General features: G+C 38.9%; 1 protein-coding gene and 1 non-coding gene across 6 annotated transcripts; one reads left to right on the forward strand and one right to left on the reverse strand.

The window, feature by feature from the left end:
- Window positions 1-12,979: 12,979 nt before the first annotated feature.
- Window positions 12,980-13,086, forward strand: LOC138902149 (small nucleolar RNA R71). The gene has a single exon (XR_011412475.1). It is a non-coding gene; the product is annotated as a small nucleolar RNA R71 (small nucleolar RNA).
- Window positions 13,087-26,034: 12,948 nt separating this feature from the next.
- On the reverse strand, window positions 26,035-58,857 carry LOC104106129 (uncharacterized). Of its 5 annotated transcripts, none has more exons than XM_070188524.1 (9): window positions 58,399-58,823; window positions 49,998-50,066; window positions 49,820-49,915; window positions 43,084-43,131; window positions 42,567-42,638; window positions 39,633-39,691; window positions 39,005-39,092; window positions 38,749-38,907; window positions 26,035-26,522 (listed from the first exon to the last, which is right to left on the reverse strand). In XM_070188524.1, exons 1-8 carry the CDS (start codon window positions 58,726-58,728, stop codon window positions 38,752-38,754), a joined length of 918 nt encoding a protein of 305 aa, XP_070044625.1. In that variant the 5' UTR covers window positions 58,729-58,823; the 3' UTR covers window positions 26,035-26,522; window positions 38,749-38,751. The 5 variants fall into 5 exon arrangements, 4 of the variants coding, with proteins under 4 accessions (XP_070044625.1, XP_070044622.1, XP_070044624.1 ...); XM_070188521.1 differs by lacking the exon at window positions 26,035-26,522 and adding an exon at window positions 28,419-28,783 and having other exon boundaries at window positions 58,399-58,857; XM_070188523.1 differs by lacking the exon at window positions 26,035-26,522 and adding an exon at window positions 28,419-28,773.
- Between the last annotated feature and the right edge of the window lie 11,824 nt (window positions 58,858-70,681).

A 70,681-nucleotide genomic window follows, 5' to 3' on the forward strand; every position in this document is an offset into this window, starting at 1 on the left:
AGGCCGATATGATCATTTGTACACTCAAAACATAGGCCGACAAGTCCATACAAGTATCCATATACATGACATCTATCTACAAGCCTCTAAGAGTACATAAACGTCATAAAGGTCGAGACAGGGTCCCGCCATACCAATCAATACATGTCCAAATCATACTGACCAAATAGGAAACTACGGAGCAAGTGGAGTGCACCAACACCTTTCGCTGAGTTGATAGCCTACTAGGAGGACTGTCAACTTGTCTATCGGGACCTACGGGCATGAAACGCAACGTCCCCAGGCAAAAAGGACGTCGGTACAAATAAAGTACCGAGTATGTAAGGCATGAAAGCAGTATATAAAAGACATGAAAGAAACATGGAGTAAAGAACTCAACTTGTAAGTCTGAATAGCTCTTTGAATCATGAAACATTTATAATGTCATGCATATGCGTATAAATGTCATATCGTGCATAGGTATATGCGTACATAACATCATCAAGCCTCTAAGGGCATCCCATCATATCATCTCGGCCTTTGTGGGTGAAATCAACGTATACTAGATGATTAGGTGGTGGTGCGTATATAACACCATAACTTTTTCCCATACCCCATATACATATAATATACGCTTATATAATGTCATCTAGTTATGGGTCAATGTAAATGTAAAAATGAATGCAATGCATAAGAAGTAAGTCAATAAGATCACTCGGGATGTCATAAGATCAATATGCCTTTGGTTAATATCATGAAATAAACTTTATCAACTTACGTATTTCCTGAGACCCATGAATAGACTATATAATAATAGGATACATGGGGAATCCAGAATATAGGCACCCCTAGTACTTCTAAGAATAGAGTCATTTGTGAAAGTTCCACGATTGCTCATTTCGTTTATATCATATGGATCATGATGAAAGGAAAGAAGGGATAGACTTAACATACCTTAACTCCATTGAGTCCTTAATACCTTCCAAGAAATTCTTCAAGCAACTCAACTCAATCTACCATAGCATAAGAGGATTCAAAATCAGTGTTGAGTAAAGGCTAAGTCTGCAACTTAAACTAGTAGCCCATTTATGTAAATTTGGGAAGCATCTCCCCTATAACAAGGGCCTCCTCCAATACCATATACCGACAAAAACAACCAGAGCAATACAATAAGAACAACATCAACAATAGGGTACAAAATATTCCATTAACAAGTCATCAACATATCACGACGAGCGGCAAGCTTGGATTGAATCCCTTTAGCGCCCTTCAACCCCATTATCATACATTAGTTAACCTAAAAACATTTCCAGCATGATACCAAGTAAAATTGGAGGACTTCCTACCTCCTATTAATCACCTAATCCACACTCAAACAACCCAACAATCCAACAACAAGTACAACTTTCCATTGTTATATTGTCCTTTATCTTCTTATTCACAATACCAATAGCAAGTTCGACATGTAGACAATATATTCATGAAAATAACAGCATAAAAAGCTATTTTTTAAGGCTTCCAACCATTTAAAGTTCATGGAAACAACCTTCCCAAAACAGTCCATTAAGAATAATAACATCTCAAACTATTTCAAGTCTTCTCTTGTAGTATCTTGCTCAAATAATGCAACCAACATACAAAAAACTTTTACAACATGGAGTAGAGTATTATAAATACCTAAAACAGCAGCAAACACTTGAAATTTCAGCCAAACACAGCCTACAACTATCCTCAATGACAACACAACCTCAAAGAGGTGTTGTTCTTCACTAGAACTAACTTTTGATGTTGAAATATGGTGTAATCACATTGGTATCACTCAAACCATTATGGTATCTGTTTAGGAGGGTTAGGAGAAGTTTGGAGACGAAGTTGAGTATAAAAGGAGCAAACAATAGGCGTCCAAATCGTTTATATAGTGAAGTAGGTCGACCACCGCCTAAGTGGGTCCAATTGGGAGCTATTTGCGTGGTCTCGCAAAAATGCGAATATCTCTCTACTCTGATATTGTATCGACAAATGGTTTAATTCGTTAGAAACTAGACTCGTATATCTTCAAATTTGATAAATGGATCATCCCTTAATTCCAAGTATATTTGGATAAAAACACATCTATATTTGACCTAATTTTCAGCACATTATGAATGTAACTTGTGATGACCTTCGTCAACTTTTGTTCCATAAATCGCTTGACTTCAAAACGTAACACACGACTATCATACGACTAAAATAACTCATAACATAACATCCTTATCATATTAAGAACCCTAGTCTCACCCCAAAATTACATGTTATAATATTCCAAACTTGTCGACTGTCGACGAAACTCATTTTCTTCAATTCATTTAGCGTCTAAGCTTTCCAACCCTCTTGGTACTTGTTATTCGTGATCTTAAATATTTGTAACCTCCAAGGTAACATGATTAACTTACTTTATGTACTTTCAAAAATGATCTCATTTCTGAACTTACATCAATTGACTTACGACGTACTCTCACGTACGAAAATATGGGGTATAACATCATTCCCCCCTTTGGAACATTCATCCTCGAATGTTGACTGATGCGTTTATCAGTCTCATAGCCTATACCTCTTACGAATACTTTAATATTGTCCTTGCCATCTAGGCAATTGTTCTGTGAATAAATCCAAAGGCCAGGGTATTCCCCCCTTTAGGCCTCTCATACCACGACCTATGGTCGGAATTCTTCCAATCTCATAAATGTTGCTACCTTCTGTCATGCAGCCTCTATGACTTTGTCCTTGTTTGTGTGCCTATGCGACTCTTCTCTCTTTTTTCCTCCATCTTTTAGCCAATATCTAGGCCTCACCTTGTGAACATATACATAATTATGACAAGCTGTCCCTCTAGGCATCTATAGGTGTACTGAAGTCCTTCGCTTGGTACTTTATCGAACTTACGACTATTGATATATCTTGTTTCATAGCCTCGGTTATCTATCCTTGTGTCTTTACTGCATCTAGGTAGGTCATACTATACCATAACACTTAATTCAGTTTATTATTACCGAGATTTGCTACCCAACTCTAGGTTACGCTCTCGTTGCTTATCCTATATGTATAAATCTAAGTCATTTAATGCTTCCTCATTACTTTTTATCTTAATAATGACAGCCTAGTCTCATCTCATACTTTTGAAATTTTATCCATCTATTGGTGATTCACCTTAATGTTGGTCTATAATCTACCATTGATAACTTGAAACCTCTTACGTAATACATTGTCACTAAGGCTCATGTCGCATCGGGGAACATTTGAAGTGATTTTCCTGATCCACCTAGTGATGATACTATACTTCAATAACCGTATTTCATAGCATCCCAATCTGATTCATCTTATGGGGGGTATTCTAATCTTGTGAAATTCATGAAATCCTTTGTCTTTAAATCATTACTCAATCAAAGGCATAAACGTCATCTTCTTATCTATCATAATTACTCTCTTATTCTACTGTCAGGGCGGCATTTCATCTCTCCTAATTGCTCCTAGTCTTAGATTCCTGTGAGCTCATTCTGGATATACAGAGCTTTCTATAACTTACGGAAACCATCAGCTCTCTTGTTTTGATGGATTTAATCCCGAGGACTTACCTATTCTGGTTATCTTCTCACTCGCCTTTTCTTATCCTTCCTCCTATCTATCTAAAACCTTGTCGCTCTATGATACTTTAGCTTGTGACCTACACATATCTATTCATACTACTCGCAACCTTCCTTTAACTTGCTAGCACCATAGATTTCTTTTTGTGCCTTCTTAATTGCCTTTAAACATAAGCATTTACTTATCCTGGACGTTCCGCCACTTGCTGCATTAATGCTTGGCTTATCTTAGTGCCCACGAATACTGGAATTTCCAATAACTCATATGATCTTAAATATCACTTTTGATTTTTACTTCCCGTTCATTAGCCACAATAGGTGCCACTTTCTTATGGAGTGTATACAATATTGTAGTGAGACTGTTGTTACAAGATCATTTCTTCTTAAAGTTACTATGCTTAGGTTGATGCCTTCTCCCTTATTTCCTCAACTAATCTTTCATGGTAGTACTTAGGGGAGATCCTCTGACTCTTGTAAAGCTGCAAGCTTATTACACCGTATACCCGAAGAAATATTTGATGTTCCAACTCACCTATAATTATCCTCAGTTACTTACCTCCGCGCCCTTGTGCTCGTAGGGTTGCTTCTGAACTGAAATTTTGACTATCTCCCCAGTGGCACTTTCTTTTATTTTCGTAACACTTATAAGGTACCTTTAACTACCCCAACTCCTATCTGAATATTTCTCAAGGATCACGATGTCATCATATCTGCGAGATTGAATTTCCTAAGCTAACAGTTCTAGAAGGCTAATTCACGGTTATGCGGACTATAGAATACTTCTGCAGTCCATTATGCAATTGAAGACTTGCACCAAGGGATATTTAGATTTCAACACATGTTGTTTTCTCTAATAAGGGAGTCGGAGGGTGGTTTGGAGAGAGAGAGAGAAAAAAAAAATATTTCTTTGATGGGACTCCATTGTAGAGAGAAGGAGGAGCATCCCCGACACCTATATACTTCAAGATAAAAAAAAATCCATGAATTAGTGCCTATTCTAACATCGTAACACTATAATTAACACATCCTAGTCATGAAATTCAAAGATTGTCAACAAGTCTTCTCAAGAACTCAAGTGAAGGATTTTCTTGAGTTGCTTCCAAAAGGTAATTCTGCACCCTTAAAACTTACATGCATAGATTAATAGTGAGTATATGAGTAGGAACTTAGTGTTATAACTTATGAAATGGTGATTAGAAGCCATAAGTTCTATACCAAAATCAGTGGGTATTGTAAAGATTATGTAATTTATTAATCGAGGTTTGGGTGGATATGAGTTGATTGTTGGTTGTATTTGTGCTAATGGAGGTTATTAGTAGCACAAAGATGTTCTAGTATCATTTATTGGTATGAAGGAGAGACTTTTGGGTGAAAAAACACCATTTGTTAGTGATAGTAATATATGCATACTAGAGATTGATTAAATGCCTAAGCGATCAAATGTCACGACCCAAATCCCTCCAAAGGAGTCATGATGTCACCCAACCTTCAAGACTAGATAAGCCCATCATATCAACAATATCGAATTATCAAAATAAGATGAAAGAAGATTGAATTTAACAAGAAACAACATAAATAGTTATAACATAAGCCAAAATGGCAATACCCAATATAACTTCCTAGGATTATGTAGTACATAGTCATGAGCTCTAACTGAATATATAAGGATATCTTAAAATACAATACTATTTTAATGTAAAACTAACAGTATCAACATAAAGGATGAGGCTCCAAGGGACTGCGAGGGTCATGCAACTGTACCTTGACCCCCGCGATAAGTGCATGATCTCACTCTCTAGGTCTGATGCCTTTAACATCGGGATCTGCACAAAAATATACAAAAGTGTAGGATGAGTACATCACAATCGGTACTTAGTAAGTATCAAGACTAACATCGATAAAGGAATGACGAGGTTCAAGTCTTATGATACTCACTAGTCTAAGAACATATGCAATATATCAATAACTGACTATAGAATATATAATGGAAGACAATATCAACAATCTCGTTAGAACATGTAATAACAACTCAAAGTAGGAGAATCCATCTTCGACAACAGTTCATCAAGTAAAAACAGAGGCATATAATAGCATGTCAAATACAACTGAAAACTCATTAAGATATATGACAGAGTTTTAAAGTAAACATGTATATGACCAAAAAATATCATCCCTGTTTCGTCACATAAAAATCATCAAGAGAATTATCACATAACATCATCAATAGTGTTGTTCTTATTTTGCTGCATGTATAATATCAAGAAATGCCACCCTTATTTTGCCACATGTACATATTACCACCCTTATTTCGCCACATAGGCATAACAATAATCACAATTGCATGGCAAAGACCTCATGCCAATTCCCAATCAATCTGCCCAATATGTCCACATGTGCCATAATTATCATAAAGTAGTATGCCAAATTTCCATCAAAGATAACCCTTAATTTATCAACAAGATGCACTAGGACATGATAATAATAAAATATGAATGGGTGTTCAACATATAAGACTACGGATAAATCAATTGTAGCAATCAAGTTCATGTAGACACGAAGTGATTGAACATGTTTCATATAAAGAACATCATCAAATTAAGGCATATTAATAGCCTAAGACCAAATATGGTCATAACCATACATAGAAATTGTGTACACGCAAGTCACCTTATGCATACATCGCTTTTCACATAACACATTAGTAAAATAAGGCCAAATTCTAAGGGATATTTTTCCCACACAAGGTTATGCAAGATACTTACCTCGAACAAGACAAATCAATACTCCAAAAATGCCTTTCCCTTAAAAGTCACCTCCGCCCGGCTGAAATCTAGCTAAAACCGACTCAATAACATCAACCAATGCTAAAGGAATAAATTCCAAACAATAAAGTCTCAATATTAACCCAATTTCTTAAAAGACAACAAAAGTCAACCTTTGGCGCATACACTCAAAACCCGAGTCAAGGGGTAGATCCCGACTACTCATAACCCTGCGAGTCCAAATATGTGATTAGATTCTAAAATCGATTCTCAAATCCCCAATTTTTATTATTCAAAACATAGTCAAAAAATCCCAAACATTCCCTTCCAACTTTCATGATTTGGGTGTACAAATCCATGAGAAATCAAGATATAATATTAACATCAAGTTAAAATCACTTACCCAATAATCTTTTGTGAAAATTCTCTTCAGAAATCACCCCTCACCAACTCTAGGGCTCAAGATATGATAAATGGGGCTAAGTCCCAAAATGCTCAACTAATAACCAGCTGCAGATATCGCATTTGTGACCTGATGCTCGCAAATACGAACCCAGACTCCCCAGGAGATGTTGCAAATGCGACCCCCACTTTGCCATTGTGAAGTCCCAGCCTGCCAACAAATGTCGCAAATGTGACCATATTCCTCGCAAATGCGAGGTCCCCCTTGGTGGACAACAATCGCAAATGTGATAATGAGTCCGCAATTGCGGACCCTTACAAATGTGAGGTCTGCAGCAGCACCAAAACTGAAGCTTCACCAAATTACTCCGAAATTAATTCAAAACTCACCTAAGTCCCTTGGGGCCCACACCAAATATCCACACAAGTACATAAATCCCATACGAACTCGCTCGCAAACTTGGAACATTAAAATAATATATAAAACCACGAATCGAACACCAAAACGCATTATGCAAGCCTTAAAACTCAAGAGCTTCAATATTCACAACCAAGTGTTTCATACCTACCAAACCAACTCGCAACGAGACCAAACTTTGCACACAAGTTTAAAATGATAAAACGGACTTATTCCAAGTCCCGAAACAACAATTCGAACCTAATGGAATCAAAGTACACCCATGGTCAAACTTATAAAATTTCTAAACTTTTAAATTGCCAAAATTTGGCAAAAAGAGCCAAATTATCCTAGGAACCTCCGAATCTAAATTCGTGCATATGTCTAAGTCCAAAATTACTATACAAACCTATTGGAACCATCCAAATACGAATTCGAGGTCGTTAACACAAAATTCAAATCTTAATCAACTCTTATAACTTAAGCTTCCAATAATAAAACTAAGTATTGCAATTGACTCCAAAATCTTTCCGGAACCAAATCAACCATCCCCGCAAGTTACAAAACAAAAACTAAGCATACGGGAAGTATCAAATGGGTAAACGGGGCTCGAATACAAAACAAACTGGCCAGATTGATACAACAAAATCATGGGTATTCTTGCTAATAATGTTCCAATTGACTTGTATGTTTGTCGATTGAAGTTGTAAGAGTGTCGGAACATCGTAGTATCGCCAAGAATCGAAATTGAGGTATTGTGATGACCCAGGCGGTCAATTTGTGTATTGTAGCCTCGTTCCCCTGTTTATTGCTTATTCTATGTTCAATTATGGTTATGTGACTTGCTAGGGTAGTTGGTTTGGTTCCTAGTATATTTCGGAGTGAATTAGGACACTTAGTCCCAAGGTTGGAAGCTTAAGTTAGAAGAGTTGACCGGAGTTTGACTTTTGTGTAAACGATTCCAGAATGGAGTTTTTACGGTTCTGATATCTTCGTATGGTGATTTTGGACTTAGGAATATGTCGAGATTTGGATGTGTAGGTCCGTAGGTTGATTTGGTGCATTTTGACAAAAAAATGGAAAGTCGAAGGTTTGGAAGGTTGAGGGGTTCGACCGTGTATTGATGTTGTGGATATCCAGTTTGGATTACATTTTCGAGAGTTGGAATCGGTCTGTTTTGTCATTTATGACTTGTGTGCAAAATTTGAGGTCAATAGGAGTTGGTTTAGTATGGTTCGGCAATGGTTTTAGAAGTTGGAAATTCATTGATTTCATTACCCTTGAATTGGGGTGCGATTCGCGATTTTGATGGTGTTTGATGCGATTTGAGGCTTCGATTAAGTTCATGTTGTGATTTATGACTTGTTGGTATGTTTGAGGTCCCAGGGGCCTCGGGTGAGTTTCGGGTGGTTATCGAATCAATATTTGAACTTAGAGCATTGCTGAAGGGTTTTGGATTGTTGGTGTAATCGCACCTGCGGTGCGCTTGGTCGCAGATGTGACGCCGCAGGTGAGGCTGGAGGGACGCATAAGTGGAATTGGGACTGGCTAAGGGATTCTCGCAAGTGCATGCAGAGATCCACAGAAGCGAATGCTATTCTACGAGGAAAGTTTCGCAGAAGCGGATTTTGGCTTGAGGGGCTGAGGATCGCAGATGCGGAAGACTTACGTAGGTGCGGACGCACAGGAGTGCGAGGAGAACCGCAGAAGCAGACCTGCAGAAGAGGGATTTTGGCCGCAAAAGCGGCAGGTCGGGGTTTTAATGGATTTTGCATAAGCGAGACTTTTATCTCAAAAGCGGTATAGTAGGTGCATAATTGAGCCCGCAGAAGCGAGAATAGCTAGGCAGTGTATTAAAGTCGAGTGTTTCAATTTTTTCTCACTTTTGGAATTGTGGGACTCGGTCTAAGGCCATATTTGGAGTATTTCTCTTCCTAATTGAAGAGGTAAGTGACTTTTAATCACTTTTGTCCATAAATATTGAATACCCATTGATTATTACACCTAATGTTCATGAATCTAAGTTAGAATTTGGGGATTTTTGGACTATATCATTGGAGAGTGAAATTGGAGGATTTAAGGGTTGATTTGTGGTTGGTATTGGATGATTTTGGTATGGTTGGACTCCTAATTAAATGGGTATTTGGAATTTATGAATTTTGTCAGGTTCCGAGGTGTGGGCCCGGGGGTTGACTTTTTTACTTGAGTTAAAGATCTAGCTTTATCTTTTGGGATCACTTTCTATGGCTTTTGTTGATGGCATTGCGTTGTTTTGGCTAGATTCAAGCCGTCCGGATATTGATACTACTGAATAAAGCTCAAACACGAATAAAGTGTAATGAATTAGAGTGCAATAAGCAACTAAAATACATAATTATAGCCTACCATCAACACCCTACACTTAAACCATTGCTCGTCCTCGAGCAATCAAACTACACTTCATATAGACACGAACCTTTTAAACAACTCTCATAACTCATCATACCAAGAATATTTAAAATGGAATAAGAACAATACTGTAACATCCTCGCCTCAATAATTGACTCAAAAGCACCACGCATTTTTATAACCCGCTTACTTACTCTAACACAGAGGTCAACGACATTACCTTTCCTTCATGAATCAAGTTCCCTCACACAACAATAGAGAGTAGTTCCCCATACAATAAAATTTAAGAACAATTAGGAACTCAAGATAGAAGGAATTCACTCACTCTCAGAAACAACATTCATATGCCACAAAAGACATACCATAGGCTTGCCCGTAGTGTACTACTCTACTAATTGAGCTCATTCAGTCAAGGATCAAGTAGGACTATCATTGGTTGTAATGTAGGCTGCGGGATGAGTAGGATACATTTAGATATAAGAGTGACTACACCTCCCTAAGTACTTTAATACATATAACTTACCATTCAAAACCCCACACTTATGTCAAACCATAACTCCACATTTACACCAATATACATTAACTCCCTACTTCTTTAAGCACAATTACATCAAGTTACCACTATCAATGAATATTTTGCACAATCATACACTTAATTGTTTTTTTCCTTTCTTTTCCAATTCAAGTGGCTCTTTCTTTTTCAAAACAGTGCACCTTTCTCCTTAGTTCAATAGTTCCACTCAAAATCCAAACCAACTACACCCACACTTCAACTTTTACAAAGATCATAACAAATTCAAGTGCTCACAAGAAGTACAAGCCTCAAATAAATGGTCAATTCAAATAATTAGGTACGGCTTGTAATGTGGTTGCCAAAGAAACAGGATTACAGGCTCAACAGGGTTAACTAATATATATAACAATTAGGTGGGTAAAATAATATAACTAGCTCAACAACGAAATGCTAAATCACTTCCAAGACTGAATAAAGCTACTATTTTGCTTTGCAAACACACGGGGCAAGTTATAGATATCAAATGCAATGCACAGAATAACACAAAACCTCACACACACATGGTACATAACTCACTCAAGATTGGACTATCAAGACACTCTAGTCAAAGCAGTTAAGCAAAGTTAAGATCATACACTTTAAGGTACTCATAAATGAGTCAAAAACAGAGCCTAAGCGTCATAACTAAAGTACTCACTATTCTCAAGGTATTAAAAAGTTATGACATATTGCCTTCCATTCAAATCATAGCACAAAGTTTCCTACTCCTAATAAAAATAAAAACTAACTACACCCGGTTCAAACAAAACCCTTGGAAAAGAACCGCGGCACAAAGAAAAATCAAGGGGGAATTGTTACACTACCTAATAAAAGAAAATCTTTTTGTCTTTTTCTTTCAACTTTACTTCCTCAAGAAACCCATCGAATGATATCCATCGTCGGGAAAATCGGAAATTTTAAAACTTTTATGTTTTTTTCTCAATTGTTTTTTATCTCTAACTACTAAAACAACAAAACCTAAAACTAATATACATACATGCATACATACAACATATACCCCATCCCATACTTTAAGTTGTGGCATGTCCCCATGACACACAATTAAAAAGCATAGGGTAAAGGAAACTTCTCTGAACATCTAGTCGGGGTCTGAGTCAAAGTCGGGCTCCATTCCTCGCCTTCGAACTAATATGCATATCCATGCAAATAGCTTCTTCTCAGCCTTTTGGGGGTACACCCCACACTTATCTTTCTCGCTCACTGCACCCTTCTCTTTCGAGCCTTTCACTTTCCACTCAACACTTGCAGCTGGTTTTTCCTTTTGTGCTCCCTTTGCTACATTCATCTCAAAAGTCACAGTCTCCTCACCCACTCTAAGCATGATTTTTCTCTCGTGTATATCTAATATAGCTCTGCCTGTCGCTAATAATAGTCTTCCCGGGATGACGGGGGCCTCCTTGTTTTCCTCCATATTCACCACTATAAAATCCATAGGAAATACAAACTTATCCACCCGAACTAACACATCTTCCACTATCCCCTCGAGTATTATAGTCGTTTGGTATGCCAGTTGCAAAGATATGGGTGCAGACCTTATCTCTCCAATCTCCTTGTCTAGTTTTCTGTAAATAGATAAAGGCATTAAATTAATTGAAGCACCAGAATCACATAAATATTTATCAAAATAGATAGTTCCTAATGATCAAGGTATAGTAAAACTCTCTGGATCTCCACACTTTTGTGGGAGTTTGTTTGCAATATCGCGTTGCAATGCTCTGTGAGCTTGACCATTGAGGTCTCTTCTATATTCCTCATCTTTGTAAGGATGTCCTTCAAGAATTTGGTATAAGCAAGCATTTCGGTGAATGGAAAATTTACATGAACTTGTTTCAGCACATCCAGAAATCTCCCAAACTGCTTGTCTATCTTTTCTCTACTTTGCTTTTGAGGGAAGGATAAAACAGGCATATAGTGGCTCTCCTCAGGTTCCTCCCTTCTTGATTTTTCTTCCTTTTTATTCTTCTCAGTTTTTATCTGGCCCTTCTTCTTTTTATCAACATCATTATTCAGATGCTTCCCACTTTCTTTTTAAAGTTTAATATCTTTTTGGATTGGGATGAGATCTTTCAACACTTGCCCACTTCTCAGAGTTACAGCATTCACTGTTTCTTTGGGATTTCTCTACGTATCAGCGGGGAGAGTTCCTGGAGCCCTCTCAGATAATATTGTTGCAATCTGTCCCACTTGTCTCTCTAGGTTTCGAAAACTAGTGCCCAGTTCCTTCATAGCTGCTCCATGTTCCCGTGTAGCTGCGCTATGAGTTTCAAGCCTCTCATCAGTTTTCAGAATGAAGGCTTTCATGAGCTCTTATATGCCAGATTGAATGGGTTGTTGAGGCTGCAATTTCTGCCTCTGTTGATTCATAAATCTAGGACCTCCTTGTCCCTGGGGTCTGGGATTATTTTGTTGCCATGCATTCGCAGTACCCCCAAGTGAACTACATAAAATATTGGGGTGTCTCTGATACATTGTATTAAAATTGTAATTTCCCACAGCATTCACTTTCTCAGTTGAGGCTTGACACTCATGAGTAGGGTGTCCTCTTCCCCATATATCACAAGCTGCGTGAGGCTCATTTTGTATTGAGGCTAAGGTCAGCTTTCGTATTTCTTTAGCCATAGCATCAAGTTGTACCTGCACATATGTATTAGCATCAACTTGGTGAACACGAGTTGATCTTCTTCTTTCAGCACTCTCAGAGGGCCACTGATTAGCATCTTCAGATAACTCATCAAGAATTGTAACTATCTCTTCTGGAGTCTTCTTCATCAAAGGGCCTCCAACTGCATTGCTCAATGTTCTACGCGAGGCCGGTGTCAATCCTTCCCAAAAATCCTAGAGTTTCATCCAGAGTTCAATTCCGCTATGTTGACACTTTCAAATTATCTCCTTAAACCTCTCCCATGCTTCAAAAATAGTTTCAGTTTCATTCTGGCAGAAGTTATGGATTTCTCTTCTAATCTTGCTCATCTTAGCTGAGGAGAAATATTTATCAAGGAATTTTCTAGTCATCTCCTCCCAAGTTCTGATCGATCCACTGGGCAAACTCTGAAGCCACTCCTTAGCATCATCTTTAAGTGAAAAGGGGAATGCCCTTAAGTACACTGCATCTTGTGACACCCTATTGTATTGAAATGTATTCATAATCTCCTCAAAGTCTATAAGATGTGTGTTTGGATTTTCATTTGGCTTCCCTCTAAAGACACAGCAATTCTGAAGGGTTTGAAGCAACCTTTGCTCCAACTCGAAATCTTTTGTTGTAATTGGAGGTGGTCTAACACTGGATAATCCTTGATTGTAGACCGGTCTAGCATAATCGCCAAGTGGTCTCCCAGGCCTGGGAGCTATATTTCCAAACTGGTCTGCAACCAAGGGTTGATGTTGATTAAGTCTGGGGCCCCTCTCTTCTTCATAGATGATCTGTGCATCTCTAATAGCTGCTTCCTCAGCATCCCATGCAACTTTTTCTCGTTGTTGTGTTGCCTCCCTCATATCCAAATCTACATTATCATCACCGTTTTCGACCATAGTTTCTTGAGTTGAGGATTGCCCAACCTTTTTTAGCTTCTCGGTGAGATCTTTTTCCTTCCTCAGTTGTCGCAGTTTTGTTTCTCACTCAGGCTCGTATGGTAGCACTACTTTCATAAAAGCTCGAGCCATGCACCAATCTTAACCGATAACATGCGCACAACCAAAGAACACCAAACGTAAAAAGGGAAAAATAAAATAAAAAGAAAACAAAATTCTTGAATTAGCACTACAAACTATTTCAAACATTATTGATTGCCAATCCCTGGCAACGGAGCCAAAATTTGACGAGCTAGAAACACACACTTAAATTATGCTAGCTAGTCAAATATAGTATAGTATAATATCGTATCCACAGGGATTGGATTTAAACAGTATTCTTGTAGTTTCTAGCTTGATTGCTATCCAAGATGATCAACAATTGAGATTTCTGTGACTTCTAACTACAATTAACTAAGAATCTAAAGCTATTGACTAATGACAATCACAACAAAAGTAAGCAAGGAAGTTATCAATTGGAGAAAATAGGGTTTTGATGGGATAAGTGAAAGATAATTGTTTGGGGTCTAAATCTAGATAATTCACTTATAATGTTCAAGTGAGTCTCTCGAATTCACTCAATTATTAGCTCAAACGTGAGGCACACTCCTCTCTCGATTAAGTCTTAACCTCACAAGATGAACCAATTTAAGCACGTGAAGATATGCAAGAATGCGTAGTGGATTGGTCTTTAGGAGAACCTTTCTCGATTATCCTCCTAACTAGGTATAATCAATGATTCAACTAGCCTCTTTCGATTATTAAGAAGAATTAATGAACTCAACCAACAATATAATGCAAAGATATCACAAGTTATGCCTCTCTCGATTACATGAACAAGTAAATATAGATGCAATGATTAAATCATCCAAAAATGCTTCAATACATAAAACTAGAGTTATAATCCACAAACAATCATCAATACACCAAATCCATCAAACCCTAAAGAGAACTACTCCATAGATATGGAGCAATTCATCACAAATAAAATTAAAGTATAGGAAAACATAAATTCAATCCAAACTCGTGTCTTGAGTGAGGAAGGAATGATGAAATCCTTGTGCTCGTGTTATTCCAACTCCTTCTTAACCTCCTTAGGTCGAATATGTGTCAAAGTCCAGAAAATAACATTTTTCCATGTATTTATACCAAGTAGGGTCGGGCCCAGACGAAACCACCTTCTCCTAGTTGAAATAGGAAAATAACTCTGTAATAATGGGGCGACGCGCCATGCGGGGCATTAGTGTGGAGATCCATAGATCTAATTCCTGACAAACAGCAGAGATCCATTAGCGTGGTGCCCCACGCGCCGCCCCACACGCCGCGGCAGTTGGGAATTCTCAGAGTACAAACCAAACTTTAATTTTTGACGTCCAGACTTGGTCCTCGACCCCCGAACCCGATCCCGACCTGATCCCTTAGGTTTTTACTCAGACTTCAAAGCACCAAATCGCTTGAACTCATTTCACAACATCTACATAGCTCGGAATCACTCCTGCAAGGCATAAAACACACATTAAGTGCAAAACACTTAATTTCTACTGCTCCACTTGAGAACACTTGCACAACTCTAAATGGTCCTGACCATCTAGATTTCAGCTTACCCGAAAACAATCTTAATCTCGAGTTGTATAACAACACTTGATCTCCGGGTTTGAATTTCTGATCTAGAATGTGCTTATCATGCATCATCTTCATCCTTTCTTTGTACAATCTTGCATTCTCGAATGCATGGAACCAGAATTCCTCAAGTTCATGTAGCTCTGTGACTCTACTTGTGCCTGTGGTTTCCATTTCCAGGTTCAACTGCCACAGTGCCCATAAGGCTTTATGCTCAAGCTCCACTGGAAGATGGCATTCTTTTCCAAACACCAACTTTTATGGAGACATACCAATTGGAGTTTTAAATATTGTGTGGTATGCCCATAATGCATCATCTAACTTCTTTTCCCAATCAGTCCTTGTCGCATTCACTGTTTTGGTCAGGACACTTTTGATTTCCCTGTTGGACACTTTCACTTGCCCGCTCGTTTGTGGGTGGTAAGGTATGGCAACCTTATGGCGAACTCCATACTTTTCTAACAGCCTTGTGAACGCTTTATCACAAAAATGGGTTCCATCATCACTGATTATAGCTCTCGGAGTGCCAAAACATGTGAAAATATTTTTCTTTAGAAAGCATGTCACTCCTTTGGCATCATTTGTTGGAAGGGCCACAGCTTCAACCTATTTGGATACGTAGTCAACTGCTACCAATATGTACTTGTTACCATACGAGCTGACAAATGGTCCCATAAAATCAATCCCCCACATGTCAAATACTTCCACCTCTTGAATTGTAGTCATCGGCATCTCGTGACGGCGAGATATGTTGCATGTCCTTTGGCACTCATCACAACTTTTCACCCAAGCATGAGCATCCTTGAATAAAGTCGGTCAATACAAACCCGACTCCAACACCTTCGCCGCTGTCCAAATTCCTCCAAAGTGCCCACCATATGGTGAAGCATGGCAAGCCTACAAAACAGAAGATTGATCTTTCTCGGGGATACACCTCTGGATCATGTTATCTACACATATTTTAAAGAGTAAAGGTTTATCCCAGTAATAAGACCGACAATCGCGAAAGAATTTTTTCTTTTGAATCGAAGAGAGTTCATAAGGTACAATACCGCTTGCCAAATAATTAGCAATATCAGTATACCATGGCATCTCCTCCATTGCCACTGCTAGTAATTATTCATCCGGGAATGTCTCAGTTATATCTTCAACCTCTACTTTCTTTTCAGCTCCCTCCAACCTTGAAAGGTGGTCTGCCACTTGGTTATTTGTCCCTTTCCTATCGCGGATCTCCAAATCGAATTCTTGTAGCAAAAGAACCCAACGAATCAAGCGTGGCTTTGACTCCTTCTTTGCTATCAAGTACCTAAGTGCTGCATGGTAAGTATAAACAATCACTTTTGAACCAATCAAATAAGACCTGAATTTGTCGAAGGCAAACACCACCGCCAATATCTCTTTCTCAGTCACGGTATAATTAGGTTGTGCATCGCTTAGCGTTCTGCTTGCATAGTAAATTGGGTGCACCAGTTTGTCCTTTCGCTGCCCCAAGACTACTCCTATAGCATAGTCACTCGCGTCACACATGAGCTCGAACAGTTGCTCCCAGTTGGGTGCAACAATGATTGGTGCAGTCACCAGTCTCTTCTTTAGCTCCTCAAATGCCAACCTGCAATCATTAGAGAACACAAAGGGATGATCCTTTTCAAGGAGTTTACATAAGGGGTTAGCAATTTTAGAGAAATCTTTTATAAATCGCATGTAAAACCCGGCGTGCCCAAGGAAACTTCTCACTTCCTTGACCGAAGTAGGTGGTGGCAACTTCTCAATCGCATCAACCTTAGCATGGTCGACCTCAATGTCTTTACTGGACACTCGATACCCCAATACTATACCTTCTTGTACCATAAAATGGCACTTCTCTCAGTTCAGCACTAAATTTGTCTCCACACACCTTTTTAACACTCTTCTTAAATTGTGAAGACAGTATTCAAATGAATCCCCCACCACTGAGAAATCATCCATAAAGACTTCCATAATATCATCCACCATATCAGTGAAAATGGCTAACATACACCTCTGAAATATAGCCGATGCATTGCACAGGCCAAACGGTATTCTCTGAAAGGCAAAAATGCCATATGGACAAGTAAAGGATGTTTTATCTCTATCTTCAGGGGCTATTGAGATCTGATTGTACCCCGAATATCCATCCAAAAAGTAGAAGTGAGACCGCACAGCCAACCTATCCAACATTTGGTCAATGAATGGCAAGGGGAAATGGTCTTTCCGGGTGGCTATGTTCAATTTTCTATAATCCATGAAAATTCGCCAACCCGTGACTGTACGAGTCGAGATCAACTCGTTATTCTCATTTTGCACGACCGCCATTCCACCCTTCTTTGGCACACACTAAACTGGGCTGACCCAGTTGCTATCAGAGATGGGGAAGATGATACCCACATCTAACCATTTGATCATATTTTTCTTCACCACTTCTTTCATGTTCGGGTTCAACCTTCTTTGATGTTCTCTAGAAGGTTTGTGCCCTTCTTCCAAGAGAATCTTGTACATGCAAAAGGCCGGGCTGATACCCTTTATTTCTGCCATGGTCCAACCAATAGCAGTCTTACATTCCTGTAATACTTGTAGGAGTTATTCTACCTGCATAGCTAACAAACCAGATGACATAATAATATGTAAAGTAGAGTTAGGCCCTAAGAAGGCGTACCTGAGGTGAGCTGGAAGCGGTTTCAGGTCCAACTGTGGCGGTTCCTCTATTGATGGCTTCGCAGGTGGTGTTGCCCTTTCTTCTAAGTGTGGTGGCTCAAACTGGGGTTTCCTTTTCCAGAACCCTTGACCTTCGAGAGCCATGACCCACTCTGCCAACTCTTTACCATCCACATCTTCCAAATTCATCAAGCAAGCTTCTAACGGATCTCCGACATTAAGGGTTTCATCCTCCTCTTATATTATTACATCCACCGCCTCCACTAGTGAACAATTTGCAAATTCACTGGGCCTCCTCATAGATTGTTGAACATTGAATATTATTTCCTCATTATTCAACCTCATTTTTAACTCTCAAGTCTCACAGTCGATCAATTCTCTCCCAGTGGTTAAGAACGGCCTCCCCAAAATTATTGGTATTTCTTCGTCAACTTGACAGTCAAGAATAATGAAGTCGGCAGGAAATAAAAACTTCCCCACTTAGACGAGCACATCATCGAGAATTCCTGTCGGCCTTTTGAATGTGCGATCAGCCAGTTGCAACAACATTGATGTCGGTCTAGCTCTGCCAATGCCTAATTTTGTACCAAAGGCATCAAGTTGATACTGGCTCCTAAGTCACACAATGCTTTAGCAAAAGCATAACTTCCAATTGTGCATGGTATAGTGAAACTACCGGGATCAGACAATTTTTGAGCCATAGGCATTGTCACTACCGCGCTGCAAGTTTGAGTTAGAGTTACAGTAGACAGGTCTTGGAAGTCAAATTCTCGAGACATCAGATCCTTCATCATTTTTGCATAGCCTGGAATTTCCCTCAAAGTATTCATCAGCGGAATATTCAATTGAATTTGTCTAAGCATTTCCATGAATTTCCTTTATTGATCATCTTTCTTTTGCTATGCCAACCTTTGAGGGAATAGTGCAGGAGTTAGCCTCTGCCCACTGCTTGGTGTCTTTTCTTTATTAGGAGCCTTTTCCACCACCTGTTCTGGGAGTTGTTCAAATTCCTTCTCCTTGCCTTTGTCCACTTGTGCATGTTCAATTACAACCTCTGTAAGCTCCCTTGACTCGTCGGTCTCTAATGTCACTGGAGTACTGGGTACTGCGTCTCTCCTAGATTGAACAACTTCTTGCTCTCTATCTAAATCCCTTCCATTCTTGAGACTCACTGCCATTAGGTGATTTAGATTCTGCTCCTTTGGATTGATGTTTGTGTCTGCAGGCAACGTTCCTTGTGGACGATTGTTCAAGGCCATAGATAACTGGCCTAATTGAGTTTCAATGCATTTAATAGCCGAATCATGTGTGGTTAACTTTTATTGCATCTTTCCATTTGTCCCCATGAGTTGTTGCAGCATGCCCTTGATTTCTATCATATTATTGTCCTGCTGTTGATGAGGCGGTTGGTATGCCAACTGTTGTTGGTGCTGCTAATTGTAGCCCTGCTGCCTTTGATAAGGCACGACTTGGTCTTGTGCTCGTGCTCCCCCTGGAATGGTATTGTATTGTTGTTGGGTTGGTCTATACTGTTGATTCTGTTGACCCCAATTCTGACCACCTTGCCTCTATCCCCCATAGTTGGCTACATAATTCATATCTTCTTGATAGTGCTGGTTGTCACGTTCCGCACTCCACGAGCACACATATGGTTGATCAATGCATGGTGTACATAAACCCACATTAGTTGTGTCAACTATGTGAACCTGCTGCTTCTGGCCTGATTCATCAATCTTCTTGCGTCAACGAGAGTGGCCATATTCTCAGCTATGGAGTTATTTGGGTCCAAAGCCACTGAGTGAACTATCGGAGTGATCGTAGAGGCTCTTGTTATCCATCCTGACTTTTGGGTCATCTTATCAAGTAGGATCTTGCATTCTCCGAATGTTTTACTCAAAAATGCTCCACCTGCTGAAGCATCAACATTGGCCTTTAAGCCGTCAGCCAGTCTCATGTAGAATCTCTGCCCCAATATCTGATTCGGAATGCCATGATGTGGACACTTGACCAGCATACCCTTGAACCTATCCCACATTTCTTATAGTGATTCTGTTGGTTTCTGCCTATAGCTCAATATATCATCAATCTGTTGGGCAGTTTTATTGGGTGGGTAGAATTTGTTCAAAAATTACTTAACTAATTCCACCCAGATAGTGATGGAGTTTATGGGGAGTGAATTAAGCCAAGTCTGAGCTTCTCCTGTCACCGAAAATGGAAACAATAACAGCTTTATTGCGTTAGCTTTTCCTAACGGTGTCACGTTAGGTTACCTTTGCGTGACACATATCGACAGGAAATTCTTCAGATGTTGCTAAGGATCTTCAATATGTGACCCTGAGTACAGTCCCATATTCTGCAACAAATGTAGCATGTTGTTTGTGATTTGAAATGATTCTGCTTGTATTTGAGGGACTGCAATTGCGGTTGCCAGATTGTCGGTGGTGGGTTGTACCCATTCATATAATACTGCTTCTGGTACAAGAGGCACCACACCCTGATTGTTTGGTTCATTCGCATTGTTTCTGTTGTTGATTAGATTTTCTATTTCGTCATCCATGTCTAATTCGATTTGTTCTCTCAAGTTTTGTTGTTGTTTACTTTTCTTGTTTGCACGGTTTAGCGCCTTGAAAACTTTCTCTAGATCTGATAACGCTTCGAGCAGTTCACTAGTTCTTGAGAAGGTCCTATGCATGCACCTTTAACACCCAAGACTACAAACGTTAGAATTTCAATGGAAATATTTTTAACACCATAGAAAATTGATCTAAACTAAAAAATCCTAGCAATTCTTCCAAGTTATAATAAATAACACTGTTAGTTCCCCGGCAACGGTGCCAAAATTTGAACACGCCCAACTACGCCTTATAAAAAGGACTAAGCGGTCGCTTCAAAAATAATCCGGTTCAAGAGTCCAGAGTCGAATCCCACAGGGAACTAACCTATTTGCTACAACTTTTAGTATCGCTAATGATAAGCTCAGACAATTTTCAGAGTTCAAGATTTTATTTGATAATTAACAGAAATTATTTAACTAAGGAAAAATGACAATAAAAACTATCAATAAGCAAGAATGAAGTTGAATTCAAGGGTAAAAAAATCTAGGGTTATTGATTTTCCCAATTGTCGGATTAATTCCTGACACGTTAGCTATAATATCGCTGTAACACTCTATAAAGATGATGAGTTCTTGCTTACCGTAGTTATCTCTCGATCAATTACGATAATTTACTAGAAGCATTCTCTCAAACTACTCTAGTTAACAATTTGTACAACTCATAAATATCACACCAAGCTTCGTTATCTCTAATCCCGCTATTAAATTCAAGTAATTAATCTCTTAACTTACTCGAAAGTGGCATTGTTCAACAACAATCTAATAAAGTGTTCTTTCTCAAGCAACACTAGATAACTAGACACGAATCAAGGGCCTTTTCAATTAATCACAAGAAACACATAGTTGAACAATTATAGAGTAAAAACGACTCAATTATATCAAAACGTAATCAAGACTTCATCCAACAATTAGTTCCATCAACCCTAGATAACGGGTTTAGCTACTCATACTACTATGCAAGATTACAATATAAAAAGTCATAACCAATAATGGAATTAAGAAGATGAAGATGAAAAACACGTAGGAGAATTCTCCGTCTTGCTCTCTTTTTGTTCTTGCCTCCAAAGTTCTTCTAAAATCAGAGATACCCTCTTTTTGGGCGAGCTGGGCTTCATATAGGTCAAGGTTAGTCACCTCTCAAATTACAAAATTGGCCTTGGACGATTTTTCTCGGAAACACGTGTGCGGTCGCGCATCGACCGCGCATCGACCGTGCACTTTGGCCAATTTCTGCCTGACATGCGCGGCCAGTGCGTGGCCGCGCATAGACCGCTCACCTGGAGGATTTTCTACAGCATTTTTCTTTCTTCTTTTTAAGCGCGCTAACCTCCAATTGGCCTTCAATGCTCCATATTAGCTCCAAAATACTCTTTAACGTCTTCATAACCCGAACTTGCTACAGCAAAGCATAAAGTTCTTAATTAGAGCAATTTGTTATCATTTAATATTCAAATATCAAGTGCAGTTAAGTTAGAGTGCAAATAGTAGCTAAACTACATACTTATCGCCTATTATCAGTGGTGTACACGCGGATATTGAGGAAAGTTTGGCCAATGTGTTGTTTGGGTCTTGCATTTTCGTGGTTAATTACCTGATTTAATTGCATATCATATCTATATGTTGAACATTGACTGAGCAGAGTATTTGAGTAGTTGTACACATACACATACAGATGCTTCTTTCTGTGCTTTATGACTTGATTTCATTATTTTATGTACTTGTTAAAAATGATGAAACTGTACAGGTTATAGCTAGTATCATTTATAGTTCTCGCTTCCTTTACCAGGCCGAGGTTAGTTACGATACTTATTAAGTACATTGGGTTGGTTGTACTTATACTACACTCTGTACTTAATTGTACAGATCCAGATGTGGGGACCAGTTATGAGCAGTAGATTTGCTTGTTGGACTGAGCTTCGAGAGGCGAGGTAGAGTTGCATTCTTGACCTCAGTTTTGACTTGTTTTTTCTTATGTACTGTTATTTCAGTTCAGGCAGTATCATTATTTAGTTTCAGATTTGTATTCCATTGTAAAGCTCATGACTCGGTATTTACCAGTTTTGGGGGGATTTATCTTGTATTACCGGCATCTTGTCATATTGACACTTCAGACTTATGTTATTTCTATAATTATTGTTGTTTTGGGTCTTTATTGACACATTCAGCTTCTTTGGAGCTTGCATTGGAGACTTCGTGATGAGCTGCCCTATTTGTTCGATCCCCAGCACATGGAGTCCTCTTCACTTATTTATCTACTTTCTGTCTATTTACCTATTTCTAGACAGATGTTATTAGCGAGACTGTTTACTCTTGTTAGATACTCGTGATATTGTGACATCAGGTTTTGCGCATATTGTAAGATAATTGTGTCACGTTTAGATCCTGTCTTGGTTTATGTATTTATGATGCTATTTTGAGATTTATTCCACTTTCATATTTTATAACAAAATCCTGTTATTGACTTAATAATTGGGTTTCTGTTACTATTATTGAGTGTTGGCTTACCTAGCAAGCATGTTAGGCGCAATCACGACCTTTGGTGGGATTTTGAGTCATGATAGTTTCTCTCATGAAAGGCGTTATGTGGTTTGGGAGGATAGGGAAATTTAGTCCAAGGTACATTGGGCCTTATAGAATCTTGAAAATAATAAGCCAAGTAGCCTATGAGCTTGAATTGCCTCTAGAATTATCTTTCGTACATCTCGTATTTCATGTGTTCATGTTGAAGCAAGTAACAGGGGACCCGTCACTCATTATCCCACGGAGAGTATCAAGATTAATGAAGGCTTCACTTCTGAAGAAGTTCTTGTTGCCATACTTAATAGGAAAGTCCGAAAATTGATAACAAGAGAGGTCGCCTCCGTTAAAGTGCTATGGCGAAACCAACATGTTGAAGAAGCGACTTGGGAGGCGGAAGAAGATACAAAGAGAAGATATCCTCACTTATTTGTAGAAAATGATGATAATATATAAAAGACTATTAGAAGCCTTTTTTCTTTCATGTACTATGTTTTATGTTATGTAAGTGGTCATTTATGGTATTATTTCAAGAATCTACATAGATTGTTAATATCTAGAACATGAAATTTTATGAAGAAATTTGATGCTTTTGCCTACAACTTAAGAGAGTAAAAATTAAGATTTTGAGCTATAATTTGGACTTGGATTTGAAAACTAAATGCATATTTGAACTCCTGGGGTTATGGGTAAACGGGATCTACCCCTAAACTCGAATTTTGGCCATGTCACCCGTGATTGACTTTGTTGAAAACTTTTTGGGAATTGATTAAAGATTGAACCTTAATTACTTGGAATTGATTCCTACGATATTGTTTAACATTATTAAGTAATATTTGGCTATATTCGAGCCGATTGGAGGTAATTCTAGAGAAAAGGCGATTTTGGAAAGTTGATTTGGCTTATTAAGGTAAGTGTCTTGCCTAATCTTGTTGTGAGGGAATAACCCTTAGGATTTGATCTTATTTGTCTAATTTGATTATGTGAAAAGCGACGTATATGCAAGGTAACGAGCGTATATGCGGGTACAATGTATGATTCATGACCGGTTATGTTTCTATTATGCCTTGTTTGGATTGTATGCCTTTTATATTCATGTTTTAATTAATTATATGACTACTTAAGCTATTCCTTTCGTGCTAGTATCCATGTTTAGGATTACTATTTCGTAATTGGCCAAGATGGGCTATTTGTGTATTGTTGCTATACTTGATTTAGTCGTTGTCATGCTTCACATCTTGAGCATACATCCGCACCTTATATATTGTCCTTGTGCACCTTATTGATTACTTGTGAGCATGCCTCTTTGATTATGAAATTTTATTTCGGAATGTTATAATTATGGCACAATTGGACATATTGAGCGAATTTATTTGGAAGTGGAACGAGGTTTCTATCGTTTGTTGTGGCGCGAAGTCTTTGTCGTGTTGTTATGATGATATTGTCACTGTTTTGCACGAGTATTATACTGTACAACGTGTGGATTTGAATACATCCCCTAGGGTCGTCGTCTTATGTTTCTCTCTTGATGGCATACACGCGGATTGTGGTAAATTGATAGATGTTGGTTGATTCTGATATAAAATCTGATGGTGTTTGAGCATAAAGGTGGAAGTTTTGACCATGCAAGTGAATCTTTTATGCCTTGTTATGCATTTTATATGTTTCTGGGTTGAATTCTAACATGTTACGTGATGCCTCTATTATATGTTGACGACTTATTCGTCAAGATTTAATTATCCATGTTTAGTTGATATCTCTTGATATGATATTTGATGATATTGCATCTTTTGTTAAATTCTCGTTGCGAATTATTATAAACTGCACAGGTTTTATTTGATTAATGAGTATCACATGACTTGAACCGCGTCACTACTTCATCGAGGTTAGTCTTGATACTTACTAAGTACATGTTGTCACGTACTCATACTAAACTTCTCCATATTTTGTACAAATCTGTGCGTTGGCAGTAGCGGACTTCACGAGTGAGTCTTGTAGCTGACATAGATGATTCAAGGTAGTGCTACATGATCGTCGCAGACCCTTAGAGTCCCCTATCTTTCATATTGTTTTCTATATTATAGACAGTATTATATTATGGAGAGATTTCGTCGTACTCTATATTAGAGCTCATGACTCCGTACTACCAGATCTTGAGGGATTTGATGATGCAGTATCTACATATTATCGGTTGTTGGAGATTTATTCCACTATTTATACTATTTCAGTTATGTTATATCTCGTTTAGATTATTTTTTATTTATGTTATATGTTGGTTTACCTACTAGTCTTAAGGGTTAGGTGTCATCACGGCCGTTGGTGGGATTTTGGGTCGTGACAGTCTCCTTCATTTTCGGTGCTATCTTTGATATTTCAGTCTATGGTATTCTCTTTTTTGGTATAGACGGAGCATTATCACTACTATTTCATTTATTTTCTTTGCACGCTTGTCATAGAGCTCCATAGATATTTGTGAGTTAAATTATATATTTATTAATTTCTACTGAAGTCTCATGTCATGTATAACAATTACTTTATTATTTAATATTTTCAAACTAATAGGAGGCAGATATTTTCAAAGAATGGATGTGCATATTAAATTATGCATGGGTTATATGGATGGGAAGTTAAGGGAATGTTGGCTTGTTCAACCATGTCTTAGTGTTAAGCGCTTTGTCTCGCTCCCCAAGGTTGGAATGTGACATAGTTTAGCCAATGTGATATCCAAAATCATCTCCAAGCTTATGAACAACAGCTTACCTGAACCCTTACCAAGATTGATATCCCCTAATCAATCTGGGGATGGCAATCACAGACAATATCACGATGACACGAGCTTGCACGCAATATGAATAGAGACAACAAGGGAGACAATGTGAATATCAAATTGTATATGCCTAAGCTTACGATAGGGTTTCATGGGCTTTCCTGTGTCAAATGCTGAGGATAATGGGATTCAATAAAATTTGGATAAATATGATATTCATTGTTATTTCTAACATATGGTACTCCATTGCTATCAATGGGATAAGGAAAGTTTTCTTCAAATCCAAGGAGATCCCATTTCTCACCTTTATTTGTCCTAGCTTCTAAAATACTTTCTAAGATGCTGAATGGGACGGCTCAATGCCATGATTTCATACCATATAGAATGAAAAAAAGGGTGCTTGCATCACTCATCTTACATATGGAGATGACACAATTCCTTTTTGTTCAACTGATCAGACTTCTATACAGATCATTAAAAAATGCCTAGATGACTATTCTGATATTTCCGACCAGATGATCAACTATAAGAAATCACAATTCTACATGCATCCAAACTCAGACACTAAGGATCAATCAAGTCAAGGATCTGACAAGGTTTGCTAATAGTTCCCTCCTCTTCACATATCTGGGAGCTCCCATATACCTAGGAAGGAAAAAAGTAATCTACTTTAGTGATATTAAAGTTAAAATAGGTAGGAAAGTGCAGGGTAGGAAAGTTATCATTATTAAGGCAGTTCTACATTCCATTCCCATGCACATTCTATCTACTGTTGTAACCCTCCCAAATTTGTCCTTCAACACATAGAGAAACAATATTAGTAACTTTTTTGGGGGGAACAATTAGGAGAAGAACAAGATCCATTAGTTCTCTTGGACTTCTCTGTGCTATGAAGAAGATGAAGGAGATGCAGTTTTTAGATCCATTCAGGACATTTCAAATGCTTTTGCAGCTAAAGCCTGGTGGAACCTAAGGAGCAAGCAATCACTTTGGAAGGTAAAGAGATATCTATTGCAAGGCTCAAATACCAAATCGAAACAACTATGCTCACCCAGGTAAGTATACTTTTCACTAAGCTTTCTATCACTAATGAGTGAAATTATCTTTGTACACTGGTGGACAAAATCAAAAGCAGAACATCATCCATGTGAAATAGTTGAAACTACCTAATGGACAAGTGAAGCGCAATGATGGTTGCAGCAAAGAAATCGTGGCCCAACACAGGTGATGGAGGATGCCTAAGAAACCAGAGTGGTGAGGTGATCATGGCCCACTCTGGTTTCTTCGGAGTTTGCTTAAACAATGTGTAGAGGCAAAAGCCACGATATTTGGAATAACATGGTGTATGGGAAAAGGCTACAAGACTATTCAAGTTGGAATCTGACTCTTAAATCTAGATAAATGAGATCAACAGTTATTTTGATCCCCCCCACCCCCCGGCAAATTAAGCAAATGGTTAAGAATCAAGGCAACACTACTTTCAGCCATTGCAGTAGAGAAGCAAATGGTAATGCTGATATGCTGGCCAACTGGGACCTACATACCAAAACCTTTAATGTCTTCATGGATGCTAATGTCTTACCAAGAGAGGTGAAAGTTTCAACAATGATAGATAGAGATCAAATTACAACTTTCAGAATAAAAACCAGAAGGAAACAATTTGATGTATACTTTTTGCTTATAGGATATACTTTGAAACCTCCGTTTTGTCCAATAGCCTTTCATACATATCCTAGGGCATTCCAGTATATAAAGATATGACCCTCTCAAACTTTTGCCCAAGAAGTGGACATATTCGTTGTCCCTATCTCGTATGTATTCAACTTTTAGATGTCAACAAAGGTTGAGGTCTAGCCTAACCTCTGAGGCTCTCACCGCAAAGTTGACATTTTAACCCCAAAAAAAATAAGAGCTAGACTAGAAAAAAATTCATTAAAGTTTAACTTTGAGTCAGTTTTCAACTGGGTTTTGTCGGGTTAAACCATCTTAATGGTATAACATTTATAAGGTGTGGGGATCTTATTGTCGTAAAATTCTCACCGGCAAAGTTAAGAAAAAACGTGCTGCTTTTTAAAACGTAAACATGAATCTTGCCCCCAAAAAAAAAAGGATTTTTTTCACTTTTAGCTCGCGTCGAAAACTATTTACATTCGGTAACCGAAAAAATGTATAAAATTTATATAATTTTTGTATATAACATATAGAATGTATATACAATAAATATACATTTTTCAGCTATTATTTTAAGAGTAGGTATACAGTGTCATTTTTTCAAAAAACAAATTCCCAGCCACAAAATCATAAACAATTCAGGGGATGATTCTGATTTTCAAAATTTTCATATTAAAATAGGCAAAAACAAATTTGCTAAGACCTCTCCCAAAATGATGTTATCCTGAATTGAGACCTCCCCAAAATGATGGTATTTTTCTTTTGTCAATTCTCGTAACATCAAAAGAGAAAGAATAAAGAAATGAGGTAAGCTTGGCAGGAACTTAGAAATCACAAAGACAATAAATAAAAGCATGAAAAGAGAGAATGTTCAAGTGGAAAACTTTAAAATAAATAGTACAAACTATTGAAATCAAGGATATAGACCTATGTTTTACATCTGCCATCATTTTAGGAAAGTATCCTTCAGCGACACTCAAAGATGGGTACAAATGTAACGATCAAAACCTACAAATATCTTCCATAAGAGAGGAAGAAAATGTATACTAACCACTCAATCATGTCAATCAAAAATAACTGATGACTCAAAATGCCCTTACTCCCCTCAAATCATTGCAGAGGTTAATTGTTCACCCCACAAAAGCATATCAATGGATATTTCAATCAGAACCAACGGGCCTGATTCCGTAGTATTACCATCTTGAAGATCGAAAATCCAGGGGATCTGCAAGTTGCTGGCATCAAAGCACAAAGAATCAAACAACTAGTTGTTTTCCGGTAGAAGTTTGAACTTGCCGATTGCAAAGATATTTTTTTATTGATAAGTAAATAAAAGCAAAAGCAGCAGTAAGATTGTGCTGAAAATTACAACTGGATCCTTACGGAAGTATAGAATTCCACTAGGAACCTTGCAGAAAACAGATCCTATCAGTAGTAATCTGCGATGGAGCTAAAATCCAGAAAACTAGTATCACATGCACTCTTGCCAACTCCTACAAGCACTCAAGAGGAGGAAGGACAAAGAAATAGAAGGGAGAGCCCAAAAATGCTTTAAATTATCAAACCCTCAAAAAGCTGGAGTATGTAAAACGCCGTTTGTCTAAATTTATGTGATGCACTTTCCTTTTTAGTCTGTCACGAAAAGAACGGATACGTTTCTATATGGAGAAATAATTTAACTTTAAACTTTCCAATTTACCCATAATGAGATGATTTATCACCATAGAAATATCTATGGCTTGTTTATAGACCACAAGTTTCAAAAAACTTTCCTTTTTTCTTAAACTCCACACCCAGTCAAAGTGTATTGCATAAAATGGGACGGATGGAGTACGACGGTCTCTGTAATAGGAGTCAATTGCCAAAAAAGTTGTTCCACAGAAAATGTAACACTCCACCAGCCATATATAACGTATAAAATTTAATTTTTGGTCCAGCCAAAAAGCCAATGAGTTACGCCGGCTTCGTAATGCGCAAAGCATTTATTCTCTTTAACTCTCACAAAAGAGCCAGCTCCAGTAATTATAAGTCTCAGAGTGCAGAAAATTTTTATTGGCCAGGATGTACACAAAAGAAAAGTTCTACTAGATATCTGAAATTCAATGCACGACTATAGTCTTTCTTTATTGTTATTTTGTGATCGGTGTGATGAGTCTTTATTATTTATCAATCAAAAACAATAGTAAAGGTTGGCTACATAAATTATATGTATCCATTGCACTCTTTTTATGTCCAGTTCATTCAAATACTAGATAATTCGACTTTAAGGCAAATCAAGGGTCCTTATTAGAAATTCTCTAAATCTCACACATACCCCACACTGGCATTGCAGTCTTAAAACAGAATAATTGAAATCCTAACCAACATAGAAACCAAGTCTTAATCCTAATTAGTTGGTATTGTCTAAATGGATCCTTGGTTTCCATTTTGTTCTGTCCTTGGCGAAATCCACAATGTTTCCAAATTTCCAAGCGATCGTAGGTCTTTTGAGACAACTTCGCTATATGCAATTTGAGATCTACCTATAAGATAAAAACATTTAAAACAAAATAAAGAGCAGAAGGCATTAAAATTTATCTACTTCGTTTCATTTGCTATGCAAAATTTTGGCAGAACCTAGAAGAGAAAACGGAAACATAGTAGTCATCAACTTCTTAATTATGTGGAATCAATCCTAAACCCACTCTCCTCCAAGAGGTCATAGGTGTGGAATGAAGGTAGGTTTGAAAAGATTTGTCCTCTATATCGTAAGTGGAGGGTGCTTGCATTAGGTTAGGTTGTCTACATCACACCCATTAAGGTGCCGGCCCTTCACAAGACCCAGCGTGAACGCGGGATGCCTTATGCATCGGGCTGCCCTTTTATCTTAAGTGGATGATGTTTAAGATAAGATATAAATGGAACGGGTAGGATGAACCGGCGGCAGACACCTCGAGAAAATATTTTTAAGCTAGAGTGGGGAGACTTCCATCTGTTTGTTTCTGATAAAGCACATATCGTGGTGTTAGATAGTTATGTAAATAACGTTAATTAGTCCTAGTCCCACATAGAATAGGAGCAAGATATGTATTGTAAAAATAGGGCTCATTGTATCATAATTAAATAGAATATAAATGTTGAGTAGTTAATCATGTAGAGTGTCCCACATCGGGAAGTAGATACATATTATTATGTAATCACTGTATATAAATAGGGCATTGTACAACACTTTAGATAATTAATATAAAAAGTTTTCGTGCTATACTTCTCACATGGTATCAAAGCGTTGGTGAGAAACATCCGAGAAAGAAAACTCCGCCGGACAGTCGTCGTGTGTCAATTTCCGGCGACTTCTAGGGCTATTATTCTGTCACCTACATTTCCCTCAGTGTTGTGCTAAAACCAACACCACCACAGGGTCTTACACCCTCCGGCGACCAAACCCCAGAAAACTCCGCCGGAAAATACCCCAACACGCGCCCACACGCGCCAACCAAAGGGAAAAAAATTCCGGCAAATCTCCTCACGCGTCGGCGCGAGCTGCTTTCCGGTCAGTTTCTGACGAAAGTTCTTTTGAACAGCTTGCTCGCGAGGCTATTACGAGCCTATCCATCCAAGTTACATCAAATTCCGACGATTTTTTTATTTTCCGGTGAGATTTCCGGCGATTGTTCAGATTCAGGTGAGATACAGTGTTTTTTTCTTCACTGTTCCTGTGAGCTTTTTAGTGTTCTTGATTATCTGTGCTATTTGGTCCAACAATTTCTTTGGAGCTTGATATTTTTGATTCTAAAAACACGGGTTCAGGAAATTCAAGTTTGATGATTACTTCGGAACCCTTAATGGGAAGTTCAAACTACTTAGCCTGGGCTTCTTCTGAGTTGTGGTGCAAGGGTCAAGGTGTTCAAGATCACCTACCCAAGAAGACTAGTGATGGAGATGAAAAGGCCAAAGCACTCTACAGAAAATTGATGCTTAATTATGTAGTTTGTTGTGGCGATCGATTGATTCCTAGTTAATGCCTTTGTTTCGTCCATTCCAGACAAGTTATTCAATTTGGGAGAAGGCTCGTACTTTATACACTAATGACATATCTCGTTTGTATGATGTGATATCTCGGATGACAAACTTAAAGAAACAAGAATTGGATATGTCTACTTACTTGGGAGAAGTGCAAGCAGTTTTGGAGGAATTTGAGAAGTTGATGTTGGTCACTACTAGTGTTGAACAACAACAACAGCAACATTAGAAGATGTTTCTAGTTCTTACACTTGCTGGACTGCCTAATGACCTTGACTCAGTGAGAGACCAAATTTTGGCTAGGCCTTCGGTTCCTACAGTTGATGAATTATTCTCTCGATTGCTTCGTCTTGCTGCGCCATCCAGTCACACAGTGGTCTCACCACCAACTGTTGACTCCTCTATTCTCGCATCTCAGACAATGGAAAATCGAACATCTCAGGCTATGGAGAATCGACGAGGAGAAGGTCGTTTTGGGGGATCTCGACCCAAGTATTCTTATTGTAATAAACTTGGACGCTCGTGAAGTATCCTATTCTTTACATGGTCGGCCACCTAGAAACGCTCATGTTGCTCAAACCGAGACTACAGGTAATCAAGGATTTTCTTTATCTGAAGGGGAATATAATGCGTTCCTTCAGTATCGAGCAAGTAAGCAGACATCTCCACAAGTAGCCTCGGTTGCTCAGATCGATACTCATGTTGCTGGTAATTCTTTTGCTTGTATTTCCAGTCTAGTACTCTTGGACCGTGGGTCATGGACTCAGGAGCTTCTGATCATATCTGGTAATAAATCACTTTTGTCGAACATTGTGTATTCGTAGTCTCTTCCTACTCTTACTTCAGCCAATGGGTTCCAAACTAAAGCAAAAGGAGTTGGACAAGCTAATCCCTCATCTTTTGTCACTCTAGATTCCGTTCTTTATGTCCCTGGTTGTCCTTTTAGTCTTGCATCTGTTAGTCGTTTGGCTCATGCCCACCATTGTGGTATATATTTTATTGATGATTCTTTTATTATGCAGGACCACAGTAGGGGGTAGACAATTGGCAGAGGGCTTGAATCACAAGGACTTTACTACTTTAACTCACTCAATCCTTCCACAGCATGTCCAGTTACAGATCCTCCGGACCTAATTCACAGACGTTTAGGACATCCGAGTTTATCCAAGCTTCAAAAGATGGTGCCTAGTTTGTCTAGTTTATCTACATTAGATTGTGAATCGTGTAAACTTGGGAAACATACCCGAGCCACCTTTCCGCGTAGTGCTGAGAGTCGTTCAGAGTCTGTTTTTTCTTTAGTTCATTCTCATATATGGCATCCTAGTAGAGTTAGTTCAATCTTAGGATTTCGTTATTTTGTTAGTTTCATTGATGATTACTCAAGATGTACTTGGATTTTCCTAATGAAAGATCGTTCCGAGTTGTTTCCCATCTTTTAGAATTTTTGTGCTGAAATTAAAAATCAATTTGGTGTTTCTATTCGCATTTTTCGTAGTGATAATGCTCTAGAATACTTATCCTCTCAGTTTCAGCAGTTTATGACCTCAAGGAATTATCCATCAAACATCTTGTTCGTATACCCCTCAGCAAAATGGGGTAGCAGAGAGAAAGAATAGGCATCTCATTGAAACTGCTCGCACACTTTTCATTCAGTCCCATGTTTCGCTGCGTTTTTTGGGCGATACAGCTCTTACAGCTTGTTACTTGATTAATCGAATGCCTTCATCTGCTATCCAGAATCAGATTCCACATTCAGCATTGTTCCCTCAGTCACCCTTATACATTCTTTCTCCTCGTATTTTTGGGAGTACATGTTTTGTTCACAACTTAGCTGCTGGAAAAGATAAGTTAGCTCCTCGTGCTCTTAAGTGTGTTTTCCTTGGTTATTCTCGGGTTCAAAAGGGGTATCGCTGCTACTCACCTGATCTTCATAGGTATATGTCACATTTTTGAGTCTCAACCTTACTTTGCTTCTTCTGATCATCTTAATATATCTGAAGTCTTACATGTACCTACTTGTGAGGAATCCACACCCACAGCACCACCACAACTACAACTACCTATACATACTTTTGAGGAGTCTATAGTTGCTCCTCCTACATCCTCAGCAGCAAGACCACCACTCTTGACTTATCATCATCGTCCACGTCCAGCATCAGGCTCAGGTGATTCACCTCCTGCATCAGATTCTGCACCTACTGCGGACTTGTCTCATCTTAGTCAACCAATTGCACTCCACAAAGGTGTATGATTCACACTTAATCCTAATCCCCATTATGTCGGTTTAAATTATCATCGCCTGTCATCACCTCATTATGCTTTTATATCATCTTTGTCCATGGTGAGGCACTATCTCATCTAGGATGGCGGCAGGCTATTGATTGAAGAGATGTTGCTTTACATGCGAGTGGCACTTAGGAGCTTGTTCCTCTTCCTTCAGGTAAGTCTACTGTTGGTTGTCGTTGGGTTTATGCAATCAAAGCCGGCCCGGATGGCCAGGTTGATCGGCTTAAGGCTCGTCTTGTTACAAAAGGATACACTCAGATTTTTGGGCTTGATTATAGTGACACTTTCTCTCCCGTGGCTAAAGTAGCATATGTTCGCCTCTTTTTGTCCATGCATGTTGTACGTCATTGGCCTATTTATCAGTTAGACATTAAGAATGCTTTTCTCCACGGTGATCTTGAGGAAGAAGTTTATATGGAGCAACCACCTGATGTTTTGTTGCTCAGGGGGAGTCTAGTGGTTTTGTATGCTGATTGCGCATGTCACTATCCCCTCGAGCTTGGTTTGGTAAGTCCAGCACAGTTATTCAGAAGTTCGGCATGACTCGTAGTGAAGCTGATCACTCTGTGTTTTATCGGCATTCTACTCCTCATCTATGTATTTATCTGGTGGTTTATGTTGATGAAATTGTTATTGCTGGCAATGATCAGGATGGTATTACTAATCTGAAGCAGCATCTCTTTCAGCACTTCCAGCCTAAGGATCTGGGTAGATTGAAGTATTTTCTAGGTATTAAGGTCGCTCTAGCTCAGGTATTGTTATTTCACAGCGGAAGTATGCCTTAGACATTCTTGAGACTGGAATGATGCGCTGCAGACTTGTTGACACTCCTATGGATCCGAATGTTGACGCTAAGCTTCTACCCATACAATTTAAACCAAATTCCGACAACTTTTATTTTTTCCAGCGTGAACATTGCACTTTTCCGACGTGAACAGTGATTCCTGCGTGAACAGTGCTTTCACATGTTGTGAGAATTTTCTCAGATATTTCTTCCATTTTTCACTATTTCACGTGAAGAACTTGGTTTCCAGAGGTCGCCCTTTCCTTTCCAACTCCGTCTAACCAAGGAAAACAAAACAAAAGGGGAAGTCTTTAGCTTAACTTGTTCTGATTTGGCATTCTACGGTTAATCATACAAGTTTTAGTCAAGAATTTGAGAAATTGGTTGTAGCGAAATGGGATCCAATACTATGAAAAGTTGGATGGTTTCTCTACCGGATTATATCGAGTTCCCTTCAGTACAAAACAGACATCTTCGGAGATAGCTTTAGTTGTTCAAACAGGTAATAGCGTGACTTGTGTCTCCCACCAATCTTCATCATCAGATTCTTGGGTCATTGATTCAAGTGCATCTGATCACATTTCTGGTAACAAATCTCTTTTCACTACTATGTCATATTCTCAATCTCTTCCAATAGTCACAACGGCCAACGGGTCTAAAACCATAACAACTGGTATAGGTCAAGCAAGTCTACTTCCTTCCTTACCTTTAGATTCAGTTCTTTATGTTCTCTGTAGTCCTTTTAATCTCATAGTCGTTAGTCCCTTAGCCAAATCACTTAAATGCTCTGTTTTATTTTGTGATGACCTTATTTTTATACAGGAACGCAGTACGGGGCGGATCATTGGTACCGGGCATGAATCAAATGGACTTTATTACCTTATCCTTGCTAAATCACATGAACTCACATCTTGTCTTTCTTCAACAACTTGTCCTGTTACAGATTCACAATATTAATTACATAAACGGTTGGGACATCCCAGTTTATCAAAACTTCAGAAAATGGTACCTGGATTATCTCACTTGTCCACTCTAGAGTGAGTCATGTCAGCTCAGTAAGCATACTTGCTCCCGTTTCCCTCGGCGGTACCGGGCATGAATCAAATGGACTTTATTACCTTATCCTTGCTAAATCACATGAACTCACATCTTGTCTTTCTTCAACAACTTGTCCTGTTACAGATTCACCATATTAATTACATAAACGGTTGGGACATCCCAGTTTGTCAAAACTTCAGAAAATGGTACCTGGATTATCTCACTTGTCCACTCTAGAGTGAGTCATGTCAGCTCAGTAAGCATACTTGCTCCCGTTTCCCTCGGCGTCTTGACAATCGAGTAGAGTCACCCTTCACTTTAGTCCATTCAAATGTTTGGGGTCCTAGTCGGGTGAGTTCTACATTGGGATTCTGCTACTTTGTCAGTTTCATTGATGATTATTCCCGGTGCACTTGGATATTTTTGATGAAAAATCGATCCGAGTTGTTTTTTCTATTTTTCAGACCTTCTGCGCTGAAATTCATAATTAATTTGTGGTTTCTATCCACACATTTCATAGCGATAATGCCCTAAAGTATTTGTCTTCCCCATTTCAGCAGCTTATGAACTCTCATGGAATCATTCATCAAACATTTTGTCCATACTCATCTCAACAAAATAGGGTAGCCGAAAGAAATAATAGACATCTCATTAAAACTGCTCGTACCCTACTCGTACAATCTCATCTTCCATTGCATTTTTGGGGGATGTTCTCACATCTTGTTATCTTATTAATCATATGTCATGCTCGGCTATCCAGAATCAAGTTCCATTCTCTGTCTTGTTTCCCCACTCACTTTTGTTCTCTCTTCTACCTCGTATCTTTGGGATGCAGTTGCCCGCATTCTTCGGTATATAAAATCCGCTCCGGGCAAAGGATTATTGTTTGAGGATCGAGGCCATTGGCAGATCGTTGGATACTCAGAAGCTGATTGGGCAGGATCACCTTCTGATAGACGTTCTATGTCTGGATATTGTGTTTTAGTAGGAGGTAATTTGGTATCTTGAAAAAGCAAGAAACAGAATGTGGTTGCTCGGTCTAATGCAGAAGCAGAGTATCGAGCAATGGCTATGGCTACATGTGAGCTAGTTTGGATCAAACAGTTGCTCAAGGAGTTGAAATTTGGTGAGATCAGTAAGATGGAACTTGTGTGTGATAATCAAGCTGCCTTTTACATCAAATCCGGTGTTCCATGAGAGAACTAAACACATTGAGATTGGTTGTCACTTCGTTAGAGAAAAGATACTCTCAGGAGATATTACTACAAAGTTTGTGAAATTGAATGATCAGCTTGCACATATTTTCACCAAGTCCCTCACTGGTCCTCGTAAAGTTGCATATGTAACAAGCTCGGTACATATGATTTGTATGCACCGGCTTAAGGGGGAGTGTTAGATAGTTATGTAAATAACGTTAATTAGTCCTAGTCCCACATAGAATAGGAGTAGGATATGTATTATATAAATAGGGCTCGTTGTATCATAATTGAATAGAATATAAATAATAGATTTTTTTCCCGTGCATTTTCACACGTGGAATGCAACATCCCAACACTGCCAAGAGGTCTTGGATTGGGTGTGCAACAAAGGAAGGTTTGAGAAGATTTCTCTTTTTATTTGGGTGATGTGTAAAAAAAGACAAAAGGGCTTTGACAGGTGCATTTGGTAGCAATCACATGCATCTCCAGAGACAACAACAAAAACAACAACAACAACAACAACCCAGTAAAATCCCACAGGTGGGGGGTCTGGGGAGGGTAGTGACGCATACCTTACCCCTACTCCGATGGAGTAGAAAGGTTGTTTCCGATAGACCCTCAGCTCAACATGGTTTATGCCAGAGGCGCAGGAATATTTATCCAAAAAGAGGAAAAGAAGAATGCTAGAACAGCAGTAACCAACCATACTCCATCCCCTCTTTATTTCTAATAAAAGCACCAATTGTAGAATCTAAATGATCAACTCCTACCAAGAACTTCTGGATACAGCGTATGATAAATGAATTTAAGAAAATTTCTCTTCTTATGCACCTAATGTGTAAGAAAAGATTAAAGGTATTTTGGCCGGGTGGAGAATCCTGAGTGGCAGATCATATGCATCTGGTTTTATGCTAGAATGGGAGGAATCAACAAGACACTCCACTCCTCTTTGTTTCCAACAAAGCACCACTTGTGGAATGCAAAAGCTCAGCTTTACATCCTACAGGAAGATAAATCAAAGGAAGTTTGAGAAGATTTCTCCTCTTACCTTAGGTGGGTGATAAAGAAGAGGAGACAAAGGGGTTTTTGAACGGGTGGAGAGTCATTAGTGGCAGATCATATTCATCTGCAGAGAAAAAAAGTCATCTTTGAATTTAAACTTGGTTTATGCTAGAGTAAGGCAACCAACAACGCTCCACTCTGTCCTACATTTCTCAGAGAAGACCATTTGTGGACAGCAAACATCAACCCTTTTCTCGTAAGGGTCTTCATCAAAAAACCCTTTCCTTGTAACGGAAAACAAAAAGATCCAAAAAACAACGGAAAAAGTGATGACCACACAAATTTCCATAAAATATAACCCCCAAAACAGATACTATATCAGTAGAAGCGACCTATAAAGGTATATGCTATACTAATCCAGCGAGATCGAAGAAAGAGAAATGGAAGCATCAAACACAATTAAGGTATATGGTGCTGCCTTGTACAAGTGGAATGCGAAAGTGCACATTTCAACCATAAAAGTTGGTTAACATTTCAGATAGGCCATCACATATTTCTTTCTGCATAACGTGTGTCCATTTCAAATTAAAATTCTGTTTTGGGAACTCTAAACTTATTGAGACAGCTAATCACTACATTAACAAAAGACACTACAAGAAATCTCAAACAATCGAAAATAAAATTAAAAAGTACTTCATGATATTTGCTGTAACTTAATATACTCGGAACCACAAATACATTATTTGTAGACACCTAAGAAGGGCTAATACAATTTATACCATGGATGTATAAATAGGTAATGAAGATAAATCACAAATGTACTCAAACTAACGTATAAATAGGTAATGAAGATAAATCACAAATGTACTCAAACTAACTTCAACTTACTCACCTATCATCTTCTTCGTACCACAGTACTTTGTGCACGTTGAGCTCCAATAACCTGTTGTCCTTGGGCCCCTGCTTGTCCGCTAGTCTGTTCTTCGGCCATGTTCATCGCTTGTGTCATAGCATTCATAACAATGAGTCCGAGAGGGATCAAATACATCCACTGAAATAAAGATCATAAAAAAAAGGGTAATATGAGAATGAGGGTGTGCAATTATTAGGTTTACAAGAAACTAAACAAGTAACTGATTCAAACTCACATATTTAGCCCAGAAAGATCTCTCTGGAGGCTGAATTTCTTCACCCTCTCCATTCTCCCCAACAACAGCTTCTGAAAATATAGGTGTTCTGTTCCAACAACTTTTTTTAGTATCATGGAAATAAGCAACATAAGTTCATGGAAACATGCACAAATTTCTTCGGCTTCACTTTATCTTCCTTTTCTGCTCTACAGAAGCTCAAAAACAAAAATATCTGTAATGCTCGTACTAAAAGTAGGGACATTGTCATCTGACAGACTGTTCCCTAGCCATTTCTTTAAGTTTCTCAGAAGGAGCATGAGAAGATTCCCCTAATCTCCACCCCTCCTGACTAGTTTGACACATTTTGCTTTTGAATAGTCAAATGAATCAATTTCAAAACAAAGGCAGTGCTGGAGCCATATTTACAATTTAAAAAGCCACATCAAATTATCCTTTGGCACACAGCCAGGTACTTGAAGCTTCTCTCAAGGAGATTATTAGCTTATATAAACTCCCTGATAACAAAGCATAGTGTCATGATATGATCTTTTTACCCAAGTTGATTAGTTACCACCTGTCACTTGCTTTATGCAAAAGCAGAATACAATGTCAGGAACAAGGAAAATAAAAAATTACAGTGACTTGCCTGGGTGCCTGTTCAGTAGGTTTTAGGACTGTGTGAGAGTTAAAGGACCATTTTGCAGGCTGAAATAGAAGCACAAAACTTAGCATCAGTCATAGGATTAGCATCTTATTTACATGAAATCCTTTTCCTTCTCCAATACCATGAAAATTTGCTATTACATTTCACTTACTAAACTAGCTAATGTCAAGTCCCATTAATAAGCTAGAAAGAGAATAATATATAAAGAAAAGAAAAGGTAGCATGTGAATCCATCAGCGGAACCAGCAGAAATGATTTGGAAACGGTTTACTTCCTCACGAAAAAAATATTGCCTAATGCATGACATTGCTAATAGTCCCCAGATTTTTATAAATAGAAAAATGTAACTGACATAGAGAACATGAATATCTCATACACTATGATTCAAAAGCATCACCAGCAGTACTAATTGATCCATCCTGGAAACAAATCTAATAGTGAGTCTCTCAAGAACCTAAAGCTAATTGTAGGAAACCATAACCTGTATCAACCTTACACTAAATCACATTGCATAAAGTAATTCTCATTTTGCCACTTATCAGTACTTGATGGTTATAAAATTCTCAATAGCCTGATGTGAATTGTCGGTTAGTTACTATCTTGATTCTTTGACTGAAATATATCAGGTGAGAAATCAAGACTTTCTTTTTTTGAACTTCAAATTGAGTATAAAAGGTCTTTGGGTTGTTGCAGATTTTTCAGAGACCGAAATAGCAGTATTATTCCTTACCAGATTTTAGATAATTCTAAAGATTAGTAGTACAGACTGAATCAACTTAGCTGTTCCAGTTTACGTATTTCAATAGTAAGAACTTGGTCCAGACAGAGTTCCACCACTAGAATATTCCACAGCATATCATGAATTTTGTTCTATAGTTCCGAATAGCAATCCAGATTATTTCTCTAATGTTTTAGCTTTTAGTAATAATTTGTCTTTCAAACCAAACTCATATTAACAGAAGTGTGGACTCAAATAATCTTTTCTTTTTTTCAGATGCCCAAATAACCTTTTCTTAGTCATTAAACTATAATACGCCTGTCAAGTTTTCTCTAACTTGAGAAAGAATTACTCTGTCTAAGCAAGATTTCTGCACGTATATTGATGTATGACCAAAAGACCTGCCTTTACCATCTGAGTCTAGGTTATGTAGTGAATGCTAATCCATCCCCATTACACGAATTCAATGATCTATGTATTAGGTAATAGTCAAGAATTTAAGTTTCATCGAATCGCCCTGGGTCTAGTGGTAAGAGCGTAGCACGTGATATATGAATAAGGGGCACATCACAAGGTCGAATCGCGCCGCAAGCAAAAGCCAGATATTAGAGCAGAGAAGGGTAGAGGGGCGGGCCCATTATCTACCATGTTTTGAACCGTGCACCAGCTGGCCCTAGGGAATTTCTCGGTTATCAGAAAAAAGAAGTCTCATTGCACCTGGACATTACAGAACTCACATTTGGATTTTGAAGTTCAATGAAATTGAAAACTTGTTTCTTCTCCAGCTGAGTACAAGTTAAAGTTTTCACTCTGGATGTGGAGAATTAAGCCTCTGAAGATCTGATTTAGCCACTTTTGGCATCTCCAGAACCAGAAGAGGCTGCTATGAGGAAAGAGGATGAATGTTTTGGGACCTGCACTTCAGAAAGGCTTTACAAGACAGAGAAAGGAAGAACTAAGCAATTACAGACTGACTTGAATTTACACAAAATGGGAGGACAACGCCTCTTGGCTATGGAAGGGACATATGACAAGACAATATAAAGTCAAATCCTAATTTGCTGAAAAACCCAACCAGATACTTCTCCACATTCAGTAGCTTGCGAAGTAGAGCTCCCCAGGAGGTTGATACTTTTATGTAACTGCTTGGAACACTATACGTACGGCTAATAATATAAGGCAGAGAAGAATACACATTTGGAGATTCTTATGGTAAAGAAACAGCAGATGTTGACCACCCACTTATAAGTTCCAAGTATGTGACAAGACTGGAATAATATTTTTTTTCCTGATAAATGGGTAGTCGACCACCCACTTATCAGCTCCAAGGGTGACAAGACTGGAAATTTTCCGCTACAAACTGGGTTATGCCTAACAGTGCAAAAATCTACTTTGGAGCTGAAGGTCCAAAGCCAGCTCCATCGGAAGAAGCGGAGCTTGAGATATCATCTGTCAAGCTATCATGTGACTAGTTGGGAGGAGAAATACAAGAGCTACTGATGGGAAAAATGCTTCCACTATCCATAGATTTTGCTGTTTTTTTGGGTATATCTTGGCACGCAGCTGCATATAAGATATTCTAGGCCCATTATCCATCAAGTTTCAAGCTGTGCGCCACTATCCCTTGGGGATTTCTCAGTTATAAAGAAAAGAATATTCTTGGTGGCGATGTCAAAATCACCGGCTGGTATCTATATTGTATACCTCTTCTGTATGAGATAGATTATTTTTTCGCAATAGAACACTTCAATTGTAAAAAGTATCACAAAAGTTGCGAGTGAAAAATCATTTTGCCTCAGTCATTGGTCTAAACCTAAAAATCAAAAGTACAGCAAATATAGAGGTTCCTTGAAAAATGAGGTTATAATTCCCTTAGGAAATCTAAATACATCATGTAATCTTCCAAAAGGTATCTTTTGGTAAAAGATCTTCAGATACTAATAGATGCTTTCAGAGAAAAGCACCCAAATTTTGAATGATTGCCAAGATATTGGTAATTACATTTAAGTTATTTCCTGATCCAACAGCTTAAAGCTTTCAAACAGAGTAGTATCATTCTATTGCCCTATCAAAATTCTCAAGCTCAAATCCGAGAACTACTGATTAGACATACATGATATACTTCATATAAGTTGGGCAGAAAGGACGGGGAGGTTAGCTGGTGAGTAGGGGTCTAAAACTTAGGGATCAATACTTACAAGCTTCAATTGACGAGGGTATTGGCATGCACCAGGGGAACCATAATTAACAGCCAAAATATTCACACCGTCCTGCAATGAACACATCAAAGTCAAATTCCTAACAGATAAAAATGAAAGATTTGCACAAATAAAGAGGAAACTGTGCCAACTTGATTAGTTCGCATAATAACAAAAACTCTGACCTTATATGTCTTTATTGAAATTCAAGAGAAAATACTTAAACTAGCCAAGGAAACCACCTATTTCCCTTAGAAGAAAATACAAAATGCAAAACACGCTAATATGATATATAAAGGAAATACGTCATGTTGAAATATCTTAATTTAACTTTATTTTCTTTACTTTCCACAGTAGCCGAAGTACTTAACAAATCCTGTTAGACAAGACAGAATTATATTCTTAACCACCTACATCCAACAAAAAAGGAAATAAAGAAAAGGAAAACTGAAAAGAAACATATCATACTGGAACCTAAATAGAAAACTTAGGTAACAAGTATTAAGTTGAATATTACCATATGTATGACAAAGTGCTCCTCCAAACCATCCCGAGGAAGACACCTCTGAGGCAAAAACAGTAATAGCAATTAGATGATGAGCGTGTCATTTGAAGCTTGCAGTATTCCAGGAAAATACCGGAATAATTAGCCAAATCACAAAGGAAATTCCATTGTCTGAAATGGAAATATAAAAATAGACGAGAAATGACCTGCATTAAGGTAAAGAACCTTTGAGCAAAATGCTCCCAGGCACCATTCCCGAGACACTTCCCTTTCCTACTTTCTAGGACTGTCGAATAACCTTTTCCGGTGTGATTCTCCACCGGAATTCACCCCCTCACCTACTGTGATTATTGTTTAAACCCCAATCGTGTTATTCTGTTAATATGGATAGTGACAGGATTTACTATCATACTGGTTTTAAATCCTTTCACATTACAAAAAATTGTTCTAGGTCTGAAGTTTGGTTCGAATGGGTTGAACGTAGCAGGAACCTGATGAGGGAAGCAATTGTATGTAAGCCTCAAAGTTATGAAGTGGGTCGTAGAGGTATTTAATGTGGCCTCAAAGGAGCATGGCAGGGCAATAAGGAGGTGGAATATGTCACTATGCAGAATTTTATAGCACTCTTAAATACAATGATCACGGAAGGTACATCAGTTTCATTGCTGTACAGGGGCAGCGCAGGTATGTCATTATTACACCAGAAGTTACATTTAAGGCAGGGTGGGGAATCATAGCTCAAAAAATACAAAGGTTCATAAATGTCCCAGAAGAAGAGAAGAATGTCCCTATTGTCAGAAACCCACAGCGAGAGTCGTCCTATAACGAAGTAATCAGAACCAGTAGATGGCCATCAGAAGGGACGAAATCTTCTCCGATCAAATCCAACAATTCCAAAGTCATCATCCCTGGGGGTTCAGAATTATCGGACAAAGATGTGCTAAGAAGGTGCATAGTTGAAAAAGTTCTGACTCCTATGAAGGAGACTCCAACTTTGAATGACATCCGGAGATGGGCCTGTGACACATGGAAATCTACCTTTGGTGTGAATGTGTACAAGATGAACGATTACAAGTTCTTGTTTGAACTTCAACGAAGGATGCTGAACATGTTCTTAAGGGTGAATGGTATTGGAAGAAGACCAAAGTGATCCTTGAATGGTGGACACCTACTACTGGCTGTTGGCCTGAAGAGGTGGAGCGTAATTGGGTTTGGATTAGGCTTCTGGGACTTCCTATTAACCTTGGGTCACAGAAAGTTTTCAAAGCAATAGGTAATCAATGTGGTGGTTGGATTGAAACGGAAGAGGAGACAACACTAAAAAACCATTTACACTGGGCTAGAATCAAAGTGAAGGGAGATGGGAGTAAGGTGCCGAAAGATATACAAGTGGACAGCTGTGAACCCGATAAGGTCGTTTTGGGTACTAGCCGTTATTTCTGTGTTTCGAGACTCCCCATAGCTTTATTTGATGTTTATCGATTTGCGTGCGTGATCCGTGTCGTTTTCCGGAAAGCTTTTACGTAAAATTTTGATGAAAATGTGATTTTTGACTTAAAATGAGGCTAGAGTTGACCATGGTCAACATTTTGGGTAAACGACCTCGGATCGGTGTTTTGACATTCCGGTAGGTTCGTATGATGTTTTGGGGCTTGTACGCATGTTTGGTTGGGGTCCGGGGTGAACCGAGCAAATTTCGGCGTGTTATGTGAAAAATTGTGAAAGTTGAGTTTTCAAGTTGAAATCTTGAGTTTTGAGGATCGATTCTTGTTATTTGATGTTATTTTGATGATTTGAGGTAGCGAGCAAGTTTGTATGATGTTAATATACTTGTGTGCATGTTTGGTTTGGAACCCGAGAGGCTCAGGTGAGTTTCGGAGGCGTTGCGGATTGATTCGGAATAACTGATGCATTTCAGTTGCTGATAGTCAGTTGCAGATCTCGCATTTGCGAGGTCTAGCTCGCATTTGCGAGCCTCACTTTTGCGGTCAGTGATCGCATGTGCGAGCATGGACTGGGGGCTGGATCTTCGCATTTGCGAAGCTAAGGGGGTGTCCTTCGCAAATCTGTGTATCTAATGCACTGTTTGTATTTGCGACCAGTGCCTCGCATTTGCGGACATGGCATTTGTGAACACTAAGTAATCTTAACTAGTTTTCAATCAATTCCCATTACTTTTCATGAATTGTTAACATCAAATCTAAGAAATTTCATTGTAGAAATTAGGGGTTTCGGATAGAATTAAGGGATTTTCTAAAATTGAGATTTAGATCTCGAATTGAGGTCGGATTTCGAAACAAATCACATAACCGGGCTCGGGGGTGAATGGGTAATCGGGTTTGGTCTGAATCTCGGGCTTTGACCAAGCGAGCCCGGGGTTGATTTTTTCAATTTAACTAAAGATTGAATCGTTTTCACTCGTGGGTAGTTTCTAAAGCTTATTTTGAATTGTTTGAACGATATTTTGCTAGATTCGGTTGGTTTGGAGGCTTGTTCCAAAGAAAACGTCGTGGTTGAGTATTGATTTGGTTGCGGAAAGAGGTAAGTATCATGTTTAACTTTGCCTTGAGAGAATTAGGACTTGTTTGGTCTATTTGCTACGTGAACCTATGTGTAGAAACGGCGTATATGCGAGGTGACGAGTGCATATGTGTTGCCATGGGTTCAAGCATGCGGGTTGGGCTATTTACCTTTATATCTTTATTTATTCTATGTTATATTTCGTTACATGCTTTGATTTGCCACATGTCCTTGTTTGTTATTCATGCCTAGTTATTCATGCCTTGTTACCTGTCAATTAGTTGTTACATGTTTTGGTTCATTCATCCTTCAATCAATACCTGCTCATAGTACCTCTACAGTGTAACATCACGTGCCCGAGTCACGTGAGGTTGATGTTGAACTCTTTAAACAAAAGGGAGTTCTGGGCCAAAGTTAATTAATTCGTGTGGGCTCAATTTTGACAGATCCATCAACTGATTCTTGGTGCAAAGGCCCAACCCTAAATTCTTAATTGGTGCGGATCCTAATTCTTTTGACCCTTTATTGCAGATGCAAATCCAAGAATTTGAGGGACCACATGTGGCTATCCCTAAAGGCCCAACTGACGAACATTCTAATGGCCCATCTACCAAAGACTCTAATGGGCTGATTATTACTAACCAAATAGACATCAGGCAAATTTCTGGATCTCAATTGCCATCTTTGGAAGTGTTGATGTTTATGTCTTCGAAGGAGCAGACAAAAGAGATGAAGGAAGACCATTTTGATCCTATGCTTTTGGAACTCAATTCTTCTTCTCTTTCTACTGACTCTATTCTGAGCATTGAAGAGGACTTGGTACAGGTTCCTCTAATCTTGCACTCGGTCCAGGGAACTCAACTCATCAGAGAAGGGGAGTCATTGCATGGGGACGAGGGTAGCAAACAGTTGGTTATTTTTGGGGATCCATCTGCATGTATTGATGAAGAAGCTATTCCAATTGACATGCAAATACAAAGGGAGGAAGAAGAAGCTTCATTGTGGGTGCATATGAATGTTCTTAAACTAAGCAATTTGGGGTTGATTTTGAAGGGTGTGAAGGGGATGTCATGTCTTTATTCATGAAGATTGACAGTAGAAGGCACAAGAAGATGGAAGATACCACAACCTTAAGCAACACTGCAATCAAACCAAAAGGTCAGAAGCAATTAAAGAGGTTAAAATCATGCATCAAATATAAAGATGGGAAGTCTAGGGTCAGGGGGAGAGGCACCCTCAAAGTTGATTAATGAAGATCGATATACTGTCATGGAACGTGTGGGGATTGAATGATGGGGAGAAAAGGGGACTTATTAAAACTGCTCTAAATGAATGGAGATGTGATGTAGTGGTTCTTCAAGAAACAAAGATAGAAGGTGATAACTCTTGTTGCCAGACATTTATGGGGGAGTAGATGGGTGGATTTTGTCAATCTTGAAGCTATTGGTACTAGTGGGGAAATTCTTATCATGTGGGATAAAAGAATATTAGAAGGGGAGTTGATTACTTCTAGTAGTCAGAGTATCTCTTGTAGATTGACTGCAATAGGCCAAGATTTCTCATGGTTCATCAAAGGGATATATGCCTCAAATTCTAGAATTTAGAGGCAAGACTTATGGTGGGAGCTAGCAGCCTCAAAAGGGCTTTGTAATGGGCCATGGGTGGTTTGTGGGGATTTCAACACAACCATACACTCAAATGAAAGAAGCAACAACCACTGTCTAACCAGAGCTATGAGAGATTTCTCCGACACAATCAATGATCTACAGCTAGTAGATCCTCCACAGTCCAATTCTAGCTGGCATTTTGTGTTGTGAAGTAGGAAATTTACCAACTAAGTATTTGGGATTATAATTAGGTTCCAAGAACAAAGTTGCATATATATGTGAAGGGGTACTTGGATATATGTGAAAAGAGACTTACAAGGTGGAAAGCACAATACTTAACTCCTGCCCACCTACATTATGTCCTTATTTCCTATCCCAGCCAAAGTAAGGAGAAGAATTGACCAGCTGAGGAGGAACTTTATTTGGGAAGGCAACAGGGAGTCCAAAGGTTCCCATCTTGTCAACTGGAACACTCTCATCTCCAGCAAGACAGTTGGCGGTCTAGGCATTAGAAACTTAAGTTTGCAAAACAAGAGCCTCTTAATGAAATGGTTGTGGAGATTCAACACTGAGAAGCAAGCCTTATGGAGACAAGTTGTCACATGCGGGTATGAGCAATCAGGACATTGGAGCACCAAACCAATGAGAACTCCTTATGGAGTTGGCAATTGGAAAGCCATCAGGAATCTATGGAAGGAGTTTTCAACAAACACAGGTTTTAGGATAGGAAATGGGAGGAAGGTATCATTCTGGCATGATGATTGGATTGGTCATGGAGCATTGAAAGACCTTTTTCCTGATCTATTCAATCTCACCACTTCACCTAATGCCACAGTAGAAGAATCTTGGAGCTCCCAGGGCTGGAACCTAATTTTTAGAAGGCTTCTCAATGACTGGGAAGTCACTAGAGCTACTGAGATTCTTAAAATGCTAGAACGTTTTGCAGGATTAAGTGAGGCGGAGGACTCTCTTACATGGAAAGGAGGCAGTAGCTCTAAATTTACAGTTAAGCCAGCATACAACTATCTATCATCTAGAGGACATCCCAACAATCCTTGGCCTTGATAAAAGATTTGGAAGATCAAAGTACCATTCAAAGTTACTTGCTTTCATGGTTAGTGGTAAGAAAAGCCTGCCTCACTCTAGAAATTCTTCAAAGAAGAGGTATTCAGACTAGCTCTACATGCTTTCTATGTCAGCAGGAAGATGAAATCAATGAACATCTTTTCTTACATTATGTTGTCCAGGAAGATGAAACCAATGAACATCTTTTCTTACATTATGTTATTACTAGACAACTTTGGCAGCTCTTTATAGCACTAGCTGGTATTGTTTGGGTGATGTCCAAAGATATCATTGGCCTGATATGCAGCTGGAACAGTATTAGGGGAAGAACCTGTCACAAGGAATGGTGGAAGATTGTTCCAGTTTGCATATGGTGGACAATTTGGAACGAGAGGAATGCAAGATGTTTTGAAGGCAAGAGCAGTTCAACATAGAAAATCAAGAGTTCTTGCATTTCTCTTTTTCATTTTTGGTGTAAAGAACAGTTGAAAGGTGATGTAGAATCACTACTAGACCTTTTTGATTCTCTGTAAGATTTTCAGGGGTTATACTTGAAAATATTAGATACCAGCCCTGTTTTTTGGGTGCTGAAGAATATAATTGTCAACTTTTTCAAAAAAAATAGAGTATAAAGGATCGTGTGTGACAAAGGAGAGCACCTAAGTTGAAAAGAATTCAGAGTTTGTACTACAAAGGTTAAGATTGGATAATCAATTTAAACCAACCGATAATTCCAAGGTACAAAATAAAAATCAATATCAAGAAACTGGATACTATAGGCAGAGCAGCCAGCGAGCTGTAGACTTTCACAGAATAAAACTATGATTAAGTATCATTGAGCAAGAAAGGGCCCTCTTGGGAACTTTTTCTCAATGCTGTTTACATCTAACAAAACAGAGGAATAAAATTGTAAAGGGGGACAAACTAGCTCATTCAGCTTTTTATGCACTACTTTTTCTTTTTCTTGAGGGGGAGAAATATCTAACTGGGGTAAGCAATTGTTAATTAGCACTCTGGACGGCTTCTCAATGATTTAAATCTTCCTAGGGCGATATAAATTTTAACTCAAAACAAGAGCAAGGCTAAATGCACATACGCAGATCCAGTAGCACCAGAAAGAAGTTAATAAGTTTCAATATTTCTATTAAGATTCCATAAGAGATACAGTATTAAAGTCGCAAATATATGAAACTTCTTGTTCTGACAAACAAATTTTACTAGCTAAAATGCCCTCGCTAGATAAAAGAAAACTTGCCCTTTAGAAAGTATGTGTTAAATTACATGAAAGTTTCTTCCCAGAAAGAAGTTTTACAGACAAAATGCCCTTGCTTGATAAAAGAAAACTCGTGCTGTCATTCACCATAATATTTAACTTTCCTATTCCTAAGATTTCAATGTCACAAGGACAGAAAGACATGGGCATACATCTGTACAGTGTACACAAAGGCAAAGTATTGACACCATTTCAAACTATTCCTTCCTTACGAATGTTTAAATGTATAGACACCACATGTACAAAATGCTGATACTTCTAGCCACAATAGTTCCAAACTTACTGCTTTCACCGAGGAAAGAACATATTCTCTTCCAGGAAGGTTCAATACTTTTGACGGTACTCTTATTCTGTAAAAGTCATCACCTTTCAAAAGTTTCTGCATCACATAAAATTCACAAGAAAAGTTACAAATAAAACAAAAAGGGTGCCATGATTGTACGAACAGAAAATAGAATTACTTTGAAATCCTCCTTCTCTGTTTCAGTAAAAGCATTTCTGGAGAAGCGAAGCTTTGTCAGCGTTTGCGTCTGCAACAAGAAGTGCAAAAAATCTATTACTGGATGGTAAAAAGTCAAACATCAACCAGACATAGGTGGACAGTAAAAGTCAGCCAAGAATTATTGAAAGTGAAAAGCACAAAAAGCGACCAGATCCATTGGAGTTGAAGCGAAAAGTGAGTTCTTTGAAGTGAAGCGCACAATGTACGGGAATTCGAGAAATTAAAAAAAGTATCAACCATCTATGAATTTAGTACATTAAAAATTAAACTGCAATTAACATAACTAATTTCAGCATCCAATATACAACCATTATTAATCCAACTCAAAGATGATGTTCAAAAAAGCGACACAGAAATCAAGTTGTGGATAGCGAAAACTTCTCTAAAGCGCATGCCTTCACCCATGAAGCAATAATTCCCTCACTTCACATCTCTTCATCACTTTAAACACACACTTATTACCTTAGCTATTGGACTCTCTCTCCAACAAAATTTATTAGCAATTTTAATATGGGATGTTATTAAGATAAGAGTTGTTTCATGTGAAAATGATAGCTGGACAAAACTCTAGATAATTTACTGCTTCAAAGAATTTGAATAAAAGTGGGGCTCAAAGCACAATCTTGTTATAAAATATTGAAAAAGCTCTTCAACCTACCAAAGAGATTTCCTCTGTTCCACCTCCCTCAATTGAATGCTAGAGACATTTATATGGCATCATGAAAAGTTGAGTACTTACCTAAGTTTCTGGATAACTCTATCATTGCTAGCCCGCTACACAAGCTTTCTATAAGCCAAAGCTACCACATACTCTTCTCTTAAGTAGCTGCTAATGCCTTAAAACTTAAAAGCTTTTTATATCTAGCTGCAATTACCACAGAAGGCAGAAACAACTAATATCAATTCATAACGAGCCAGATCAGAACTTGTTACTCCTGCTAGTTGCTTGCTTGGGAAGTAATAAACTTAAACGACAGTTCAAAAAAAACAACAAAAAAAACACATGCCAATATAACACTTCTACACCCTTAGTAAGGAATGTTTCCTAATTCTAATCCCAAGAAATGGAACTGGCTCAACATCTCAATAAATGTAGAATGATTTTAACCCCAGATGTTTAAAGTCCAAAAAGTTGTCATATTTCAGCTTTAAATGATTTGCAAATGAATGTGAGATTGCATATCAGTAATTACGTCTTTTTTTTCAATTCCATTTGGACGGGTAATATCTTAAATAACTTCTCCTATCATTTCATTACTACTTAATATCTCATTGTGGCCATCTGATACAGATGGCATATATCTGTGAGATGCTAGTATGTTGTTTCTCTTGGTCTTTGAGAGGAGGCAAGTACTAAATTACAGAAAGAGTAATTTTCTCACCTAATTGCAAGAACTAGGATGGTATTTGAGAGGACATGACAAGAGGGGAGAGAGATAGGAACAGGTACAGGTTTATCTAGGCTCTCAACAGTTTTATCACTGACAACTCTAATTGAATAACTGAAACAAAAAACTTTTATTTTACCAATCAAACAAATGCACACCTCGACTATTCCATCGGGTAGCAGGTACCTCACACTAGCACACGTACCAGAAAATTCTGCTACCAAGGCTTAGGCTGATGGGAAGAATCACCTAGTGCTTTTTGCATCCCTGGGATTTGAGAACCTGAGAACTCATGGTTCTCCTTCCACTTCATTGACCACTAGGCCACACCCTTGGGTGCAACTTCTATTCAAAATATTAATGACAAGACGTAGCATGATTTAAGATACATACGCAACCTATTTATAAGCTGCTACAAAGTTGCTGTAATACAGCTTTACAAAAAAATGAAGTTGCTGCAACACTAAGAACAACATACTGCACACTGATGATAATTATCCCCCAGAATCTAACGAGAACTTGAAAATTTCAAGGCTACACCAGTATGGAAAAATTTTGAATGCTCCCAGGCACATTTCCCAAGACTAATTTCTTTCTAGTCTTGTCTTTCATCCTAACCACTTTTTCAGGGGAAATTTCGGTTGACTGGCCGGAATTTAAGCAGTGTTTTATCAACAAAAGTTTAAGATTATTAACCTTATTAGTCATGGGTGACAATATCATTTATTTTGCAGTGGGATTTAAGTCATATGATATTATTAGAAGTGTGACCAGAGCCGACGAGTGGTATGAATGGACGGAGCGCGGTAGGAACCTAATCAGAAGAACCACTTTCAACAGGAAGACAATGGCGTGGTTATGCGAGACATTGAAGGAAGCATCAAAAATCAAGGGCAATCATGTAAAGAGATGGAAATTTCATGATCATTTTTCTGAGTTTTTCTGTGCCAGGAACTATAACAATTATGCTCGATACATAACCATCATCAGCGTCCAAGGAAGAAGGAGATCAGTCATTATTATACCCGAGATGGCATTTAATACGGGATGGCTGGATATTGCATTAAAGATCGAAAGGTTCATTAATAACAAAAGCAACAGAACAGTTATAAATGCTCCAAGAATTACAGAGGAAGGGCTTTTGTACTCAGAAACAACCAGAAGACATAAATGGTCTTCTAGAGAAATGAATGAAGCCATGATCCAGACAGAAGGAGATACAATACGCATATCCGGAGAATCCAACCCAACACAAAACGTCCTTCTAGGCAGAAGTTTGGTGGGTAGCCTCCCAGAAGACATCTCTGATATCCCTGTTCTATCGGAGATACGCCGTTGGGCAAGCAGCACTTGGAAGCAAGCTCATGGTACCAACATATATGAGATGGGTCATAACCTATTTCTCTTTGAATTCTCTTCGAAAGTCACTGCCGAACATGTTCTGAGAGGTGATTGGAGCTGGAAAAAGCACAAAGTTAAACTTCAATGGTGGTCTCCGACAGCGGGTTCGGTGCCAAGAAACGAGAAGATTAATCAGGTATGGATCAGACTGATAGGGCTTCCTCTACACTTGTGGTCTCAAAAGGTGTTTAAAGAAGTTGGGGATTTCTGCGGTGGCTGGATCCAAATGAGGAAGAAACAGAGTTAAAAATCACTTGAAATGGGCAAGATTGAAGGTTAGAGGTGATGGAGGATTAGATCCAAAAGTCGTGAAGTTGGAGTTTGAAGGTATAGTCTCAGAGGTTCAGATCTGGTGCGAAACTCCGGTGCGTACCAGTACCGGAGTAGATGGAGGAGAGAGACAATCGGACCTTTGGGTAAAAGAGGACACCCATAGTACAAGGGGAGGGGCTCAATATAACTCTGATTTGACGGGGCACGTGGGAAGTTCAAAAGGTTATTTGAAGTCCACCCGTGACTTTTCACGTAAGAAGGGGTCTTCTGTACTCCCAGGTTTAAAAATGGGCCAACCAAACAATGTGAGGATTTTGGGCTCTAATATTTTGGCCCAATGCTTACCAGTAGAGAATACTTTTAGGGCTGGTAAAATAGAGCCCAGGCCTAACCCTTTTTTAGAGGAGATAGTAGCAAACGAATGGAGCACTTCACTAGAATCACAAGTTATAGCCTGCATAGAAGAGCATTCAGTGGAAGAAAATAACAGAGAAGCTTAAGAAGGAGATGGGGAGAAATTTCAGTAAGAGTTGATCGAAGAGGGCAATGCTTTGTCACTAATACAAGAGAAAGCAAGTCCAGGAGAAATACAGAGCATCAATAGCATACACATGCATGCAGAAGCCATGGTGAAAACTGTCAATTGGGCAATTGAAGAGGCAATACCTTTAAACTTGATGAGTTTAGAGGAAGAGAAGGACCCAGAATTTGATGCTACAATTTGGGTTCATCAGAACATCATCAGAGTTAGCAAGGAATTTAGCGAGGATTTCCATGGCGGTGAGAAAGAAGCTTTCGAGCTTTTTACAAAAATTGACAACAAAAGGCAAGGAAACAAAGGGAAGTCAACAGCACAGGTGATTTGAAACTCCAAAAGAAAGGGTTTCAAGGAATTGAAAGGGCCGGAGATGGAGAGTAGTTTCAAAAGCAATGGGACTAGAAGTAAGGGGGGATATCTCATTATAAAAGATCAATGAAGGTTAACATTTTTTCATGGAATGTTAGGGGGTTAAATCGACAAAGGAAGAGGAGTTTGGTGAGAAGTTTGATGCACAGCTGGAAAGCAGATGTTTTTGTTTCCAGGAGTCCAAATTAGAGGGGGATATCAGGGGGATTGTAAAAGAATTGTGGGCGGCCAAATTTGCACAATTAGAAGTTAGTGGGACTAGAGGGGGAATTATTGTCTTGTGGGACAGCAGATATTGATTATTGGGATGGGGAGGTTAGTAGTCTCGGAGCACACTCAATTACCTGTAAGTTTACTGGTAAGACTCAGGAGTTTTTTTGGCATTTATCTAGTGTATATGCACCTAATGACAGAATAAAAATGGAAGAAGTGTGGTGGGAGTTGGCACGGGCTAGGGGATTATTTGTTGGGCCATGGGTAGTTTGTGGAGATTTTAACACTGTGAGGTTCCCATCAGAAAAGAAAAACTGCAATAGAATCACAAGAGCCATGAAGGATTTCTCATAATTTATTGACGACATGGAATTGGTAGATCTACACTTAGCAGGAGGCAAGTACACTTGGAAAAAGGGGGATAGAAATGTTATAGGAGCAAGACTTCATAGATTTTTAATATCTAAAGAATGGGATGAAGGATTCAGGAACTGGAGGAGATTCATGACCAAAGACCCCTGAATGACGAGGAAATTTATGCAAAAACTTCCTTGTCTATGGAACTTGAGGAGTTTGCAAAACGTGAGGAGGTGGCTTGGAGGCAAAGAACCAGAACTTTATGGTTGAAACAAGGGGACATAAATACAATTTTTTTCACAGAACTGCAAATGCACACAGGAGATATAATAACATTGATCAACTGGTAGTAGAAGGGGAACCTGTTAACAACCAAGGAGATATTAAGAGAGAGATTGTCTCTTTTTACCAAAAACTATACTCTCAAGAACAGGAGTGGAGGCCACAGGGTAATCTTAGGAATTTCCCTATGATTACCCATGAGGACAATCAAATGTTGCAAAGTCCGTTTGAAATTCAGGAGATATGGGATAGTGTAAAGGCATGTGCAGGGGACAAAGCACCGGAATCTGACAGTTTTTCAATGGCTTTCTACCATCAATGTTGGGAAGTGGTGAATAAATAAGTGGTAGATGTTGTACAGAACTTTCCGGACCAAGGAATATTTGAGAAAAGTTTTAATGCTACCTTTGTAGCATTAATTCCTAAGAAGGTGGGAGCTAAAGAATTGAAGGACTTTAGACCAATTAGTCTGATAGGCAGTATTTACAAAATCATCTCCAAATTGCTGACAGGGAGGATTAAGAAAGTGGTGCACAAGTTGGTGGATACTCAACAAATGGCTTTCATTAGGGGCATACACATTATGGATGCCATTTTAATTGCCAATAAATGTGTTGATTCAAGAATTTTGAGCAAGGAACCTGGGATACTATGCAAACTAGATATTGAGAAGGCTTATGATCATCTGAACTGGAACTTTCTGCTGGAAACTTTGAGGAAGATGGCTTTTGGTGGTAGATGGGTGGGTTGGGTTAAGTACTGCAAAGCATTAGCACTGTGAGATTTTAAATTCTGATTAATGGGTCTCCTGCTGGGTTTTTTCCGTCCCAGACGGGTCTGAGACAGGGTGACCCATTGTCTCCCTTTTTATTTATCATAGCTATGGAAGGTTTGAATGATATGTTGAAGATTGCTCAATCAAATAATTGGATATGGGGCTTCAAGGTGAATTCTAGGGTAGACAGTAACATGGAGATTTCCCACTTACAATATGCAGATGATACCCTGGTGTTTTGTGAAGCTGACAGAGAACAACTGCAAATGCTGAGGGTTATATTTATTCTATTTGAAGCTACTTCTGGATTACACATTAACTGGTATAAAAGTTTTATTTATCTAGTTAATGAGGTTAGTGACTTACAAAACTTGGCTGTCATTCTTGGAGGCAATATTGGGACACTGCCCACAGTATATTTGGGGATGCCGCTGGGGTCCAAAAGCAAGACAAAAAAGATATGGAATGGGGTCTTAGAGAAATGTGAGAAGAAGCTAGCTCACGGGAAGAATCAGTATTTGTCTAGGGGAGGAAGATTAATTCTGATAAATATAATTCTTGATGCATTACCTACATATATGATGTCCCTATTCCCTATGCCAGTGAACATAGTGAACATAATAGATGCCTTGAGAAGAAATTTCTTATGGGAAGGCAACAGTGATAAAAAGAAAATCCATTTGGTCGGATGGAACTCCCTTACAGTTAACAAAAAGGCAGGGGGTAGGAATCAAGAGCTTAAGAGTACAGAATCAAAGTTTGATGATAAAATGGTTATGGAGATTTGCCTCAGAAGAACAATCCTTATGGAAGGAGGTAGTTAGAGAAAAAAATGTATTTACCAAGTATAATATGTACACTAAAAAAAAACATTTGGACACAACCCCAAATCTGCATGCATAATCTTGTTGTGTATCAATAGGGATTGTACAGGTTTATTTCTTAGTAGGTATCACATGACTTGAACCTCATCACTACTTCACGAGGCTAGTCTTAATACTTACCGAGTACCCGTTGTCTCGTACTCATACTACACTTCTGCATATTTTTGTGCAAATTCTGGCATTGGCTCGAGTGGACCTCAGGAGGGTGCCCAGTAGCTAATATAGGAGACATGAGGTAGTGTTGCATGGTTGTCCGCAGACCCTTTGAGTCCCCTTCCTTCTTTTATCATACTGTTATTTACATTTCAGACATTATTTGTAATATCGAGAGATTATGTTGTATCTTATTTTAGAGCTTATGACTCTGTACTACCGGGTTTTGGGAAAACTATTGTCGTAGTACTTCTGTGTTTGTTGTTGTTAAAGGATTCATTTCGCGTATTTATGCTATAGCAGTTATATTATATCTTATTATGCTTAGTTTGATCTATGTTTGGATATTGGCTTGTCTAGCATTGTGGGTTAGGTGTCATCACGACCTTTGGTGGGATTTTTTGACTGTGACAGTATCTACAAATCAAAGCTTAACTAAGGGTAAAAATTTGGGCTCTTCAAACTGCTATTTAATCTGGCTAGCATAGCACCTCTATAGTGTACCTCTTGAACTATCTGATTGATAATCAACGAGGCAGTTCTGCTCTGCTGCTGAAAAATACTCATATTCCTTTCACACCAGACACTATATATACAGCAAGCCAAAGCCATTCTTTATATAATTGCCCCTGAAAACCTCCATGTGTGCATGATCAACAGCCCATGCCAACCCACAGCTTTGCACAGTGGCGGATCGAGGATTTTGTGCAAGCGGGTTTAATCTTAGAAGTACATAACTTTAGTCGTAAAATAGTAGTTGTCAAATGAGTTCAAATAAAATATTTATACAAAATTTACGCAGCTTTAATCCTAATTTATACATATACACAGTATTATTTTTTGATGAAGCGGGTTCAGTTGAACCCGCTTGCCACCACGTGCGTCCGCCACTGGCTTTGCATATTAACCCCTTGCCAATGTAGCATCTTCTCCATATTGCAGCTGAATATTGACATGAAGAACAAATGCTCAATGGATTCATTTTCCAAGTTGCATAATGGACTCTTTATAGAAGTTGTGCCATTTATACATGCTCTACCTTAATATAGGGTAAAAGCCGGACAGACAATCCTAGCATGATCTTTTTTGGGTAAAGGAAAATTCTAGCATGATCTAGTTCTCACTAGATACTTCTTGTACAATTACAAGTATAAGGTCATTCCCACTCTAACAAAATGTCCATCTATAGCCATTGTTCTTTAACAACCACTATGATAGACTTAAATATTATTGCAAGACACCCAACAATTGTGAATATAAACAAGTGCTAGTACCCCACCCATCAATATCTCAACAACCTCATTCCAGAACCAAAAGGCTAAGTTTTCCTAGTCCCTCTGTCCAAATAACATTCTTGCAAGTCACATCTAGTCAAAGTCATCCAGAGTTATGCTTCACACGAGCAGCAGATACATGTAGTTACAGTAAATATTCTTAATATTACGGATAATGGATTGTATTTTGGAGTCATTACTTTGTACATTTTGTCTTTTAAAGTTGTTTAGTCGCATTACTTTTTTTAAATCAGATTGCAAGTCCGTGAAATTAACAAACTATCTTTATTATTAAGTAAACTGATATCAACCTGTGCTCTGCGATCTTTATATTACCCAACAATGTCTATAATTACGATTAAGGAGATAGTTTTCAACAAAAAATAATTACAATTACGTTGATAACTATATAAAAGTTTCAATCGTCAAAAGAAAGAATAATTAGGGGAAAACCTGGGAACCATGAGAAGGAGATTTGATGCGAGCAGTGAAGGTGCCGGCGGGGGAGAAATCTGAGTCACCGAAGGCATGTTCTAGAGTGAACTGGATCTTCGAATCTGAATCGGAACCCGACCCGGTAGACCTCTTCCGGGTCGACTGAACAGGAGAAGAAGGTGCTGAACCTACTTTGACGTCATTGGGATCAGCTGCACGGGATCGGATTCCACCTTCGAGACCGAACTCTTCATCGTCGACGAGAAGCTCGTCGGACTGGAACCCATCTGACGTCGTAAGGATCAACAGCAGGAAGAAACCCGCCCCAGTTACAGATTTGGTTCTCATTCTTGAAAGGAGTTTGAGACTTACAAGAGTGAGAAGCAAACACCTTTTGATGGTTTTTAGAGTGCGGACTAGCCGAGGTAAAGACAGCAGGGGATGACTTAGGGGTCATTTGGTAAGCTGACTAATAATAATTTTAAGTTTGATGTAATAAGGTGTTAATAAGGTGTTATATCCAATATTAAGTTATATTATGTTTAGTTGATGGTCATGGTATAAATTTAATTGATCACCCTATTTCACTTTATTCTGCGTACCAAACGAACCCTTAATAATAGTATTAGTATAGTGTTATTTGGTTTTATTATCTTTTAAAAAACAATAATAATAATAATAAATATAATAACTTAGGCTAACTGGTTATATCTAATACTAGTGAGGAATGGCCCGTGCTGAGCCCGGCCCAAAACTTCATAAGTTAGCAACTAATATTTACTTATGAGAATAATGAATAACTTTTGATGGAGAGTAACTTGTATTATGATCAAATGCGGATTTGAAATGTACCAGTTTATTTGTTATTCAAATATAATCCCCAATGACAATATTTTATTAGCTCGTAGAAAAATTCTCTCAAAAGTTCAAAAGTAGGGATTTTTTTCATGTATGTAAACTCAAGTAAGCTTAATGGGTATAGAGACTATTGATCAATAGGCAATCAATACTTATGTAATAGAAGCAACTAAAAAGGAATTCCATATGTACATTTATTTGTATCCTTTACCGTATTTTCGGATAGCGCACATTATAATTAACACAGTAGTAATAGAGCAATCCCTTTTAAGTTATCATGAAAAAACTGAGACGAATAGCAAAAGAATTTTCAATTAAAAAAAGTAAACGACTTAACTGCATTAAACTCATTGTGAATTACTTGTTTCGTATAACAATTTAAATAATGCTCTAGATTTCATATTTGCAGTGGGACAAACAATGACTTTGTTTCTATTTAGAAACTTCGATAGATCATAGAACGAAGAAAACAAATTCAAGCCAAAAAGGAGATCATAATTACTGGTGAGTCTTTGAGCAAGCACTATTTACATCAGTTACAGGACCAATATATTTTACCGGCTAACAAAAATATAAATATACATGCCAATAAGTTACATAAAGTGAAGTGCATTGACCATATTTTCTGCAATATTGGAAAACAAAAGGATATCAATAATGACAAGTGACAAAAGTAATTTGGTAGATAAAAAAAGTAGTAGGCTATTATTTGTGGTACCTGTCATACACAAGCTAGGGGGTTTGAAACACGTATGTACATAGCATCAGAAGACGTATATACAGGTAAACTACAAAGAAGATGGTGAATGCAAGAGAGACATAGAAATATAAAGTATTGAAACCTCATGCTAGCGACATTTTTTCATTGAAGTACATCAGTAGTTTATATTGAAAAGTATATATTGTATAATAGGAGAAAGTTCATAACCAAATTAAAACATAAGATTTTGTAGAATACTCAGTACAAATGAAGCAGTGCTACATTATAAGCAAGTCTTTGTTAGGCATAAAGAATGCATCAGCAGTTACTCTATATTAGCTGAAGGGCTTAGAGAAGTCTTTTTCAGGCATAAACAATGGAATATTATTGAAACCTGATAAAAGATGGTGTGCTCAAAATTTATCCAGCAATGATTAGCCAACACTAGTAACATAACAAAGCTTGTTAATTACTAAGCAGATTAAACGGATGCTAAGTAATGGAGACAATAAAAGAAGAAGCTAAGGTGACACTTTCTATAATTGAATCTAAAGACGATTCCTTCAATAAAATCTTAACTCATTTCCCTCATTTCACCCTCTTCTCACAACTAAAAAAAAAGAACAAAAAATAAGCCAACGAGGGGAGTGGCATGCTCAGACATTGTAGTTGAGGAGTGATATAAACTTATTGTTCTCTCAATCTTTACTTGTTTGTTTTGTTGGGGAGGGGGTGTATACGATAAAATACGCTATGCTAAGTGGCCTCCCAAGAGAATGACACGTGGAACTTAAGGCGAGGGATAGTAAGAACCGAAGGTAATTATCCTGTTTGTCACCATAAAGAATGACACTCATAAAGATGCAATAAATATCCTCCGACCGGTAGCATTTAATGGAGAATATTCTACAGCATTTAGTGCGTTGCCTGTTACAGAGAATTTGTCATTTATGCTCACCGTTACACCTTCATCAATGGCCTTCATAATTGACATTAAAGAAGGGCACGATCCTAGGACCTTGTTCCCTAGGCGTAGCTATAAATAGTAAGATTTGTTATCATTGTAAGGACACGACTTTTCTGGCAAACTTATGCTATAATTGATTAAAAGCTTTACACAATTTTACTTCCTTGTTCCTTGGTTTCATCACTGTTTTGCCCGGAAACTCTGCCTCCAAAATTACTATTTTTCGTGATTTCATCTTCATTTCAAGGTTAAGTATTGTGCATTTCTTTAATTATTTTATTATTTCAGGATCAAATTAATTCACTTGTCTAGAAATTACGTATAAATTAAACTGTATCGTTTTAGGGGTAAATAATTTGGCGCTCACCGTGGGGCCTAGATAGCCGTATAATTAAGTTGATCCTTACCTCTTTTACTAACGTGTTTTGATTATTTATCTTAGCAAAAAATCATTGGAAATGGCAGATAATGGTGTTAAGAAACACACATAATCTTGAGGTTCAAGAAGACCAGCCTCATCTCGAGGATTCGATCAGTGATACCCACAATGAGGGAAACGATGCCATGCCGGTCCACGACAGGCGGTACCCGTGATATGTTCGGGAGGCAACTCACGATGATGCTGAAAAGGATCATGTCGTTGATGCGGTAAGGGTCCTATAAGAGCAACAAGCGATCATTCTGGGCCACCCCACATGGCAGGATAAGGTATGACGGAGTTGAAGCATGCACTATCGGGAGCTTCCAAAAACGCGAATAGACGAGGTCCAGTTCCTTCCGGCGCTCCCGCAAATCAAACAACACAGAGGGTCGATAACAACACCCTGAGGGGCAAGGTTGGTTCCGATGGGGCTGTGGGGGAGCGGATCCAGCCCCAATAAAGAAAACAATCCCTTTAAGAATGAGCTCTTACGGTTTATGAGAGAAGTGAACGCCCGCATGGACCAAATCCCGGTGGCGCACCACTGGTGCTGAAAGGTCAGGACTCAAAGAAGTATACTCAGTTGCCGTACAAACCAAGCGCGACACCAGAATTAATCCCGAAGCCGTTTAAAATGCTTGACGTGCCAAAGTATGATGGAACTTCAGACCCTCAGGAGCATATTACCACATATACAATGGCGGTGAAGGGGAATTATTTAGCTCCTCACGAGATTGAATCTGTTTTGCTGAAAAAATTTGGAGAGACTTGACGTGGGGAGCCTTTAAGATGCTCGCAGATTCTTGATGTCATGAGGGGAGCCTTGACGTGGTATTCGTTGTTACCAAAGACTTCCATAGATTCCTTTAAGATGCTCGCAGATTCTTTTATTAAGGCTCATGCCGGGGCCAGAAAGGTGCAGGCCTGAAAGGCCGACATATTCAGAATTGCACAAGGAGAATTCGAGTTGCTACGAGAGTTCGTTACCCGATTCCAAAAGGAGAGGATGTTGCTCCCGGTTGTTCCGTATGAATGGGCGGCTGAAGCATTCACCAAGGGTCTGAATCTGAGAAGTTCAGACGCTTCCCGAAAACTAAAGAAAAGTTTGCTTGAGTTCCAAGCAACGACTTGGGCGAATGTCCACAACCGGTACGAGTCAAAGATAAGGATCGAAGATGATCAGGTTGGTTCCTCATCGTCGGCAAAAAGACGGGAGAAGAATAAAGAAAAATCAAAAAACAATTTTGACACAGACAAATGGTCTTTGAGAGGCTGGTTTTTGCCCTACGATCGGACCGAAGGCCGCGACAGAGGCTTTCGGTCAGCAGATAGGTTTGCTACCGATAGAAGGACTGATCGCGGTCGGAACAATAGATCATTGTAGGACAAAGAAGCATCAGGTACGCGGGATCCTTCCTACCCCAGGCTTTCAGAATACAATTTCAATGTCAGTATAGAAGAGTTGGTATATGTATGAGAAACATCAAAGAAGCACGGTTCCCGAAGCCGATGAGATCCGATCCCAGCCAGAGGGATCCCAACTTGTAGTGTGAATACCACAGGACGAATGGCCACCGGACTGGGGACTGCAGATATCTCCGGGAAGAAGTGGCGACACTATTGAAGAATGGGCATCTTAGAGAATTCTTAATCGACCGGGCCAAGAACAACTACCGTCACAAACGGGATAACGCGGAACCCTAGAAAGCAGGAGAGAGAGGATCCCCCGTGCCAGACGTCAACATAATCTTCGGGGGGAACAAGATCAACGGGGTCACCTTCTCGGCAGCAAAAAAGATAAAAGTATCAATAACCCATAGCAAGAGACTCCGGGAAGTTGCTGAAGATGACATCACTTTCACGGGGGAGGACGCATACGGATTGTTGCTACCGCATACCGATGCATTAGTAATCTCTTTAAATGAGCTAGACTTTAAAATCAAACGTGTTCTAATGGATCCAGGAAGTTCGGCCAATATCATATAATGGAGAGTATTAGAGCAAGCTAAACTCACCGAAAGCATCATTCCGGCCACAAAACTCCTCGTCGGATTCAACCTCGCGAGCGTGATAACCCGAGGAGAGATTTTGTTGCCCAGAATGCTGAAGGAGTGATGAAAATGACTCTTTTTGAAGTGGTGGATGGTGATATGGGATATAATATTATTTTAGGAAGACCATGGTTGCACGAGATGAGAGATGTATCGTCAATGTATCATCAGTTGCTGAAATTTCCAGTGCCAGAAAAAATTAAGCAGATAAGGGGAGACCAACCGGCGGCAAGGGAGATGAATGTGATTTTGGTCTCCAGTAGCAAAGGGAAGGAGCACGCGACATAGCAACTACAGGAACTGGCGCCCGCTCCCAAATCGAATGAAGTTAGCCCGGGAGTAGAAGCGTCAGAATCTTATCAGGTGTCAAGGTATTTCCAGGTACCAGAAGAGACGGATGCAACAAAATCCACGACGGAAGAACTCGAGCAATTTGCATTGTTTGAAAAGTTCTTAGAAAGGAAATTCCACTTGGGGACAGGACTGCACCCCGAGCTCAGGTTTGGCTTTATTGAATTTCTTAAATTTAATGCCGATAATTTTGCGTGGTCGCATGCGGACATGACAGGTATCCCAACAGAGCTATTCGTACACAAGCTAAGTTTGCATCCCAACATCCCTCCGGTAAGATAAAAGAAATGCCCTATTGCGGAGGCCAGGAATAAATTCGTCAAAGAAGAAGTAACTCACTTAATTGATATCGGTTCGATCCGAGAGGTAAAGTATCCAAACTGGCTAGCCAATGTAGTAGTAGTTCCTAAGAAGAACAGTAAATTTTACATGTGTGTAGATTATAAGGACTTGAATAAGGCGTGCCCGAAAGACTCGTTCCCACTGCCAAATATCGATCAAATGATTGATGCGATGGCTGGGCACAAGTTAATGAGTTTTCTCGATATTTATTCCGGGTACACCAAATTAAGATGAACCCGGAGGATCAGGAAAAGACTTCGTTCATAACGAATTTCGGCACATATTGCTATAAATGTGATACCCTTCGAGTTGAAGAACGCCGGAGCCACTTATCAGCGGCTCGTAAACAAGATGTTTGAAAAACAAATAGGGAAAACTATGGAAGTTTATATAGACGATATTTTCGTTAAGTATTTGAATGTAGGTGACCAACTTAAGCATCTGCAAGAAACCTTTAACATCCTAAGGAAGCATAACATGAAGCTTAACCCAGAGAAGTGCGTGTTCGGGGTCAGCTCCGGCAAGCTCCTAGGATTTCTGGTGTCACAAAGAGGGATTGAGGTAAACTCCGATAAGATCAAGGCCATCGAAGACATCCCGGACCAGCTGTCAAGCGAGAAAGAAGTCCAAAGGCTCACGGGGGAGATTGGCCGCTTTGAGCAGGTTCATTTCCCGGTCATCAGAGAAATGCCACCATTTCTTCGCATTGCTAAAAAATAAAAATAACTTCGAATGGACCCCGGAGTGCCAGCAGGCTTTGAGAGATTGAAAAGGTACTTGTCAAGCCCTCTGTTACTTTCGAAACCAAAGGAAGGTGAAACGTTGTTGGTCTACCTCGCAGTCTCGGAAGTAGCGATAAGTGTAGTTTTAGTCCGCGAGGATGAAGATACGTAATCTCCCATTTATTACGTCAGTAAAATTTTAACGGGAGAAGAAACTCACTACTCGCATTTGGAGAAGCTGGCCTTAGCTCTCGTAGTCACCGCTCAGAAGCTGAGGCCCTATTTCCAATATCACCCGATAGTCGTGGTGACCACATTTCCCCTGTGGGACATCCTTCACAAACCCAAACTCTCGGGTAGGTTGGCCAAATGGGCCGTCGAAATGAGTGAATTTGACATAGAATATAAACTAAGGACTGCGATTAAGTCACAAGTCTTGGCTGACTTTGTGGCCGATTTCAGTCCGGAATTGTTGCCTCTAGCAACCAAAGAGGCAGTAATGGTATCAAAATCGTCATCGGGAGTTTGGACCTTATTTATGGACGGAGCCTCCAATGTAAAAAGGGTCTGAGCTTGGCATAGTATTAACCACACCTTCAAGAGAAAACCTAAGGCAAGCCATCAGAACAGTCTCTTTAACTAACAATGAAGCGGAGCATGGGCCTTTGATTACAAGACTCGAACTGACACGGGGACTAGATTCTGAGGTTATAGAAATCAAGTGTGACTCACAACTGGTGGTAAATCAGGTCTACGGGATCTTCGAAACCAAAGAGGAACGCATATAACAATACATGGTGAAGGTCCAGGCTCTACTAGCTCGATTTCGGGAGTAGTCAATTACTCATATCCTGAGGGAAGAAAATGCAGAAGCAAATGCATTGGCTAACCTCGGTTCATCAACAGAAATGAATGGATCAGAGCCCGAGGCAGTAGTACAACTGATGCACTCGGTCCTGGGTGCAAATAGCTACTACGAGGTAAATACAACTAATTTGGTTTGGGACTAGAGGAATGAGATCATCGATTATCTCGATATTTGGGAGCATCCAAAGCTAATTATGTTATGCGAGAAGTTCACGAAGGGATATGCGAAAACCATTCGGGCGCAGATTCATTAGTGCTAAAACTGGTAAGGACAAGATATTATTAGCCCCGCATGGAATAAGACGTCAAAGCTTTTATACAAAAATGAGATAAGTGCCAACGCTATGCGCTGCTGGTACACCAACCGGCATAACCACTACATTCGGTTCTGTCTCCGTGGCTATTCATGAAGTGGGGGACGAATATCGTTGGACCGCTATCGCCAGCTCCCGGTAAGGTAAGATTTCTTTTAATTTTAACTTACTATTTTTCTAAGTGGGTGGAAGCATGTCCTTATCAAAAGATCGGCGAACGCGAAGTGGTGGATTTCTTGTGGGAAAACATAATTTGCAGGTTCGAAATACCAAAAGAAATAGCATGCGATAATGGGCCACAATTTATCGGCGCAAATATCACAAAGTTCCTTGAAGATTTGAAAATAAAAAGAATCACATCTTCACCCTATCATCCGAGCGCAAATGGTCAAGCAGAATCGATGAATAAAGTGATTATATAAAACCTCAAGAAAAGGTTGGAAGCGGCCAAAGGTAAATGGTCTGAGGAACTACCTGGAGTTTCATGGGCATACCGAACGACGGCCAAATCGAGCACAGGGGAAACTCCCTTTTCCCTTATGTACGGAGCAAAAGCCTTAATTTCTATAGAAGTAGGGGAGCCTACCTTGAGGTATTTCCAGGCAAGCGAAGAAGCAAATAACGAAGCGATGTTGGTCAACTTGGAGTTACTCGATGAGCGCAGAGACTTGGCACATATAAGGATGGCGGCACAAAGCAGAGAATGGAAAGATATTACAATCGAAGAGCCAACCTTTATTATTTTAAAGTGGGAGATTTGGTTTTAAGGAAAGTAACTCAAAACACCCAAGAACTCAACGCATGGAAGCTAGGCCCAACCTGGGAAGGCCCCTATCGGGTTTCAGCTATCATCGGGAATAGTTCGTATGAGTTAGAGAATTAGAATGGAGAAAAGTGGCCAAGCAATTGGAATGTGGCGCACCTCAAGAGATATTATTGCTGACAAACATCATCTGTACTGAAAGTATGTGTTGCACTCTTTTTCCCTTCGTCAAGTTTTTGTCCCAACTTGGTTTTTATGGCAAGGTTTTTAACGAGGCAACAACGAAAAGCATACTACGAAGAAAGTTTCAACGACAACAATAAGACCTTTAATAGCAAGGCACACAAGCGAAGAACTACTCCGGGGCGGTTAGATAATCTTTGGCTCGATAGCAAAATTCCCACCGGGAAAATAAGTTTGCTATTAAGCAAAGGTTACCCGACCGTTCAAGATCTTCTGGACCCACTAGGCCAGAAGATTGCTATAATATTTCCATGTGCGGGTTTCGGGCGTAGTGACGTCCAAGATCTTCTGGACCCACTGGGCCAAACCCTCAACCCTAGGTGGAACCTATCGAGTTGCTAAAATAGGCGAAAAGAGAAGGATCAGTCCAGATGTGAAAGAATTTCTAATAGAAGAAATATTAAACAAGGAACTTACGAGTGCGGTTCCATGATTCTAGAAAGGATAAAGCCATTGCCGGAATGATATCATTAGTGGAAACTGCGATGAACTGTTTCATCTACTCACGGTCATTGTCGTCATCCATGCTAGATAATAAAGCATGGTGACCATGTTTGCTGAAGTTTATCATTCCCTCGCAGAAGACTTTGGGGGAATAGAGACTCATCACATGAGCTAAGGATAGCTCATCTCCCGTCTCTCGGCACAAACGCCGAAGACAAGCAATCTTCCTCCACACAAAAAGATTTACTTGTGCCAAACACACCTGATAGCGGAGGCAGAACTCCGCAATAATGGAATCAAGCTCTCCACTCAAAGAAAAAGCACCCAAAGTAAAGGGATATATGTAAAAATATGTAAAACCCTCCCTGGGTAGGGTTACTCGCTCTGTTAGATCAAGAGAAACAATGTCCAAATCTTGGCAGCGACAATCTTCCTTCATAATAGAAATACTGGAAGGACAGATGGAAGAAGAGTATCTGCCAATGATCCATGTGCGAGGGTTAGCCGAAGGGAATTTCTCTTCAAAGCCTTTTGTTGTAACAAGACTTCTAGGGATGATGGTGCCCACTGTTGGAGGAGCAGTGTCCTCAGCTTTGCTCTTGCCCGTTGAAGAGTTGGTATTATTTGAAGAAGAAACCATTATATGTTATGGATGAAGGAAAAGCTTTTTCCTTTAAAGGAAGTTAAAGAAAGGTGGAAGAATAATAAAGAGAGTTTTAGGGAGTTTGAAGAGTTATGGAGTATGAGTGAAGAAGGTTGATACGTATAAGTAAAGGTTTAGGCAGCTAAATTCGTGGCAATGATTACCTCGATAACCAGAAAAAGCTATGCCGAATCGTAGGATGATACGTGTTCGGGGCATTAAATGCAGAGAGACGTGTGTCTAATCAACCGTCAGAAGCTTTTCAGAAGTAATCATAGTAGTTCCCGCCAAAAAGAGTGTTTCTACCAGCTTCCCGGTGACACAAAGTTATGTCACCGAAAAGTAGGGGGACTATCTTTATTCGGTAAGCTATGTTAAGTGGCCACTTAAGAGAATGACACGTGAAACTTAAGGCAGGGGATAGTAAGTGTAAAACCCCAAAAAATTTTGAAGTATTTTAGGGTAAATCCCCGTAAAATTTGCAAGTGAATTCAAGGTTTCGTGGTGCCGGAGTAGGCTTACGTATTTGAGGATGGTATAAGATCTTCGCGATGAGCTTGCTCGCCGCGGTTTGGATTTTTTGGGTTGAACAATACACCGAAAAGTAAACGAAATTTTTTGGCAGAAAAGCGCATTTATGCGGTCCATTATGCGACCGCATAATCACTCTGCGGGCCGCATAATGGCCGTAAAAGTGAGCAGGAGAAGGGCGAGTCTGGGGGCAATTATGCGGTGCATTATGCGATCGCATAACAGTTATGCGGACCGCATAGTGACCGCATACACGGACAACTTTTTGATCATTTTGGTCTGTAATTATGCGACCGATATGCGGTCCGCATATCTATTATGCGGTCCGCATATCTATTATGCGGTCGCATATGCGACCGCAGAACCTGTTCTGGAGCTCCATTTTTGGGTTTTTAAAACCTGACCCTACTTCGTTAAATACACGCTTTGGGTCATTTTGAGCAAAAATCTAATATTTTAGAGATAAGGGAGAGTGTTTTAGAGAGAGAGGAAAACTCTAGGCTAATTATTCATCAAGTCTTGCTCAAATCTTGGAAGATTAACAAGGAAAACCCACAAGTTATTCATCTAAGAGGTAATGTTCCATACCCTAGTTTTCAATTTTGAATTTGGGTAGAAGATGGTTGATTAGGAGTATGATTCATAGGTATGAGATTATTATTTATACATGCATGTACCAATAAGAATTGTGGAAAGATTGTTGAGCTGAAATAAGTAAGGATTGGGTTATGGAGTGAAGGAAAACTTGTAGAAGAACCCTGTAGTTAAATTTGCACACCTAGTGTCTGTAAAATGCTCAAATGAAATGAGACCATGAATATCTTCCTAAATATGGTTCAATTTTATTATGCCTCAAAATAGATCTAGATTGCTAAGAATTCCGGATCATTCTAGAGTTAAGGAAGCTCGATTGAGGTATTTTGGCTAAACTTTCTCTCTTGGAATTGAATTCCATAATGTTTCCGTAAGTTTCAAAGTATGGGTTGCGTATTAAAAGGTTATGGATTTGAGTCGTGTTTCAATGAAAGATAGTATGCCAAATTGTGTGAGAAATCTCAATATTCTTAAGACTCTTAATTGCTCATATGTATACCTAAAGTCTTGATTTAGAAATGTCTTATTGTTGATAATCTATAAAGATAGTTGGAAGTGAAATAAGTTAAGTGGGGATATAGAGTGTGGCCAACGTGTCAAGAATTTAAGTTATGATTGTGTCTAGTAGTGCAAATGATTTGAGAAGATGCGATAAAGAATGTGAAATGAGCCTCGACTTAATTGTTTAAAAATGACTTCGAAGATAGAATTATCTAAAAGCTTTTGTACTCAATTCATGCCCATTAGTGGTTGCTTTAACTAATGCTTTGCCTTATAAATATATCTAGTGTGATTCAAGTTCTATATACTCATATGTTGAACTGGTACATTGTCATTGCTAGGGAAGAGCATTGTAAGAATAAATGGTGTATTGATTGTTTATGATTTTCATGTGTGTTTCTATTGTTGGATGGTATGCCTCATTCTTTGGGAAGAAACCATTTGTGTTTGAAGTTTCCATTTCAAATGGATTTGAAGTATATAATTTCTGAAATATCCTATATGTTAATACTTGATGGTGATCTTTGAAATTGAAAGAGGTGAAAGTATGAAATATGAAATACGGCCATCGTGCCAGGAATAAAGAATCTTGTGAATGGCCTAATGAGCCAAGAAAATATTGTCGTTGTGAATGACTTGGAATACTAATGAGAATTTATACAATGTGAAAGATGTTGAGGTGAGTACAATTGTATTTATGATATTTCTGTTTGCAAATCAAATCAAAAATATTTTTGGGAGCATCATTAGCAAAACCGAGGAAGGGTGGGTCATAAGGCCTACACCTGAAACTACACGTGCCAGTGTAGAGGTGGATTGTGATTATTCCCCTTATTTGAGATAAAATTGGAACCTTTGGGAAATTGTGATATTATTCCCCTTAATTGGGATGAAACTGGAACCTTTGTGGATTGGGAAAGTCAACTCGCATGTCATATATGGGAAGGCGACCTAGCTGATCGGGTGGAGATCAGACGCCATATTGCGCA

Source organism: Nicotiana tomentosiformis, chromosome 11 (genome assembly GCF_000390325.3).
Source record: "Nicotiana tomentosiformis chromosome 11, ASM39032v3, whole genome shotgun sequence".
Classification (NCBI taxonomy): domain Eukaryota; kingdom Viridiplantae; phylum Streptophyta; class Magnoliopsida; order Solanales; family Solanaceae; genus Nicotiana; species Nicotiana tomentosiformis.

Bases quoted from the DNA above. Each gene is read 5' to 3' on its own strand.
- LOC104106129 (XM_070188524.1), bottom strand. From the start codon at position 58,728: ATGAGAACCAAATCTGTAACTGGGGCGGGTTTCTTCCTGCTGTTGATC. The intron at 43,132-49,819 runs GTAAGTTTGGAA...TTTTTGCCTCAG, and splicing joins TTCTTTCCTCGGTGAAAGCA to AGGTGTCTTCCTCGGGATGG. The intron at 38,908-39,004 runs GTGAGTTTGAAT...TCTTTATTTCAG, and splicing joins GATCTTTCTGGGCTAAATAT to TGGATGTATTTGATCCCTCT.